The sequence below is a fragment of the Pelobates fuscus genome, chromosome 3, assembly GCF_036172605.1.
Source record: "Pelobates fuscus isolate aPelFus1 chromosome 3, aPelFus1.pri, whole genome shotgun sequence".
In the NCBI taxonomy this organism is placed as follows: Eukaryota; Metazoa; Chordata; class Amphibia; order Anura; family Pelobatidae; genus Pelobates; species Pelobates fuscus.
In genome coordinates, this window is record NC_086319.1 from 355,572,035 (window position 1) to 355,639,542 (window position 67,508).

General features: G+C 47.0%; 6 protein-coding genes and 1 non-coding gene across 7 annotated transcripts; 4 read left to right on the forward strand and 3 right to left on the reverse strand.

Annotated features, from left to right (window-relative positions):
* Window positions 1-26,516: 26,516 nt before the first annotated feature.
* Window positions 26,517-26,609, reverse strand: TRNAI-UAU (transfer RNA isoleucine (anticodon UAU)). Its single transcript is given in 2 exon segments — window positions 26,517-26,552; window positions 26,572-26,609. It is a non-coding gene; the product is annotated as a tRNA-Ile (tRNA).
* Window positions 26,610-28,527: 1,918 nt separating this feature from the next.
* On the forward strand, window positions 28,528-29,130 carry LOC134601817 (histone H1B-like). Its single transcript, XM_063446316.1, has one exon. It carries the CDS (start codon window positions 28,528-28,530, stop codon window positions 29,128-29,130), a length of 603 nt encoding a protein of 200 aa, XP_063302386.1.
* Window positions 29,131-30,044: 914 nt separating this feature from the next.
* Window positions 30,045-30,580, forward strand: LOC134603330 (histone H3). The gene has a single exon (XM_063449193.1). It carries the CDS (start codon window positions 30,045-30,047, stop codon window positions 30,453-30,455), a length of 411 nt encoding a protein of 136 aa, XP_063305263.1. The 3' UTR covers window positions 30,456-30,580.
* A 12,778-nt stretch (window positions 30,581-43,358) lies between these two features.
* LOC134601818 (histone H3-like) lies at window positions 43,359-43,807 on the forward strand. The gene has a single exon (XM_063446318.1). The coding sequence runs from the start codon at window positions 43,397-43,399 to the stop codon at window positions 43,805-43,807; it is 411 nt and encodes a 136-aa protein (XP_063302388.1). The 5' UTR covers window positions 43,359-43,396.
* A 429-nt stretch (window positions 43,808-44,236) lies between these two features.
* On the reverse strand, window positions 44,237-44,636 carry LOC134601270 (histone H2A type 1-like). The gene has a single exon (XM_063445743.1). It carries the CDS (start codon window positions 44,627-44,629, stop codon window positions 44,237-44,239), a length of 393 nt encoding a protein of 130 aa, XP_063301813.1. The 5' UTR covers window positions 44,630-44,636.
* Window positions 44,637-44,924: 288 nt separating this feature from the next.
* On the forward strand, window positions 44,925-45,323 carry LOC134601819 (putative histone H2B type 2-D). Its single transcript, XM_063446319.1, has one exon. The coding sequence runs from the start codon at window positions 44,925-44,927 to the stop codon at window positions 45,321-45,323; it is 399 nt and encodes a 132-aa protein (XP_063302389.1).
* A 726-nt stretch (window positions 45,324-46,049) lies between these two features.
* LOC134601271 (histone H4-like) lies at window positions 46,050-46,456 on the reverse strand. Its single transcript, XM_063445744.1, has one exon. The coding sequence runs from the start codon at window positions 46,378-46,380 to the stop codon at window positions 46,069-46,071; it is 312 nt and encodes a 103-aa protein (XP_063301814.1). The 5' UTR covers window positions 46,381-46,456; the 3' UTR covers window positions 46,050-46,068.
* Window positions 46,457-67,508: the final 21,052 nt, after the last annotated feature.

Genomic DNA, 67,508 nt, shown 5'->3' on the forward strand with positions numbered 1-67,508 from the left:
CCAGCACTACCACCTTATAGGGTCCTTGCCAGGAAGCCTGCAGCTTGTCATGCTGGCCTTATTTTAAAACCATAACTTTCTGTCTGACCTGGAAGCTACAGTGCCTGGCCCCCGGTTGTACCATGCATCTGGGCTGCCTGAAAGTTTTCGCGTACCGTCTGATCATACCCTACATACTGGAACTAAGGGACCACATGGAGTCTTAGAGTCCCTGCTATCTCGGTTCCCCTCTCAGTGTACTCGGATGAGGTCTAAGGGCCCCTTCACCCGCTTTCCATATAGTAGCTTGAATGGGGAGAACCCAGCTGTGGTGATACCGGAGAAACTGACGGAAGCCAAGCACAGAGAGATGGACACAGGTTTCTTCAGGAAGGAAGAGATTCTTTATTCGGTTCACCGATCGGGACTCAGAGGGACTAATGTCACCAAAATACAGCAAGTTCAATAGTGCAGGCTCCTTATATAGGCACATAACTCCTCCCATATTAAGCTCCACCCGCACATTCTCTTGACCAATCAATACAAATAAGAATTAACTTCCTGCTTGACCGCATGGCTTGTCCAGCACAATGGAGGAGGGGAATACTACTTCCTGTATTCTTGCACATGCTCCGTACACTACTGATCGTATCTTGCCTCGTGCAACCAACTGATCGATACGTCAGCATATGCACGTACACATGCCACGTGGTAATCTCGGCCTACTAAATTAATTTTTACCGAGATTCCACCACATTCCCCCCTTTGATGCCTCTTGATATTTCACAATTACTTGAGGCATCACTTAACCTTGGTTTGCATACACCGCAAGTTACCATGAACCAGACCTGACCTGTCTATGATGTGAATCTTTCAACACTCATCTTCCTGCATTGGTTCTCCCTGATCTAGAGACTCATATTTATAAATTGCCATTATCTGTGCTGCAGCCTTCCTTTCTGCTATATTTTCTATCAGGCTTTGCACAGACCTAACTACTAAGGGGATAAGACATGGCAGGAGTAGACACAACATTAAAATCAGTAGGACTCCACCTACCAATGCCTTAAGCCCTCCAAACTGCTCATACCAGCTACCAAACAAACTACTTGGATTATACCCTTTCCATACCTGAGTAGGCACATGCGCTAGTTTAACCATATGGCTAGTAAGCTCAGCTATTGCTTGCCCTTCGTCATCTATTTGAAGACAGCAATTTCTCAGGTTAAACTTCCCACATACACCTCCCTCTACTGCCAATAGGTAATCCAAGGCTAATCTATTTTGGTACACTGCTGTCCTCATCCTGGTATTATGCTTCGCTAGAAGATTGAGCGCTTGTGAGGTCTCATTAGTAATGATCTCAACCACCGCCTGTAATCTTATAATACGGTTGAGCATATAAATTGGGGTTCTATAACCAAAGGTACCATCCTCTGCCCACGTGGCTGGCCCATAGTAATCTATAATACGCTGGGGAGGCCATTCATCATCTTCCCAGGCGCCTATCTCTATGGGTCCCCTTTTCTTCCTATGATTCACATCATACACTTTAACACCTAAAGTCTCACCTGTTTCAATAGGTAACAACAAGAAGGATGGTTTGAGCATACCCAACACACATGCCCCTTCCCAGTCCTGTGGCAACTCCGAATAGGCTTTCTTACCACAGATCCAGTACAAATTTGCTGGGGCTCTCCAACTAGATGTGATGGATAAATCAAACCATACGTCCTTTAAATTGGCATATCTTGCAAACGGGTTAGATGGTTCTGAGACATTTGAAGCCGACCACCAAGTTGTATTCTTTGTATCATCATCATAAGCTTTTTGCCCTAGACAAGTTAACTCTCCTACAGATGCATTAAACATTATTCTTTTCCTTGCTATGCAAACATAACCTATGATGGAGGTCTTTAATCACCACTCAAATTTACCTCTAACACTCATCTGATAATCGGCTTGTGTAGATATTAATTGGTCAACTGCCTCAGAACCGGACATTACCTCCTTTGCTTCCCAAGGCCATTGGTCTCCCATGTTAGTACCTCCACACACATAGCAGTTGGTAACATTAAGACTACCGGCAATACTTTCGGCTAAATCAATGAACAGGTTTTTAGCATTATGGGGGATCTTAATATCTATACTAATTTCTTCATAGAAGGAATGGTATACCTGATGAGTCTGGGAGGTTACCGTATCAGTCTCTATCCCTATAAATAATATTGTCCCAGGGTCTAAACCCGTCCCGTATATTTGAAACCCAAATAAATTACCATATTTATCTAAGAACTTCTCGGGGTTATTTATAAGAATATGGACCGGATTGCATTCCATAGACTTACAGTATGGATTGGAAGGCAACTTAGTCACAATCATGTCCTTGTCTGCTGTCTGTCCCCAAGTTGCCCACCCCACACAAGACCAATATGGGCAAAAGTTATAATCTCTATTTGGGCATCTAGGACTCACATACTTATTTTTGCTGCTGGGACAGATATATTTATCGTTAGACCCATACGTTCTCTCCCATCTAAGATCCCCACATACATTCCACGGCTTTCTACCACTTGATATCGCCTAACACGCATCAAATAGCAGAACACCCGAAGAATGTATGGATTCTAATACCGTTTTGTTAATTAGGGTCCCCTGAGGATCTCCATTCCTGAGAGTCAACCAAATTGTACGGGGTTGATACTCTGGACTGAAGCACTTAGGTTCTCCTACTCCTAAATGGCACACACTATATTCTATATTTAAGTATCTACATCTTGATACATCTCCTTTACACTCGTATTGCGAATGCCAAATTAGGGTTTGGGAAATATGGTTACCTGTTCTTGTAGTCTTAATGCATACCTCACAGCTAGGAGTGTCGGTACCTCTACCTTCCTGAATATAAAAAGACATATAAATAAACATTATCATTAGCACATCTTTCGTCGGCTGCATCCTCAGTCTTCGTCCGTGCGATGGCACCTCAGCTTCCAGGATGTAAGGGCTGCAGGGAATGGAGTTCTGCTCTTCTTCACAGAGGTCCCTTCGAGACACCCTGCTATGACACGTGGGTGAGTGGTCAGGCTTTATTATGGCCGTCAAAACACTCACGTACTAATCTCTGAAACAACAATAATTGTAATCCACAAGGTTTCCTCGTCACTCCGACTGAGTCGTGCGCTTTAACCGGATCTTGCAAGGATTTTTTTTTACCCTAGCGTGATGAATCCACGGAGTCACTTCTACAACCTTTACAACTGTTGGGGTAGTTAAAAGAACAACATAGGGACCTCTCCACTTGGAACCTAATGGAACAGTGTTCCATTCTTTTATCCACACTTGATCCCCTGGATGGTAAGAATGAACAGGTGGATAAATATTCACAGGTACTTTACACACTTATCCACATAGGTTTGTATATTTTCCTTAGCCCTCTATAATATATGGTACTAACTAAGGCTAACAGGATACGCTCCAAGCTTTAATTCAATGTGTATTGGTGGAATATTGCGAGCAAGTCCTGGAGGATTATTCTCTGTCCATATTCTTGAAATGTCAAATATGGATTCATCACTCTTAGGGTCTGTATTTGTTATTATAGAGTAGAAGTGCCATTCTTCTTCCCTTTGCACCGATACTGATATTATGCCTGGTGATCTATTAAACTTCAGAGACGTTGATCCGTTGGGTTTAAAAGTTATCTGGGCTTGAAGCTTTAATAATAGATCTCGTCCTAGAAGCTGAACTGGACACTCCAGCATATATAGGAACTGGTGCTTAACAAAATGGCCTCCTAGAATACAAGTATGACTCCTGAGAATTGGTCTAGCAGCGCTTTTTCCAGTAGCTCCTATCATAATTATAGTCTTCCTGAAGGAGGAGCAACTAGGTTCGTTACCACAGAGTACTCAGCACCAGTGTCAATCATGAAAGAGCTCCTCTTTCCCTCTATTGATACATCGACCATAGGCTGCACTCGGCTAAATGGGGATGGAGCCCAGTCGGTATCAATAGTCTTCCATGACAGTGTCAGCCAGACCGACAAAATCTCTATCTTCTCTATCCCTTAATCTCTGGGTAGGGGAATAGTATCTACTTCCCTGAACACCTCCTCTGTTACTATTGTCATTCCCTCCAAGACTTTCTCTATAGCCACCTCTGTAACCATCTCGTAACCTTCTCTCTTGTCTTATCTATAACTTGCTTTATATTCCCTCTGTGGGCAGTCACTTTTCCAATATCCTTCCTCTCTACAATACACACAGTGATTCCTACTTCCTCCCTTACTCAGCCTATTCTCAACTCCTCTATTCACCTCCCGGTTCATATACACCTGACTTGCAATTTCCATTAACTGTGATATGGGCATTCCTACAAATCCCTTTAACTTTAGCAATTTTCTTTTGATATCACCTTGGGTCTGGCTGACACATGCTGAGTTGTTCATTCGAGAGTTCTCAGGGGCCTCTGGATTAAAAGGAGTATATAATCTATATGACTCCAGCAATCTCTCATAGAAAGCACTAGGTGACTCGTCTGCTTTCGTAAAGGAATTATGGGTCTTCCAATTAAACAGATCAGTCATGGCGAACGGGACATAAACAAATACAGGGTCTGCCAACTGTAATTGACCATTAATATCAATGTGTGGGGGACCAGGGGTAAGCTGCAGTGGCATTTGTAAATGTCAAAGTTGGAGGGCACCGGTCATTTGTCAGGTTAGGGTGGGACTTAGATAGGGTTGTTTAGTCATAGGTTCCGGTCGGGGAGTGGTGAGGTAGGTGGAAATGGATAAGATAATTTTACTGGTCAGTAACTTGGTTAACAAAATGTTTCGGACAGGGCTAGGAGGAGCCTGACCAGTAACCAAAAATGGTAACAGTGTATTCCAGCGTCCTATACCATTGACCATTTCATCCAGTTGTATTTCAAAACTAATTTACTGTTACTAAAGGCACACAAGGCTCAGAAATTATAGTGTTTTGTCAGTGGTTATGGTGTTTTCAGTGATTATGATATTGTCAGTGGTTATGGTATTATCAGTGGTTATGGTATTGTCAGTTGTTATGGTGTTATCAGTGGTTATGGTGTTTTCAGTGGTTATGGTGTTTTCAGTGGTTATGGTATTATCAGTGGTTATGGTGCTTTCAGTTGTTATGGTATTATCAGTGGTTATGGTGTTTTCAGTGGTTATGGTATTGTCAGTGGTTATGGTGTTTTCAGTGGTTATGGTATTGTCAGTTATGGTATTATCAGTGGTTATGGTGTTGTCAGTGATTATGGTATTGTCAGTGGTTATGGTATTGTGTAATTGCTGAGAATTATCTGATTCAGTGGATTCAGTTACTGTTAAGAATTCTCCTCACAATTTTGACTGCTAATAATAAAACTGAATACAAAGAACCAATTGGGGGGGTAGGTAGGCACAGAAATAGGAGGGGACAGGCATCTGAGAGCCAGAGACAATTAGAGCACATTTGGACATACCAGCTGCACCAGTTCTTGCTAAAGAATTTAGTTGAGGGATGGTCAGATGGGTCAGATTCCATTGGGGATGGACAAACCAGTTTTGATAACCATCTAGTAACACAAACTGTGTTAACAGTCAAAATATGGAAACTGGTCATTCTCTACTACATAAGGTAGTCCCCAAAATCACACACATTATATCCCTTTTTAAAGTTATTTAGCATACATTTTAAGGGATCAACAATCTTTAAATTTCGGCGCTGCCATACTTAGCAACGGAGCGTCTAATTCAAAGAAACACAACAAACACACCTCCAACAGTCACACTCGTTTCCCTGGCAACAGCACCATGTGGCACAGTTACTAGGTCAAACTCATACAACAAAACATACAGGGAATTCCCGTACACACACAGCTGTTACACCAGTCAGTAAATAACTAATACTGTGCCCTTTGGCGAAACTATACAGTCACCGATGCTATAATTCCCTATATCTGAATTACCCGTCTATAACATACCCCAGTAACATCGTCTTTACAAACAGTAGTTACAGTACGGTTAGCATAGGTCAAAGTACAATTTAAGGTCACAGTACGATTAATAGTGGTTATGTGGTGGAATCTCGGTAAAAATAAATTTAGTAGGCCGAGATTACCACGTGGCATGTGTACGTGCATATGCTGACGTATCGATCAGTTGGTTGCACGAGGCAAGATACGATCAGTAGTGTACGGAGCATGTGCAAGAATACAGGATATAGTATTCCCCTTCCTCCATTGTGCTGGACAAGCCATGCGGTCAAACAGGAAGTTAATTCTTATTTGTGTTGATTGGTCAAGAGAATGTGCGGGTGGAGCTTAATATGGGAGGAGTTATATGCCTATATAAGGAGCCTGCACTATTGTCCGGGGCTCAGAACTTGCTGTATTTTGGTGACGCTAGTCCCTCTGAGTCCCGATCGGTGATCCAATAAAGAATCTCTTCCTTCCTGAAGAAACCTGTGTCCATCTCTCTGTGCTTGGCTTCCGTCAGTTTCTCCGGTATCATTTGGTGCATTGGCCGGGAAGCTCATCGTTCAACGGTAGCTGAGAGGCAGAGGCGTGAGACGGTCTATCTTTGCCCACGTTCTCTACGGCTGCACCCCTGAACTTCTGCGTGGACCTCCCTTCGTCTCGGCGCCACTGGTCTGTTGTCCAGGAGATCATCGGCCTCTACGTGAGAAGTGCTGGGGTGTCCCCGTCGATGAGTGTGAACTCAGGTTCAGGAACGAGGAGGTAAGACAACTGCTGTTTTAGACGGCAGGACCCACTAGGGGTATACCGATTGTGCGGTAGGCCCAAAGGGGTTTTGAATCTGTGTATCTGCCCCCTCTGTCGGAGGGAAGGAGCGAAGGCGCACCGCTCGATCGAACGCTCTTTAGTCAGACCGTTTGATTCTGTTAGTCAGGCGGGGCTCTGGTGTAAATAGCCCTAGCCGGACACCGGTGTCTTGTCTAGACTAGCGTTCTAGGGTGTACATTTTGTTCGCTAGGTCGGAGGGACCGGGAGACTAAGCGGCGTCTGTGTAAATTCGGTTCGCTAGTTCTCATCCTATCTGGGCTAAGTGGGAAGGCGTGTAAATTTGGAACCCACTAGACTTTTGATAGTGCGACTAAGAGGCGTCTGTGTAAATTCGGTCCTCTAGCTCGCTATATATGTGGTGATTGGGCAGTGTGGCTAACCAAAACGTATGTAGATTGTTTTTAGGTAGTCCATTCAAGGTACTGGCCAAATAGTTTAGTTGGGAATTGTAAATGTGTTAAAGATTGTTAGTAAAGTGTATATCTTGTTAGATAGCGCGAGCTCAGCCGTCTAGCGAGAGTGTTAATAGTGTGTTGCTGTATTATAGTGCACGGTACCATAACCCTGTATATTTACTGACACTGTATATAAGTACTAATCATTGTCGTCAATTGCATGTTTTAACACCATAACCACTAATAATTGTATTGTGACCTTAACTTGTGCTTTGACCTATGCTAACCGTACTGTAACCGCTATTTGTAAAAGACGATGTTACTGGGGTGTGTTATAGACGGGTAATTCGTATATAGAGAATTATAGCGTGGGTGACTGTATAGTTACGCCAAAGGGCATAATATTGATTATATAGTGACTGGTGTAACAGCTGTGTATGTACGGGAATTCCCTGAGTGTTTATTGTTATTGTGTACGTTTCACTTGGTAACCGTACCACGTGGTGCTGTTGCCAGAGGAAACGGGTGTGACTGTTGAATAGTACGCGTGTATAGTATTCGTTGTCGACGACGTTCCATTGTTAAGTATGGGTGCGTCGCAGTCAACGATCCCGGATCCCTTAGGTTGTATGGTGAAGAATTTTAAAAAGGGATTCAAAACTTGTGATTTTGGGGTTAAGATGTCTCCTGTACGTTTGGTTACTTTGTGTACTAGGGAGTGGCCTACTTTGGTTGCGGCATGGCCGCCACGTGGCAGTTTGGATCCAACTCTGGTACAGCGCTTACACGTGGCTGTATCAGGTAGGCCTGAACTTTACGGCCAGTTTCCTTATGTTGACTGTTGGAGACAGGCCGTAAATGACTCGCCAAAATGGCTCCGGACATGCCACGAGGAGCAATGTCGCCTCATGGTAGCTAGGACTTGTTCGTCCACTAGGACTGGTGTTAGGCCTATTTTGGACACGCCCCCTGAGTCCGAGATCCCTTTGCCGCCCCCTTACTTTCCGTTAAGAAGAAGTGACGCAAACGCAGGAAGTCCTGCAGCCCTCCCCTCATTACCCCCATCCACTTCCGCTTCCTCCTCCAGTACAGGATCCACCCCCCCTCGTACTAAATCTCCCCTTCCGGAACCAGAACCCACCCCCATTAGAAACGAATATCCTGATTTGGCGCCACTTCAGACTTCCGGTCAAGCTTCATCTAGCTCGACTCGAAGTGTTTTATTTACAACCTTTTCCCAAAACCAACTTCCCACATCCCCATACCCTATCTCTCCCCGACCGGAACCCATGACTGACGCCTCTCTACGTAGCCCCATCCAAACCCGACAGTTGACTGGTGCCCAACAATTAAAGCACTATCAGATGCCTCTTCGCCTAAATCCCGGGTCAGCTTATATCGATGCCGCAGGTCAAATGGCACACGCTGACCCAGTCTTTGTATATGTCCCATTCACGACAACCGATCTTTTAAACTGGAAGACCCACAATTCCTCGTACACCGAGAAACCACAAGCTATGACTGATCTGTTCACCTCAATAGTACAGACGCATAATCCGACATGGGCTGATTGCCAGCAGTTACTAATGACTTTATTTAACAATGAGGAAAGGACAAGAATAAATCAAGCAGCCATTAAAGCATTAGAAGATAGAGCCCGTGCTTTGAACCAAGCAAATCCAGCAGCATGGGCCGCAACACACTATCCCAATACCGATCCCGATTGGAACGTAAATGGTGCTGATATGGTTCAACTCAGAGCCTATAGAGACGCTATAATTGCTGGCATGAAAGCAGGAGGAAAGAAAGCCATTAACATGTCGAAGACAGTTGAGGTGATTCAGAAAAGCGATGAAGCGCCCAGTGTCTTTTATGACCGATTATTGGAGGCATACCGCTTGTATACCCCCTTTAATCCGGAAGACGCAGACAATTCCCGAATGGTTAACTCCGCCTTTGTCAGCCAAGCTTACGGAGATATTAAGCGCAAGCTACAAAAGTTAGAAGGGTTTGCAGGTATGTCCATCACCCAACTAATGGAGGTAGCAAATAAGGTTTATATGAACAGGGATACAGAAAGTAAGAAAGAGGAAGAGCGCAAGATGCGTAAAAAGGCTGATATGCTAGCGGTAGCGATCGCAGGCGTAGATAGACGGGGCCCGGATAGAGGCGATAGTAAGTGGAATGAGGAACCTCTAAGTAGAAATCAGTGCGCTTACTGTAGGGAAGAAGGGCATTGGAGAAATGAGTGTCCGCGAAGAGAACAGTCTGAGAGAGACAGACCTAGGTCAGGTTACGGAAACTTTAGAGGCAGAGCGAGAGGTAGAGGAGGCCCCGGAGGGAGTAATGGTTATAGAGGGAGTAATGGGAACAGAGGAAGTGTTAGGGAAGACAGGTATATTCCAGCAGCGCAAAGGTCCCGCGATAGAGAAGGTAGGGACTTCGTAGGATTGGCTGACACGGTCATGGAGGACTATTGATACCGACCGGGCTCCATCCCCCTTGGTCGAGCGGAGCCTATGGTCGATGTATCAATAGGGGGAAAAAGGAGTGCGTTCATGATCGACACTGGTGCCGAACATTCAGTGGTGACTAATCTAGTTGCTCCTCCATCTGGAAGGACTATTACTGTGATAGGAGCAACTGGAAGAAGTGCTGAAAGACCGGTTCTTAAAAGTCGACTCTGTACATTGGGAGGCCACGTAATAAAACATCAATTCCTTTATATGCCTGAATGTCCAGTCCAATTGCTGGGACGTGATATGCTGTCAAAATTACAAGCGCAGATTACGTTCCTACCAAATGGAACAACATCTTTAAAGTTTAATGGACCTTCAGGTATTATGACTTTATCCGTACCAAAGGAAGAAGAGTGGCGACTTTATACAGCGTTGACTAGCCAAAACCCTAGGAGTGATGAGACATTGTTTAACATACCAGGAGTTTGGGCAGAGAACAACCCACCAGGACTGGCCCGCAATATTCCACCTATAAAAATTGAACTGAAACTTGGGGTTTATCCAGTAAGCCTAAGACAATACCACATCCCACAGAAGGCTAAGAAGAATATCCAATCCTATCTGGATAAGTTCATACGGTATGGTATCCTAAAATTCTGTACTTCCCCCTGGAACACCCCATTGCTGCCTGTTCAAAAGCCCGGTACAGATGAGTATCGACCTGTGCAGGACTTGAGAGCAGTCAATGATGCGGTTGTTAGTATACATCCAGTTGTACCCAATCCATATAACCTGCTCGCTTTAATTCCGGGCGGGGCTACTTACTTCACAGTCTTAGATCTCAAAGATGCCTTCTTTTGCCTCCGAATTGCCGCAGAAAGTCAATGTATTTTCGCTTTCCAATGGGAGAACGCTGTAACGGGCTCAAAACGCCAAATGACTTGGACAAGACTACCCCAAGGGTTTAAAAATTCACCTACCCTATTTGGTTCAGCCCTAAGTCAAGATCTACTGGATTTCGAGTCCATCCCAGGAGAGTGTGTCTTGTTACAATATGTAGATGACTTGTTGATAGCAGCAGTTACAAAAGAAATCTGTCAGCAAGCAACGCACGATCTACTACACATTCTCTGGAAGGCAGGATACAAGGTGTCTAGAAAGAAGGCTCAGTTGTGTTTGCCAACTGTCAAGTATCTGGGATTCCATATCTCTGAAGGTCAAAGAATTATGGGGCCAGAGAGAAAAGAAGCTGTCTGCCAAATACCAATACCCAAGAATAGAAGACAAGTGCGAGAATTCTTGGGGGCAGCAGGCTTCTGTAGGATATGGATTCCCAGCTATGCGATACTGGCAAAACCTCTGTACGCAGCTATCAAAGGTACAGAGCACGACCCCTTCTTATGGACTCAAGAACAGCAAACGGCATTTGAAGATGTGAAGAAGGCTTTGATGAGTGCCCCAGCAGGTCTACTTGATCACACACGACCATTCTACTTATATGTACACGAGCAAAGAAGAATGGCTGTGGGAGTATTGACACAGTACTTGGGATCATGGCAAAGACCTGTTGCCTACATGTCTAAGCAATTGGATGCAGTGGCCAGCGGACTTCCACCTTGTCTAAGAGCAGTAGCTGCAGCCGCCCTGCTAGTAGCTGAAGCCGATAAACTCACTCTGGGTCAAGAACTTTATGTACGAGTCCCACATGCAGTACAGACGTTGTTGGATTACAAAGGAAATCATTGGTTTAGTAACAGCCGTATGACCAAGTATCAAGCAATGTTGTGTGAAAACCCAAGAGTGCATTTAGAGACTGTAAACACCTTAAATCCAGCTACCCTTTTGCCACAACCTACTGAAAGTCAACATGATTGTTTGGAAGTAATGGATGAAGTATTTTCAAGTAGACCAGATCTTCGTGATTTTCCCATCCAGAACCCCGATGTTCAATATTACACCGACGGCAGTAGTTATGTGAAAGAAGGGATCCACTATGCAGGATATGCAGTAACAACAATAGACAAGGTGATAGAAGCTCGGCCACTGGCGAAAGGAACATCAGCACAAAAGGCAGAATTAATAGCACTAACACGAGCGTTACAATTGGCTGAAGGTTTAAGAGTGAATATCTATACGGACTCTAAGTATGCGTTTTTAACCACTCATGCCCACGGAGCTTTGTATAAAGAAAGAGGACTACTGAATTCAGAAGGCAAAGAAATCAAGTACGCAGCTGAAATCCTACAACTATTGGAAGCAGTGTGGGAGCCGAAAGAAGTCGGTATCATACATTGTCGAGCGCATCTGAGAGGAGATGGTGATGTAACCAAGGGAAATCGGATGGCAGATAGTGCAGCTAAGCGTGCTGCTGAATCAGGAAGACAGGAGTATGTGGGGCATATAGCTGCTCTAATACCAACCCCACTGTCTCAATGGACTCCAGTTTATACAACTCAAGAAGAGGAGTGGTTAAAGACTGAACCGGGAAAGTATTTGGAGAACAAGTGGTATCAGCTAGAAGATGGAAGAATAGTTATACCAGCATCACTAGCAGTAGAAATTGTCCAGAACTATCATAACGGGACACATTCTGGGAGAGACAGTACAGAAGAATCTCTCAGGAAACATTTCTACATACCAAGATTATCCAACTTGACTCAGGCCATTGTACGTAGATGTGTAATGTGTGCTAAAAATAATGCAAGACAAGGACCAGTAAAGCCACCAGGAGTCCAGTTTATGGGGGGACTCCCCATGTCCGATCTACAAATAGACTTCACAGTGATGCCTAAATCGGGTGGACATCGTTACCTGCTGGTAATTGTGTGCACCTATTCAGGCTGGGTAGAAGCATGTCCTACTCGTACAGAAAAAGCAGGAGAAGTTGTGAGATTCCTGCTACGAGAAATAATACCCCGATATGGACTACCCTGTTCTATAGGATCGGACAATGGTCCAGCTTTTGTTCACCAGTGCCTACAACAACTGACTCATATGCTTGGTATAAAGTGGAGGCTTCATACCGCATATAGACCCCAGAGTTCTGGTAAGGTAGAGAGAATGAATAGAACTATTAAGAACCAGTTGGCTAAAATGTGTCAGGAAACCCAACTTAAGTGGAACGTTCTCTTACCCATAGCTCTATTGCGAATCCGCAGTACCCCTACCAGAAGGATGGGCCTTTCTCCTTTTGAAATTATGTATGGGCGACCACCTCCCGTACTTGGTAACTTAAGGGGGGATTTGAGTCAGTTGGGAGAAGGAATTACCCGGCAGCAGGTTGTAGAGTTGGGTAAGACTATGGAGGAGGTACAGAAATGGGTACAAGATAGATTACCTGTGAATATTTATCCCCCTGTTCATAGTTATCATCCAGGAGATCAAGTGTGGATTAAAGAGTGGAATAATGTACCGTTAGGGCCCAAGTGGAGAGGTCCTTATGTTGTTCTTTTGTCTACCCCTACAGCGATTAAAGTGGCCGAAGTGACTCCGTGGATACATCACTCCAGGGTTAAGCCAGCAGCAGTTGATTCTTGGCAAGTTACAGCAGATCCAGAGAATCCCTGCAAGATCCGGTTAAAACGCACTACTCAGTCGGAGTAACGAGGAATCGTGTGGATTACAAATTTTATTGTTACAGGTGTGAGTGAGAAGGCCATAATAAAGCCTGTCCTCTTACCAACACATAGTGTATAAGCCAGGAAAGTCTCGAAGGGACACCTGTGAAGACGAGCAGAACTCCATTCCCTGCAGCCCTCACATCCTGGAAGCTGAGGCTCCATCGCACGGACGAAGACTGAGGATGACGGCGAAAGATGTGCTTTTTATAGTGTTTATTTATATGTGTTTTTATATTCAGGAAGGTAGAGGTACCGACACTCCTAGCTGTGAGGTATGCATTAAGACTACGAGAACAGGTAACCATATTTCCCAAACCCTAATTTGGCATTCACAATACGAGTGTAAAGGAGATGTATCGAGATGTAGATACTTAAATATAGACTATAGTGTGTGCCATTTAGGAGTAGGAGAACCTAAGTGCTTCAGTCCAGAGTATCAACCTCGTACAATTTGGTTGACTCTCAGGAATGGAGATCCTCAGGGGACCCTAATTAATAAGACGGTGTTAGAATCCGTATATTCTTCGGGTGTTCTGCTATTTGATGCATGTAAGGCGATATCAAGTGGTAGAAAGCCGTGGAATGTATGTGGGGATCTTAGATGGGAGAGGACGTATGGATCTAACGATAAATATATTTGTCCCAGTAGTAAAAATAAATATGTGAGTCCTAGATGCCCAAATAAAGACTATAACTTTTGCCCATATTGGTCTTGTGTGGGGTGGGCGACTTGGGGACAGACAGTAGATAAAGACATGATAGTGACTAAGTTGCCGACTAGCCCATATTGTAAGTCTATGGAATGCAACCCAGTCCATATACTTATTAATAACCCCGACAAATTCTTAGATAAGTATGGAAATTTATTTGGGTTTCAGATATACGGGACGGGTTTAGATCCTGGGACATTATTGTTTATAGGAATAGAGACTGATACGGTATCCTCCCAGACTCATCAAGTATACCATTCCTTTTATGAAGAGATGAGTATAGATAATAAGATCCCCCATAGCGCTAAAAACCTGTTCATAGATTTAGCCGAGAGTATTGCCGGTAGTCTTAATGTTACCAACTGCTATGTGTGTGGAGGTACTAACATGGGAGACCAATGGCCTTGGGAAGCAAAGGAGGTAATGTCCGGTTCTGAGGCAGTTGACCAACTAATATCTACACAAGCCGATTATCATTTGAGTGTTAGAGGTAAATCTGAGTGGAGATTAAAGACCTCCATCATAGGTTATGTTTGCATAGCAAGGAAAGGAATAATGTATAATACTTCTGTAGGAGAATTAACTTGTCTAGGGCAAAAAGCTTATGATGATGATACTAAAAATACAACTTGGTGGTCGGCTTCAAATGTCTCAGAACCATCTAACCCGTTTGCTAGATACGCCAATTTAAAGGATGTGTGGTTTGATTTATCCATCACATCTACCTGGAGAGCCCCAGCAAATTTGTACTGGATCTGTGGTAAGAAGGCCTATTCGGAGCTGCCACAGGACTGGGAAGGGGCATGTGTGTTGGGTATGCTCAAACCATCCTTCTTCTTGTTACCTATTGAAACAGGTGAGACTTTAGGTGTTAAAGTGTATGATGTGAATCATAGGAAGAAAAGGGGACCCATAGAGATAGGCACCTGGGAAGATAATGAATGGCCTCCCCAGCGTATTATAGATTATTATGGGCCAGCCACGTGGGCTGAGGATGGTACCTTTGGTTACAGAACCCCTATTTATATGCTCAACCGTATTATAAGATTACAGGCGGTGGTTGAGATTATCACTAATGAGACATCACAAGCGCTCAATCTTCTAGCGAAGCATAACACCAGGATGAGGACAGCAGTCTACCAAAATAGATTAGCCTTGGATTACCTTTTGGCAGTAGAGGGAGGTGTATGTGGGAAGTTTAACCTGAGCAATTGCTGTCTTCAAATAGATGACGAAGGGCAAGCAATAGCTGAGCTTACTAGCCATATGGTTAAACTAGCGCATGTGCCTACTCAGGTATGGAAAGGGTATAATCCAAGTAGTTGGTTTGGTAGCTGGTATGAGTGGTTTGGAGGGCTTAAGGCAGTGGTAGGTGGAGTCCTACTAATTTTAATGTTGTGTCTACTCCTGCCGTGTCTTATACCCCTAGTAGTTAGGTCTGTGCAAAGCCTGATAGGAAGTATAGCAGAGAGGAAGGCTGCTGCACAGATAATGGCGATTTATAAGTATAAGGCTTTAGATCAGGGAGAACCAATGCAGGAAGATGAGTGTTAAAAGATTCACATCATAAGATAAGTCTGGTCTGGTTCAAGGTAACTTGCGGTGTAAGCAAAACTAAGGTTATGTGATGCCTCAAGTAATTGTAAAATATCAAGAGGCATCAAAGGGGGGAATGTGGTGGAATCTCGGTAAAAATAAATTTAGTAGGCCGAGATTACCACGTGGCATGTGTACGTGCATATGCTGACGTATCGATCAGTTGGTTGCACGAGGCAAGATACGATCAGTAGTGTACGGAGCATGTGCAAGAATACAGGATATAGTATTCCCCTTCCTCCATTGTGCTGGACAAGCCATGCGGTCAAACAGGAAGTTAATTCTTATTTGTGTTGATTGGTCAAGAGAATGTGCGGGTGGAGCTTAATATGGGAGGAGTTATATGCCTATATAAGGAGCCTGCACTATTGTCCGGGGCTCAGAACTTGCTGTATTTTGGTGACGCTAGTCCCTCTGAGTCTCGATCGGTGATCCAATAAAGAATCTCTTCCTTCCTGAAGAAACCTGTGTCCATCTCTCTGTGCTTGGCTTCCGTCAGTTTCTCCGGTATCAGTTATGGTGTTAAACATGCAATAGACGACAATGATTAGTACTTATATACAATATCAGTAAATATACAGGGTTATGGTACCGTGCACTATAATACAGCAACACACTATTAACACTCTCGCTAGACGGCTGAGCTCGCGCTATCTAACAAGATATACACTTTACTAACAATCTTTAAAGGACCACTCTAGTGCCAGGAAAACATACTCGTTTTCCTGGCACTAGAGTGCCCTGAGGGTGCCCCCACCCTCAGGGACCCCGTCCCGCCCGGCTCTGGAAAGGGGAAAGGGGTTAAATCTTACCTTTTTCCAGCGCTGGGCGGAGAGCTCTCCTCCTGCTCTCCTCCTCCGATCCGCCTCTTCTCCTCCCCGTCGGCTGAATGCGCACGCGCGGCAAGAGCTGCGCGCGCATTTAGCCGGTCACATAGGAAAGCATTCATAATGCTTTCCTATGGACGCTGGCGTGCTCTCACTGTGAAAATCACAGTGAGAAGCACGCAAGCGCCTCTAGCGGCTGTCAGTGAGACAGCCACTAGAGGACATAGGGGGAAGGCTTAACCCATTCATAAACATAGCAGTTTCTCTGAAACTGCTATGTTTATGAAAAAATGGGTTAACCCTAGAAGGACCTGGCACCCAGACCACCTCATTAAGCTGAAGTGGTCTGGGTGCCTAGAGTGGTCCTTTAACACATATACAATCCCAACTAAACTATTGGCCAGTACCTTGATGGACTACCTAAAACTATCTACATCCGTTTTGGTTAGCCACACTGCCCAAGCACCACATATAGCGAACTAGAGGGCGGAATTTACAACAGAACCCTTTTAGTCTTTCTACTCTATCAATAGTCTAGTGGGTTCCAAATTTACACGCCTTCCCACTTAGCCAAGATAGGTTGAGATGTAGCAAACGATAATGTACATCAGAGTCTGCTTAGTCTCCCGGTCCCTCCGACCTAGCGAACAAATTGTACACCCTAGAACGCTAGTCTAGACAAGACACCGGTGTCCGGCTAGGGCTATTTACACAGAACCCCACCTGACTCCAAACCAAATTAAACGGTCTTACTAAAGAGCGTTCAATTGAGCGGTGCGCCTTCGCTCCTTCCCTCCGACAGAGGGGGCAGATTCCGTACACAATTCAAACCCCTTATGGGCCTACCGCACAATCGGTATACCCCTAGTGGGTCCGCCGTCTAAAACAGCGGTCGTCTTACCTCCTCGTTCCTGAACCTGGGTTCACACTCATCGACGGGGGCACCCCAGCACTTATTACGTAGAGGCCGATGATCTCCTGGACAACAGACCAGTGGCGCCGAGACAAAAGGAGGTCCACGCAGAAGTTCAGGGGTGCAGCCGTAGAGAACGTGGGCAAAGATAGACCGTCTCACGCCTCTGCTTCTCAGCTACCGTTGAACGATGAGCTTCCCGGCCCAATGCACCAAATGATACCGGAGAAACTGACGGAAGCCAAGCACAGAGAGATGGACACAGGTTTCTTCAGGAAGGAAGAGATTCTTTATTCGGTTCACCGATCGGGACTCAGAGGGACTAATGTCACCAAAATACAGCAAGTTCTGAGCCCCGGACAATAGTGCAGGCTCCTTATATAGGCACATAACTCCTCCCATATTAAGCTCCACCCGCACATTCTCTTGACCAATCAATACAAATAAGAATTAACTTCCTGCTTGACCGCATGGCTTGTCCAGCACAATGGAGGAGGGGAATACTACTTCCTGTATTCTTGCACATGCTCCGTACACTACTGATCGTATCTTGCCTCGTGCAACCAACTGATCGATACGTCAGCATATGCACGTACACATGCCACGTGGTAATCTCGGCCTACTAAATTTATTTTTACCGAGATTCCACCACAGTGGCAAATGTGCCTATGCCACAAATGTGCCTATGCTAGCCTCCTGCCCAAAGACTATGGCCCGTATCCAAAGACTCCATTCGGGAGCTAACCTGCTGGCCTCCCCTAGAGGCTTATCCTTGGGGAGTGAGGCTTCGGGTGGACCCCTCAAGACCGGAGGGCGTACTATTACGTCCTTTTAAAAGCGGCTCTAAACGCCGCAGGAAGTAATAGTACGCCCTCCGGTTTTTAGTAACTTACCCGGTCGCCGGCGGTCCCACGCCGGCGATCCCACGCCGGCGATCGCGGTTGGGGGGACTCCCAGGGAGCCCCCCCGCGGCAGATCTTCCTCCTCCGGTCCCTCCCGGTCATGTGAGAGTGAGGTCCTTGCGAGGACCTCACAATCACATGGCCGGGATAGCTGGCTGCAGCAATGCCAGCAAGGGGACTAACTGTAATGACAGTTAGTCCCCCTGCTGGCTGGAAATAAAATTAAAAACAGTTAAAATAAGTGTAAAAAAATATATATATACTTAGATCATATATATATATATATATATATATATATATATATATATATATATATATATATATATATATATGATCTAAGTATATATATACACATATACACACACACACATACACTGTCTAGGTGTATTTTAATATTAATATATATATATAATTATATATATATTAATATCAAATTACACGTAGACTGATACTGATTAAATATATATATATAATTATTGTTATATATATATATTTATAAATAATATAAAAAAATAAATATGTAAATACGTAAAAAAATAAAATAAAAAAAATAATTAAAAATAAAATATTAAAAAATATATAGATGTGTTTTATTTCGTTCTAACTGTATTGTGATATTAATATATATATATATATTTATATCAAAATACACGTAGAACAAAATAATATATATATCTATATACATGTAGCGTTACTTACCTTATCCGGGGGCCGGCCACGGTCCTCTGTTCAAGCCGCGCGCGGTCCTGCGGCTGCACGAGCCGCGCGCGGCTCATCGACTCTCCTAACAGGAAGACGGGCAGTGACCGCGAGATGCGGTCACGTGTCCCGCCTGCAGCTAAGAGCGCGCCGCGAGTCTCGGGCGCGCTCTTAAAGAGACAGTGGGAGCCAAAATTGCAAAAAGGCTCCCATTGGCTCCTGTCATGCCAATCACCCCATACACTTACCTGTTGGGGGTGTGGAAGTGACAGGAGCCAATCACATTAGTTTGAAGGCTACTTATACTTACCCTTTTCCCTTAGTTCCTTGCCCTATCGTGGTTTCTGCTACAGTTCCCTTTAGTGCTTGTTGTGTTCTGTTGTGTTTCTCCGTATTTGACCTTGGCTTTGTATTCTGACTTCGTTTTCGCTTTATCCTTGTCTGTTCTGTTTGCCGGCTTGCTGATTCCTGTGTACCAGACCCCGGCTAGTTCTCGTTTACGCTGTCTCTTTGTGCCCTTGACCTCGGATCGTTCCTGACTCTGTACTTCTCCTATTACGTCGAGTCCGGCCACTCTAAGGTCCGGTAGACGTATCTCTCCTCTGTGCTGTCTTCTGTTTGGCTGGATCCTGCGTGTAGGCGTATATTCTCGTTACATTACGATAGGGCCATGGACCCCGCAGATTTAGCTCAACAGATGGCGTCCCATGAGGCTAGATTTGTAGAGCAGGATCACCGTATGGATCAGATAGCTCAGGCGCTCCAGACGCTCTTAGCTAGAACCATTCCAGCAACCACACCTAACCCTCCTACACCCCTGCTTCCTGAAGTATCCACTTTGCCTACTACTTCGGGCCATTTAACACCTCCTCCTAGGTATGGAGGGGATTCCAAGCCATGCAGAGGGTTCATTAACCAAATAGAGTTTCATTTTGAGATGTATCCACGTTCGTTTCCCACAGAGAGGTCTAAAGTTGGGTTCTTTATGCACCAACTTACCGACAAAGCACTAGAATGGGCGAATCCTATTTGGGAAGCTAATGGACCTATGGTGCATGACTTTCTCAGTTTTCTTACAGCATTTCGCAGAACTTTTGACACTATGAAAAGGTCTAAAAATGCCGCAAGAGCATTAATGAGAGTTAAACAGGGTTCTAGGTCTGTGGCTGATTACGCTATTCAGTTTCGTACTCTTGCCTCACAGGTAGATTGGACCAACAATGGGTTAACTACTGCCTTCATGGAAGGCTTTTCAGACTCTATATTGGATGAGGTAGCGGCTAAGGAACTTCCTGTTGCTTTAGAGGACCTTATTGACTACCTCATTGATATAGATAATAGGATTCGTGACAGGCTCTATACCAAGAACAGAAATAGACGTTTTGCTACACCTATTCACCCCAGAGTTGATACACCGGAGAGTGTAAAAGTATCTGAAGAGGAACCTATGCAATTAGGGGTTGCCAAACTCTCTGATAATGAAAAATTACATAGGAGAAGGGAGGGACTCTGCCTATATTGTGGTAGGAGAGACCATATGGTAAAGGAATGTCCTTTGCTCCCGGAAAACTCTCGCACCTAAGACCTTATAGGGGACTGGCCTTGGGTGTGATTTCTAAGTCTCCTACATTGCCTCCTAACCGACTGCTTCTCCCTGTTTCTTTACATATGGGAGAGAGTTGTATCGTTGAAAATATATATGCTCTGGTTGACTCTGGGGCAGCTGAGAATTTTATAGACTCTAGTTTTGTAAAGAAAAACAACATTCCCATCAGGGAGAAGGAGATACCCTTGGCCGTTGAGGCCATAGATGGTAGACCATTGATATCTCCAGTTGTTACTCATGAGACTGCACCGTTACACATGTACACAGGGGTTTTACACTATGAAACCATTCGGTTCCAGGTCATCACCTCTCCCTCTTCACAGTTAGTGTTAGGGTATCCATGGTTACGTGCCCACAATCCCATTTTTGACTGGGAGACAGGGCAGATAAAATCATGGAGTGAAGCCTGCCATGAGTCATGTACTATTGAAGTCACGCCTGTGAATTCTATTAATGTTCCTACCATTCCTCCTTTGTCTACGGCTATACCCTCTCAGTATTTATCTTTAAAGACTGTCTTTGATAAAAGAGAGGCTGACAAATTACCGCCTCACAGACCCTACGATTGTGCTATTGACTTGTTGCCTGGCACTATACCTCCAAAGGGCAGGGTGTACCCTCTATCGGTTCAAGAAAACCGTGTCATGGAGGAATACATTAAAGAATCATTAGACAAGGGATTTATTAGGAGATCCTCTTCTCCGGCTGGAGCGGGGTTCTTCTTTGTATCAAAAAAAGAAGGTGATTTAAGACCTTGCATTGATTATAGAGGTCTAAATAAAATCACCATCAAAAATGCTTACCCTATACCATTAATTAACATTAATAACAATTGTTTGACAGGCTCAAACATGCTACGGTATTCACCAAATTAGATCTTATAGGAACATACAATTTGATGTGTATAAAAAAGGACCACGAATGGAAGACAGCCTTTAACACTAGGTCAGGTCATTATGAGTATACCGTCATGCCATTTGGGCTTTTCAATGCCCCAGCAGTATTCCAAGAATTTATTAATGATGTCTTAAGGGACTTTATTCACTCATTTGTTATTGTGTACTTGGATGACATTTTAATATATTCTACAGACTTACACACTCATCACAGACATGTTACGACAGTTCTGAAGACCCTTCTTGCTAATGGTCTTTATTGCAAACTAGAAAAATGTCTATTCGACCAATCCGAGGTCCAGTTTTTGGGGTATTTGATTTCCGCTAAGGGTTTTCGGATGGATTCCCAGAAGCTCGCTGCGGTCATAGAATGGCCTCTGCTGCAAGGTCTGAAAGCCATCCAGCGTTTTCTGGGTTTCTCTAATTATTATAGACGTTTTATCAAAGGTTTTTCGTCTATCGTAGCACCTATTACTCGTATGACTAAAAAGGATGGCAATACACGTGCCTGGTCTACCGAGGCACTTCAGGCTTTTGACTTTCTTAAGACTACGTTCGCCTCTGCACCTATTTTACAGCATCCTGTCCCCTCATTGCCATATATACTTGAGGTTGATGCCTCCGATATAGGGGTAGGTGCTGTCTTATCCCAAAGAGAGTCTCCTGACAAGCCATTGCATCCTTGTGGCTTCTTTTCTAAACAAATGTCCAAAGCAGAAAGGAATTATGATGTGGGTAATCGCGAACTCCTTGCTATCATTTTAGCACTCAAAGAATGGAGACATTTGTTAGAGGGCACTAAGGATCCTATCCTCATATTTACGGATCATAAGAACCTATCCTCCCTTAACAAAGCTAAAAGATTGTCTTCCAGGCAGGCTAGGTGGTCACTGTTCTTGTCTCATTTTAATTATATAATCACCTATAGGCCAGGTGATCGGAACACTAAAGCGGACGCTCTGTCCAGACAGTTCGAGACTATTGACAAACAGGAGATTGATGTTACTCCTGTCATTCCCCCAGACAGGATAATAGCAACTACTATATTGTCTATTTCCTCGTCCCTCTTGCAGGCCATACAAGCGAAACAAAGCATGGCACCTAGCGAGAGGCCTAATGATAAATTGTTCGTTGACATTCCTGAGAGATGGGATATTCTGTCACTGTATCATGATACTAAGACTGCTGGACACCCTGGTATTTCCAAAACGGTGTCAGCCGTTTCTCGGTATTTTTGGTGGGATACCTTCCGAAAGGATGCCACTGACTATATAAGTGCTTGTACTACTTGTGCATGTATGAAATCCTCTCGTAGAGTTCCTTGTGGGCTGTTGCATCCATTACCCGTTCCCGAGAGACCTTGGTCTAATCTATCAATGGATTTTATTGTTGAATTACCCCCTTCGAATGGTAACTGGCTCTTATCTTCGCTAGAGAAGTGTTTTGATTACATGGTATTCCCTTATCTGTTGTATCCGATAGGGGTAGCCAATTTATTTCCAGGTTCTGGAGAGCCTTTTGTACAGAAATGGGTATTTCTATCTCGTTTTCTTCCGCCTACCATCCCCAGTCTAATGGAGCTGCTGAACGTGCCAACCAGTCTCTGGAGCAGTACCTCCGTCGTTTTGTGTCTCACCATCAGGACAATTGGTCTGACCTGCTTCCTTGGGCTGAATTTGCTCGGAATAACGCCACTCATGATTCTTCCGGCAAAAGCCCTTTTTACGTTGTCTATGGCCAGCATCCCGTTGTTCTTCTGGCTGCATTCTCCTCACAGGGCATGCCAGTTCTGGATGAACATTTGCCTGGTTTGCGTAATACTTGGGAGCAGGTTCAGCGTTCTTTGGTGGACTCTGCTGCCCGCCAGAAGGCTCAGGCTGACAAGCATCGCAGAGCGGCTCCTTCCTATGTTGTAGGGGACAGGGTTTTGCTTTCCACACAGAATATTCGCCTCCGGGTGCCTTCTATGAAATTGGCTCCCCGCTTCATTGGTCCTTATCGCATTATACATAAAGTTAATCCCGTTTCTTATGCCTTGGGTCTGCCTAAGAATCTGCGTATACCTAATGTCTTTCACACCTCGTTATTGAAGCCTTACGTACGCAACCGCTATACCCGGCATACTCCCCCTCCCCCTCCTGTCTCTGTGGAGGGTCATGAGGAGTTCGAAGTGTCTGCTGTTCTTGACTCTCGTTTCCTTAGGGGTCGGCTTCAGTACTTGGTACATTGGAAGGGTTATGGGCCTGAGGAGCGCAGTTGGATTTCTGCGGATGCTGTTCATGCTCCCCGCCTTGTACGTTCTTTCCATTCGCGTTTTCCTGCCAGGCCTGGTCCTGCCCGCCCAGAGGGCGTGTCCTCAGGGGGGGTACTGTAGCGTTACTTACCTTATCCGGGGGGCGGCCACGGTCCTCTCTTCAAGCCGCGCGCGGTCCTTCGGCTGCACGAGCCGCGCGCGGCTCATCCCACTCTCCTAACAGGAAGACGGGCAGTGACCGCGAGATGCGGTCACGTGTCCCGCCTGCAGCTAAGAGCGCGCCGCGAGTCTCGGGCGCGCTCTTAAAGAGACAGTGGGAGCCAAAATTGCAAAAAGGCTCCAATTGGCTCCTGTCATGCCAATCACCCCATACACTTACCTGTTGGGGGTGTGGAAGTGACAGGAGCCAATCACATTAGTTTGAAGGCTACTTATACTTACCCTTTTCCCTTAGTTCCTTGCCCTGTCGTGGTTTCTGCTACAGTTCCCTTTAGTGCTTGTTGTGTTCTGTTGTGTTTCTCCGTATTTGACCTTGGCTTTGTATTCTGACTTCGTTTTCGCTTTATCCTTGTCTGTTCTGTTTGCCGGCTTGCTGATTCCTGTGTACCAGACCCCGGCTAGTTCTCGTTTACGCTGTCTCTTTGTGCCCTTGACTTCGGATCGTTCCTGACTCTGTACTTCTCCTATTACGTCGAGTCCGGCCACTCTAAGGTCCGGTAGACGTATCTCTCCTCTGTGCTGTCTTCTGTTTGGCTGGATCCTGCGTGTAGGGGTATATTCTCGTTACAATACATAAATATATACGTATATATCACTATATATATACCTATATATAAATAAAAATATTTAAAAAAAATTATATATATATATACGTATATATACACATATGTATATATATACATATATTAATTCTACACATATATTTATGTAATAATTTTACATAATTAGGTATCCTAATTAATTACAATTAGCGGGACCTGCCTGACAACCCATGCCGAAAGTATAGGGAATTTAATTTGCTAGCACTATATTTAACCCTATAGCTTTCCAAGACACCATAAAACCTGTACATGGGGGTTACTGTTTTACTCGGGAAACTTCGCTGAACACAAATATTAGTGTTTCAAAACAGTAAAATGTATTACAACGATGATATCGCCAGTAAAAGTGACATTTTTTGCATTTTTAACGCACAAACAGCACTTACACGGACAATATTATTGCTGCAATACTTTTTACTGTTTTGAAACACAAATATTTGTGTTCAGCGAAGTCTCCCGAGTACAACAGTACCCCTCATGTACAGGTTTTATGGTGTTTTCAAAAATTACAGTGTCAAATATAAGGCTTGTGTTTCATTTTTTTCACATTAAAATTCGCCAGATTGCTTACGTTGCCTTTATGACCCTATGGTAGCCCAAGAATGAAAATTACCCCTATGATGGCATACTATTTGCAATAGTAGACAACCCAATGTATTGCAAATGGGGTCCAGTCTTTTTTAGTAGCCACTTAGTCACAAACACTGGCCAAAATTGGCGTCTTTTGCATTTTTCACACACAAACAAATACTAACGCTAACTTTGGCCAGTGTTTGTGACCAAATGGCTACTAAAAAAAACTGGACATACCCCATTTGCAATACCTTGGGTCGTCTACTATTGCAAATGGTATGCCATTATGGATGTAAATTCATTTCCTGGGCTACTATACAGTCTCAAAGGCAACGTAACCAATCTGGCGAATTTCAATTTCAAATGTAACATGCTATATTTGACCCTGTAACTTCCCAAAAACACCATAAAACCTGTACATAGGGGGTACTGTTTTACACGTGAGACTTTGCTGAATACAAATATGTGTATTTTATGTTTTACACGTGAGACTTTGCTGAATACAAATATGTGTATTGCAGTAAAAGCAAACAGTATTATGACATTGACAGTTAAAATGTCATGTAGAACTAAAAAAATAAAAAAAAAATCTTATTTTCTCCCCTTTTTTCATATTAAATTATGTTTCACAGCTAAATATTTGATATTAAATGAAAGCCCTGTTTCCCCTGAATAAAATGATATATAACAATGGGGGGGGGTGCATTTAATATGAAAGAAGTGAATTACGGTTGGACAGACATTTAGCGCAAATGCCAGGTTTTGTTTCGTTCACAACTTGTACATTTGGCTGCGGTGTTAAAGGACCACTCTAGTGCCAGGAAAACATACTCGTTTTCCTGGCACTAGAGTGCCCTGAGGGTGCCCCCACCCTCAGGGACCCCCTCCCGCCTGGCTCTGGAAAGGGGAAAGGGGTTAAATCTTACCTTTTTCCAGCGCTGGGCGGAGAGCTCTCCTCCTGCACTCCTCCTCCGATCCGCCTCTTCTCCTCCCCGTCGGCTGAATGCGCACGCGCGGCAAGAGCTGCGCGCGCATTCAGCCGGTCACATAGGAAAGCATTCATAATGCTTTCCTATGGACGCTGGCGTGCTCTCACTGTGAAAATCACAGTGAGAATCACGCAAGCGCCTCTAGCGGCTGTCAATGAGACAGCCACTAGAGGACATAGGGGGAAGGCTTAACCCATTCATAAACATAGCAGTTTCTCTGAAACTGCTATGTTTATGAAAACATGGGTTAACCCTAGAAGGACCTGGCACCCAGACCACCTCATTAATCTGAAGTGGTCTGGGTGCCTAGAGTGGTCCTTTAAGGGGTTAAAGAATAAATACATAAATGACAATATTTATGTATACAACTATACATCTCATATATATTGTTTATCTTCGATATTGTGAACACTTATTTCGCCTTTTTAGGTAGTTAATAGTTGCCAATATCAATATTAAAAATGTGCTCCAGGTGAGGCTCGAACTCACAACCTCGGCATTGCTCATCAGATACTGTCATATAAGTACCGCGCGCTAACCGATTGCGCCACTGGAGCACATATACCTGAATTCTTTCTTCATAAATATTTCTGCGCCAGTTTTAGGGATCATTCTGTTGGTTTTCTGGAAGTAGTGTAATAGGGAGAAAAAACAAGAGTCAAGAATCAAAGTTTGTCTTTAAGATATCTGTGTAAATATGGCATTACTCGACAAGACCATTATTAAAGACCCATCCATCAAAATCACGTTACTTTAAGCAGCACTGAACTGCCCCCAAGTTGTGAGTGAGCCAATTTTCAGAAACTTCCTTGGTAGTGCTGACCTTCAGTCTTATGCTCTTATCCTACACTTCAATAGATCATGGGTTTGTTTTGCAAGAAAATTTAACATCCCTTACTGCAGGCAATGCATCTCAAACTCCACTAGCTGTATCTGAACTACAACTCATTGTTTCTCTGAATTAATATCTCGTTTACAGAATTCAGGGAGCACATAACTTTTAATTTTGAATAATTTTAAGTGTAAAGTTGGCATCACAAAAATATTTGTTCATGCGATTAATTTAAGAGCGTTTATATTTACTTGTACTATAAGAAACATGATTGCATTACATTCCTTATTTCAAACATTTGAATTGAAGCTTCATTGGTGGTGTATTGGGGAACCTCACTCCCCTGTAAAATGTTGATCTGGGTTCCATTTCTGCCCCTGTTACATTTTATATACCGGTTTAAATGTATTTATTTTAGAATGAGTAATCTCATCCAATCTGAGAAACCTGCTGCCTTAACACTGTAAATTGTGATAACCATTATCCTTCTGGGGCTCTCTAATAAAATCCTACATTTATGGGAGCTACAAATCTAATGGGGGGACTGAATGTGCATGAAGTTTACAGAGAAGAGACAAGTATCTGACCATCTGAGATTAAACAAATTAGCATATCATACAATCAGAAGACAAAAAAAGAAATGTGTCCAAGGTGAAAAGATTGATCAAACGAGAGATAAGGAGTGAAGTTTAACCCCTTAAGGACACATGACATGTGTGACATGTCTTGATTCCCTTTTATTCCAAAAGTTTGGTCCTTAAGGGGTTAATTCGAAAGAAGCAATGGCTAACCAAAAAATAATAATTGTTAAATAGTAACATTTTGGGTTTGGGGCTTGTTACTGGCCTCCTTATAATAAAAGGCAAGAGACAGATTGTTGCTGTTTGTCCTCTTTCAGCTACACTGCTCCCTCCCTGTTGCTCCTCTTATATCACTGAGTAGAAACCATTCTAACAATCAAATGTATTACAACTGATGAACACGGTTAATGTTATTTAATAGACATACAAATGTAATTGATTATCCACAACTGGAACAGACAACTAAATATGTATGAAGGCAGTTGGAGATAGCACCAGCAAGAATCACTGCTGCCTGTGTTAACTGTGTGAAAGAATAAGAGAAACACATTATCCTGCTCTGGTCTTCCTAACACTTTAATCCTCACATTACATCCTCAGGGGGGCCTTCTTTATCTTGCATGACATTGAGCGGTAAAACATTTACCGTATTGTATTTTAAATGTATATAAAGTCAGAGGTCTGAAATGAATCGAGCAGACTCCATTTGGTTTCTGCAAACTTTCACTGAGTGAATTATGATCTCTTAACAGGCAGCAGCCAAGCAATTCATATGGAAGGTCAAATGCGGTGTCTTCGTGCATTTCAGGGGAAAATGCGCCAATTTTAGTGGCCACATTTAACATAAAACATAAGTTTTACAGAGCAGGAAACACAGAGCCAGAGCAGAGAGCGATGTGAAGCAGGAGATGGGAGAGAGTGCGGGGAGCTGAGTCTGTCAGTTTGAGCCAATCAGAAATGGTGCTGAACAGCCAATCGGGTGTCAGTTGGAGCTATATAAGAGAGACTGGCACAGGCCAAGGTTTAGTTCTTATTATCGTCTAATCTCAGAGAAAAAGAGAAATGGCTGAAACTGCTGCCGCTCCTGTGGTTGAAATCGACTCCAAGAAGAAGCAGCCCAAGAAGGCATCCAGCGCCAAGAAAGCCGCCAAGCCGTCCGGTCCCAGCGTATCCGAACTCCTTGTTAAAGCTGTGTCTGCCTCTAAAGAGCGCAGCGGGGTGTCCCTGGCAGCCCTGAAGAAGGCTTTGACCGCCGCTGGTTACGATGTGGAGAAGAATAACAGCCGCCTCAAGCTGGCTCTCAAGGGCTTGGTGACTAAAGAGACTCTCGTCCAGGTCAAAGGTAGCGGAGCCTCCGGCTCCTTCAAGCTCAACAAGAAGCAGGCGGAGAGCAAAGACAAGGCTGCAAAACCCAAGAAGGCACCGGCTAAAGTCAAGAAGCCCGCCCCAAAGAAAGCCTCAAAGTCTCCGGCTAAAGCCAAGAAGGTAGCCGCGAAGAAGGCCAAGAAGCCGGCAGTCTCGGCTAAAAAAGCCACCAAGAGCCCCAAGAAAGTCAAAGCCGCCAAGCCCAAGAAGGCAGTGAAGAGTCCGGCTAAAAAGGCAGCCAAGTCCAAAGCCGCTAAGAGTCCAGCAAAGGCTAAAAAGGCAGCTCCCAAGAAGAAATAAGAACTGCTTGTGTATTTTACTTTTTAGAAAACCCCCAAAGGCTCTTCTAAGAGCCACCACCTTGTCCTTTCAGAGCTATGACCACAGGGGAATCGTGGGTTTTGAGTGTATTCGCTTTTACACGCTGTATGTTGAGGAAGGGGATATTCGTTTAGATTAGGAATGGAATGCTCGGACGTTCCACTTTAGATTGTTCAGCTATCGCTGCCAGTACAAAATAGGTTTAGTTTTGTAAACACATCCATTGCCTACAATACAGATTTAGGAGTATCTATCAAGCTGTTGCTGTTGGTGCCATTACAATGTGTGACTGAGTTCTGAAAGGAATTAGATACTCCCCGTCTCAGTTTGGAGACTTGTAATAAAAGTACATTTCCCCCAAGCAACGGTGTTTTCCACTGGAATATTTAATGCAATGTCGCCATCTAGCGGCCTATTGTAAGAAGTCACTTTATGCTGAAACGCAAAGCTGTAAGAGCCATAAACAGAGGGACCGGCCCGGCCCGGCCCATAATGAACGCCCACTGACACAAATCTACAAACACGCAGGAGTAGGACTGATGATATGTCAGGGAGTCCGCTTTAATCTCCCTTCTCCCTAATCGCGGAATAGTTTAATGAATCTCTGCAGCGGATAGAGCGCTAATAGTACCACTTATATAAAAGCAGATCTAGTTCCGTCTCTATAATCTGTGAGGATGGAAATTTTGGCGCCCAGTTTGAACTCAGGAACGGTTAATTTTGTCGTCCAATCAGAATGCGGACAAAAAGCAGCGAATCAAAATGAGTAAAGAGAACGGGCCAATCAGAATGAGTACAGAGAACGGGCCAATCAGAATGCGCCCTGCGACCTATAAATAGAAGGCTGTGGCCCTTTGTCCTCATTCGATTTTCCTTTCTGTGATTGCGAAGATATGGCCAGAACTAAGCAGACCGCCCGTAAATCCACCGGAGGCAAGGCTCCCCGCAAGCAGCTAGCCACCAAAGCTGCCAGAAAGAGCGCTCCAGCTACCGGCGGAGTGAAGAAGCCTCACCGTTACCGGCCGGGAACTGTGGCTCTCCGGGAGATCCGCCGTTATCAGAAATCCACTGAGCTACTTATCCGCAAGCTGCCCTTCCAGCGTCTTGTCCGTGAGATCGCTCAGGATTTCAAGACTGATCTGCGCTTCCAGAGCTCTGCTGTCATGGCTCTGCAAGAGGCTAGCGAGGCTTACCTGGTGGGTCTCTTTGAGGATACCAACCTGTGCGCCATCCACGCCAAGAGGGTCACCATCATGCCCAAAGACATCCAGCTGGCCCGTAGGATCCGAGGAGAGAGAGCTTAAACTTTTAACCTGCTCACACAAACACCACAAAGGCTCTTTTAAGAGCCACCAAATCTGCACTCGAATGAGCCTAAATCCTTCCCCCTCCACGTAGCCCTTTTACACCTGTGTGAATATAATCCTAAACACAGGAAATGCCATGAGTGCTTTCAGTTACTCGGACGGAAGCAATAGCTGACTTGGAGCTATTTAGTGAATAACCCTCTAAGGGAAGAATAGCAAGCACGGAATTCAAATGTAAAATTTGCTTAAAAATAAATCAGCAGCTGCACTGGCAACCTATCCGCCCCCAAGTTTAGAATCTTAAATTCTATTAAATAACCTCCCATGCCGTCTCTTCCAACTAGATTACACAGTATTTCTCAGTGGTTGAAACCAGCCTGAAACGGATGATAGATTTTATATATATATATATATATATATTTTTTTTTTTTAATGGTGCAGAGTCAGTGGTAAGATCATTCAGCTCAGTTAGGAAATAGTGGGTGGCTCTTAAAAGAGCCTTTGGGTATGAAGAATCTGTGTTTGATGCTTTACTTGCTCTTTGACTTGTGGCTCTCGGTTTTCTTGGGCAGCAGCACAGCCTGGATGTTGGGCAGGACACCTCCCTGTGCGATAGTCACTCCTCCCAGCAGTTTGTTGAGCTCTTCATCGTTACGGACAGCAAGCTGGAGATGGCGGGGAATGATGCGGGTTTTCTTGTTATCTCTGGCGGCATTGCCTGCCAGCTCCAGGATCTCAGCGGTCAGGTACTCCAGCACTGCAGCCAGATAGACGGGGGCACCGGCTCCCACCCGCTCTGCATAATTCCCCTTCCTCAGCAGACGATGGACTCGCCGACTGGGAGGAGACCGATCCTCAGGGAACAATAACTAATCACCGGGAAATCGCGCTTCTCTCTGGCTCAGCTTCACAGGGGAAATTCCTCAAATTGACACAAGGTGGCGACATTAGTCCGCACTCCGTGTTTTGTTTTCCTCAGGTTCTGCCTTAGAGCACACAGGACCTGCACATCGCACTGCTGGGGTGGAAAGGTTTCGTAATAAAGTCCTGCGGTTTATTAAAACTGGTTAACATGACGGTTCTTAGAGCCAGTAATAAACAGGAGTTTAACATTATCCTGTCCACAGTGACCGCCAATGTAATAAAGAGAAAGGAAGCCGGCTTTAACTAGCACACAGAGCATCCAACGCGGGCAGTGACAGACACAGCTCTATTAGGAAATGGTGGGTGGCCCTGAAAAGGGCCTTTGATGGGAGATCACAAGAAAGGAGGATGAGATGATGGTTAACCTCCGAAGCCATAGAGAGTGCGGCCCTGGCGTTTAAGGGCATAGACTACGTCCATGGCGGTCACAGTCTTCCTCTTGGCATGCTCGGTGTAGGTGACGGCGTCTCGGATAACATTCTCCAGGAAGACCTTCAGCACCCCGCGAGTCTCTTCGTAGATGAGGCCGGAGATACGTTTCACTCCTCCCCTGCGAGCCAGGCGGCGGATTGCAGGCTTGGTAATGCCCTGGATGTTGTCACGCAGGACCTTCCTGTGCCGCTTAGCGCCGCCTTTCCCGAGTCCCTTTCCGCCTTTACCTCTGCCAGACATGGTTCTCTTCTATGACGATCACAGACGAATGAAGAACATGAGCTCCGAGCAAGGCTTTATATAGCGTGAGTACGACCTGATGGGGAACTGCACAACAAGTAGGCTGTGCGATAGAGGGCGTGGTTAGGGTGTAAGTCACCCCACTCATTGTTCTCTTGGCGCTCAACACGAAAGCCTTACAGACTCTCCTCTGAGAACACGTGGGGGAGGGGCAGAAACGGAATCATTGGTCAGTTTGTAAATTATTACTCCTGGCGCCAGCCCTGACAACGGTGCTTCCTCCCATCGGTTCTAACAACAAAATAAGATAGGAAATCAAATACTGGTGTTCTCTACAACATAACTTTCGATTTAAAAAAAACATAAATAGTTGAAAAAAAAACAATTTGCAATGTGTTGAGTATCAATTTGCTATTTATTCATATAATATCACAATTTATTCTATACCTGGAATTGGAAAAAGAGAGGATAGCAGTATGAAGTGTATATTATTATAAATAATAATAATAATAAACACTTATTGATTAGTAAAGGTGCAAAAATGATAAAAATCTTGGTACAAAAATTCAAGGATTTTACTATTACCATGACGTAAAGTCATGATTTTATTAATGACACGGAGGCGAGTATTATGCTGCACTCTTTCTTTATTTCCCTCAGCAGCAAAGAAAAAAACTTTATAAATATAACAGTAGTAACATTAACAGTCTTAGGTGTATTCTTCCTAGTAACCGGAACAGCCAATCAGGAACAGCCAATCAGGTTCCACTTCTCCAGCATAATAGGCTCTGTCAGCCAATCCTGTTCCTCTTTATTTGCAGTCCCGAAGTAGTAAAGTGTCCAACCGAACATGAAACTGTACAGGAAGGAGTTTTCCCTTTCGATGTAGGTTAGATTACGCTGTAAAAGAGGAGAAATATGGTAATACCTTAGCATCAAACTGGGTGTATGCATAATCATAGGTATTTGAGCTAGTGTTTGGTCAATGTTAGTCCAAGGGGATATTATTTAATCTGTACCTACTGGTGAACGTATAGACAAAGACTATCATAGTGAAGATTCATCTGGTTGCAAGTATAACTGTAATTTAATAGTCTGTTAAAATGACTTACCGTAGGTCAACTTACCCAACTCCCGTCTACCTTTCCACCGTCGCCGGGTGGGAGGGAGGGATAATACTCGCCTCCGTGTCATTAATAAAATCATGACTTTACGTCATGGTAATAGTAAAATCCTTGAATTTTATTAAGACACGGAGGCTCCTATTATGCTGGTTTAAAGCTGAGAAACTACCGTTCCTGCGAAGTGTTGTATTGGTTTGAAGTAGAAATCACGGAAGGTGGTTTCTGAGGACCAGTCGGCCGCTTTCAAAATGTCTTCCAGGCGACAACCCATGGAAGAGGCCTTGGAAGCCATTGCTCCTCTTATGGAGTGAGGAGAAAATATGGAGGTGTCAATTCCTGCCGTAGTCATGATCCATTTGACCCAGCGGGCCAGGGTTGTGGTAGACACCGGTAGGTGTGGTCTTTGGAAAGAGATGAAGAGTTCATGTTTATTTGGGTCTCGCAACGTCATGGTGCGCATTTCGTAGAGTTGTAGGCATTTAACCGGGCATAAGAGAGGCTTGTCAGGAAAGGCTGGGTATGTCACTCTCTTTGTCGAGCTTTTTGTTCTCCGTGATATATCAAAAGTGACCCCTTCTGGCGTGTAGGACCGTGCGGTGATGTCTAACGCTCTAACCTCTGAGACCCTTTTGCAGGATATGAGGCATAGGAGCATGACCAGTTTTGCCGACAGTTGTTTCAACGATAGTGATGCATTATCCGGCCAAGATTCGAGGAAAAGAAGGATAGTGGAGACGTCCCATAGCACTGAATAGCGTGGTAGCGGGGGTCGTGCAAATCTGATGCCGCGTATGAGACGGCATACCAATGGGTGGCGTCCTATCGGTGCGCCATTGATGCCTTGGTGTGCGGCCGAAATGGCCGATCTGTAGAGGTTTACCGTACGGTATGCTTTGCCGTTTTCAAATAATGCAGTTAAGAACTGCAGGATCGAATTCAGAGGAGCCGATATGGGATCCAGGTTCCGTTCCATGCTCCAATTGTGCCATTTGCTCCAAGCAGATTTATAAGCTTGTCTCGTGCCAGGTGCCCATGCGCTCTCGAGAAGTTGGAGAGTTGATTCCGAAACCCCTTCGATTGAGTAGGGTTCCCGGAAACCAGCCATGCCGTGAGATGCAGTAATTCCTGTTGAATCAGGGGGTGAGGGGACCCGTCCGGGTCTTGGAGAAGATAGTTGAAGTGTGGGAGCGTGCGGGGTATGTCTACCGCCATTTCCAACAGAGAAGGAAACCATGGTTGAGACGGCCATAATGGTGCCACGAGCACTGTCGTTCCCATCTGTTGCCGTAGGTGTATTAGGCATCGGGGGATCAACGCAAAGGGAGGAAACGCGTAGTTCCTTGTGTAGGACCAGTCTTGGGTAAATGCATCTGTTGCCAGTGCTTCTGGGTCTGGTTTCCAACTGAAAAATCTGGGGAGTTGTTTGTTCAAACGGGAGGCGAACAAGTCCTTGTCCAGAGGGCCCCATAGGGATTGGATGTCTTGAAAGACCCTGGGATCCAATTGCCAATCGCTGGAATCCCTGAGGTGTCTTGAGTACCAATCCGCCGTTGTATTGCAGAGGCCCGGGATGTACTCCGCTGTGACCGAGATGCCCTGTGCCAGGCAGAACTGCCAAAAGTCTCGTGCCAGATTCGCCAGGACCTTGGATTTCGTCCCGCCCAAGTGATTTATATAACGGACTGCCGATATGTTGTCCATTTTCAATAAGATGGCACATCGGGCTTGAGTCGTTGAGAAACTGCGGATTGCAAAAGAACCGGCCAGGAGTTCTAGGCAATTGATGTGAAGCGTAGATTCCATTTCGGACCATCTGCCACCTGTAGAGATATTGCCACAGCGCGCACCCCAACCGTGCAAGCTCGCATCGGATTCTATTACTATGTCTGGTGTGGTGCCGAAAATGGCCCGGCCATTCCATGCTTCCATATGGGAGAGCCACCATCTGAGTTCTGTTTTTGCCTCTGTGTCCAGAGAGATCATGTCCGCGTATGAGGACCCGTCTCTCAGATGAGAGGCTTGTAGGCGCTGTAGCGCTCGATAGTGTAGAGGGCCCGGGAAGATGGCCTGGATGGAGGCCGCCAAGAGACCAATCACTCTCGCCAATTGTTTTAGGGAGATCAGGGGAATCTTCAGAGTGCGTCTGATTTCCTTCTTTATGGTGGCCAATTTCGCAGTCGGCAAGTGTAGTGTCTGTAGAGTAGAGTCCACTACGAGTCCCAAGAACTCTATGCGTTGTGTAGGGGTCAGGATGGACTTTTTCCCATTGATAAGGAAACCCAGGTTCTGCAAGAGATTCTGAGTCCACGTCAGATGGGTCTTGATAATGTGGTTGGATTGACCCATGATGAGGATGTCGTCTAAGTAGATTATTAGACGAACCCCTCGACTTCGAAGTAGAGCCACCACGGGTTTCAGGAGCTTTGTGAAACACCATGGGGCTGAGGATAGACCGAATGGGAGGCAGGCGAATCTCCATTTTCTTCCTTGCCATATGAATTGGAGGAAGTTTTGGTGTTGACGTGCGATTGGTATAGTGAGGTAGGCGTCCTGTAGGTCTAACTTGACCATCCAGTCTGATGGTTGGAGGAGATCTCAGAGGCAGTGTATGCCTTCCATTTTGAAATGGTTGTAGGCAATAAAAGTGTTGAGCTGTTTCAAGTTTATCACTGGGCGGACGCCGCCGCCTTTCTTGGCAACTAAGAATAGGTTGCTCACATAGCCTGGGGTAGTCATAGGGATCTCTAAGATGGCTTGTTTGTGTGCCAATTCTGAGACCTCCTTGGAAACAAGAGAGGCGTCTTGTTGGGAGAATAACATTCCCCGTGGCGGGGAGATTTGTACTGGGAGTGACAGGAACTCTAAGGAATACCCTCTTATTGTGTTCAATACCCAGGCATCTGAAGAAATGTGTGACCATACATGGAAAAAATGTCGGAGTCTGCCCCCCACTGCCCCTAGGGAAGAAGGAAGTAGGAGATGACTTACCATAAGGTCGTCTGCTTGGTCTGGTGCCACGTGATCCACGAGCAACCCATGGCCGCCCACGTTGTGGGAAGAAGGCCGGGGTGTTGCGGTGCTCCGTGAAGGAGGTTTGTCCAGAGTAGGAGCCTCGGTTCTGTCGGAATGAACCCCTGTTAACACGGCCGGACAGACGGCTCCTGGCTCTTCCGGCCCCACCAAAAACCTTAGGGTGGAAAACTCTGCGCATGTTTGATTGCGCCTTGTCTAGGGCAGTAAAAGTATGTACAAAGGAGCCAAGCTCCTTGACAAAATTGTCTCCGAACAGGAGACCACGGGCCTGGGTGCCCGGCTCGGTAATAGCCATATTTACCAATTTTGGCTCTATCTTTAATAAGATCGCCTTGCAACGCTCTGTGGCTATCGCACAGTTGGCATTGCCGATCAGGCATATTACTCTTTGAATCCAACCACTTATGGCGGTACGATCTAAGTCTTGGTCGTTTTCGACCATATCAAAAATTTTGGTTGCTGGGCCCAATATATCCAGTAATTTATCCTGGCAATTGCGCAGGGAGAAATCAAGGCCCTTATTAGGCTTCCAGCCAGTCTTGCCCAGGAATTGGACGATTTTTGGGTCTACTGCAGGTGTTCTGCAGGCCTCGTCCGGGACAGTAGGGCGTGGGCATTCTGCCCGTAGCTTATTGCGTGTTGCCTTATTTAAAGGCTTGCGAGTCCTTGATGCAACGTATTTGGCCACATGGGCCGAAGGGGACCAGTCTGCTGACCTTGGATGACGTAGGTCATCGGGGTCGAACAGGGGTTCCCCATAGGGGTCAACTAATTTGTTTGCATCGTCTGGGACCTTAAGCTCCATGTCAAACGATTCAGATGGAGGCGTATTATGTTCTCTGAGGCCATGGTCCTCGACCATATCATCGGATTCGGGATCTGATAGATCCTCAGTATCCATGCAGTTTTCCTCTTCAATCTCGCTGAGATCTGACTCAGAATCTAGTTGGGCTTTTGCCCGTTTCCATAACCTAGCCGATTTTGCCCGGCTAGTGGCTCTTTTGCGTGGTATATTAGGCGCGCCATCTGTGACAGGTTTGTAGCTGTCCATCTGTGAGATTGAAGAGTGTTTGGTTTTTGCAGTGGCCTTACGGCCAGTGTGAGGTTGTGAAGGGACCACTACTGGCAAGGCCTGGGTAACGGTCGGCTGAGCCGATTTCTGTGCCTCAAGCAGAGCCTGTGTAAGAGTCTGCGAGAAAGATTCAGACATCAATCCCATGGCCGATGTGAGGGCCTTAGTCATAACGTGAGACATAGTGTCGTCAATCAGAGACTGCATATCAGCAGTGGGAGCAAAATCAGCGGGGTTAGCCGCTCCAATTTCAGATACCCCTGAGGGTGATGTAACACTCCCTGGTTTGGTGACAAGGGACCCAGAAGGGGTGGGTAAATCTTTCTCACCAGGCATGCTTAGTATGACACTGGTAGTACTAATAATATTTGAGCTGAAACTAAAATGGATTGATTAACCCAAAGGAAAACAATATACCTTTAAGAACAAAATATGAATTACTCACATAAACTTTAAACTAACAGCAGTAATTGTCTGACCAAAATTGAAGATTCACAGGTAATAAGTAGGAAATAGCAAGGAGGGAGCAAAGAGCCGTCCGACCGCCACTACAGCTTTAACCCAACTCCGAAGTCCGGACGTTGGGGGTGGAGCTGTGTGTGAGCGCGGGAAGGCAAAGAAAATGGCCGCCGCGGGCGGCAGAAATGGAAAAAATAGGGGGATTTAGCCGGTAAGTTGTGCTCGCGGCGAATGTGTGACCACTACAAAGTGTACACACTCCAGCGCCGCGAGCAGGGAACCGGCATTTGAGCTCTGTGAGCTCCGCGGATGGCGGCCGCTCACGGCGCCAGTAATGAAGGGAGGGCGCGAAGCGCCGAATGCGGTTCCAGCCGGCGTCCCCGAGCCGCTCGTTAAATTAGGCTCTGGGAACGGGCTGGACCGCGGGGAGGATTAAAGGCAAGAAAATATAGCGAAATTAGAATAAATCAATAAATGAATTCAAATAACAGTAAAATACAATAACGGTATAATACTAATAGTAGTAATAATAATAATAGTACTAATAATAATAATTAATAATAGTAAAATGATAATAATAATGATATAATAATGATATAATAATCCCACAGTTAAGGAGCTGAGGGATCAGGTATACTTAACTGAGGGAGCAGCAAAGAAAGAGGAACAGGATTGGCTGACAGAGCCTATTATGCTGGAGAAGTGGAACCTGATTGGCTGTTCCTGATTGGCTGTTCCGGTTACTAGGAAGAATACACCTAAGACTGTTAATGTTACTACTGTTATATTTATAAAGTTTTTTTCTTTGCTGCTGAGGGAAATAAAGAAAGAGTGCAGCATAATAGGAGCCTCCGTGTCTTAATAAAATTATGTATCACTCCTTTTGTTAAAAGGCTGAATTGTTATTTTCCGAAGGCACCACTAGAGGCCACTATAGAACAACATACTGCTATCCTGTCTCGCATACAGTTACAGACACTCATTACACTAAATAGCTTTAGGTGGCTGTCCTGCAGTTTTTCTGCAGTCTAAATATAATGGCCTTTAAGTATAGGTATGTCACAGAAGCCGTGACTTGTGTGCTCAGTTATTTTTAAAATGTTGAACTGAATGAAAACCATTGTGTTTAATAAGCTTATATAAAAGGCATTAAAAATGTGTCTTGGTGTCCAGCACCAAAATAAATTATCATGTCTTGACCTAATTATGTCCAAGACACCAGGGTTTTCTTTAACCGAATACAACTGGTCTTGTTTTACACCCCACCTCCTATAGAATGTAAGCTCGATTGAGCTGGGTCCTCTTCAACCTATTGTTCCTGTAAGTTTATTTGTAATTGTCCTATTTATAGTTAAATCCCCTCTCATGATATTGTAAAGAGCTACGGAATCTGTTGGCGCTATATAAATGGCAATAATAATAATAATAATAATAATTGTCCACTATATTGGGGATTTTACAATGTTCCAGAGGGCTATAATCACTGTATGCTGTAGCTGAATCCAGGACCAGTGAAGGATTAGAGAAGTGGTGACCAAGGGACACTAAGAGACCGTGTTACCCATGAGAAGGTGTAATACCAGTAGTCAGTAAAACTATAGATATGAAAGGTCTATGACAATAAATACAACTCTCTCTCTTCTCTCATACTAAATCAGCTGGTGACTGGAAACATTTAAATACATTGTGGTGAACAGAACATCGCCATGGGCTTTTGGAGGGGCCTGCATGGTCTAGGTCAGCGACTGTAAACACCCAGATTTTATTACCCCTGGTTTGGCACTTTCTATATAACTGTATGCTAGCTCACTGGCGGCTGTTTGCATGGACCAAAACCGCGAATAGACTTCAGGGGGACTTAGCCGCGAATGCCCTGGAACTATTTTGGGCGTGAAAACTTTACGGTTCCCAGACGGTCCCCAGCGACACTCAACCGTGATTCTATGAAACTGTTTTGGGCATGGGACCATGCGTGCTGTCGGCCATAACTATGACTTCCAGGAAATTCCTGAACCCCTGAACCGATCTGGGTGATTTTTGGATATGTTGTTCACCCAGATCGGGGCTATCAGGGGATATAACTACAAAAATACAATAAATATAGTACTTGACTCAATTATCTCCCAGGTACAGAGGAGGGATTGACGTAGTTTGTATAAGAGTGTCCTGGATCTGAAAACCAATGTGATGTTGTATTTGTTTCTACTGTGGTTTACTCTCAGGTCCAGGAGGGAGTGCCGCTTGCGTGGGGATTGTCATAAAAGGTCAAGCGTGGTCCCATTAAAATCAGTTCACTTCACCCTCAACACGCAGCTTCATTTCGTGATTGTAGGTAACAGCTATACCTGCTTCTGATTGCTATACTGGGTATAATCACTAGCTCTTGTAAGAGCTACACAGCTATACCTGCTAGACTCTCTGGAGTAGGAGAGGTCCACCCACTGGAAGCTGGATCCTGGGTTTGGTTCTAGGGTGGGTGGAGGAGAGCGAGACCCCAGCCAAGCTACGGCGGCTAAGGGGCTACGGTGCTTATGGTGTCTGGTGCAGTTCTTATAGTACTCCAGGCTACTAGGAAGCAGCGATTGACAGAGGAACCCAGTCGGGGTGCCAGGCGGTCCGTCACATAAATAAAGTCTTAAATTAGAGGGGCAAAGGTTTAAAAATAATATCAGCAAGTATAACTTTACTGAGAGGGTAGTGGATGCATATAACCACCTTCCAGCTGAAGTGGTAGAGGTTAACACAGTAAAGGAGTTTAAGCATGCGTGGATAAGGCAGAAGGCTATCCTAGTTATAAGATAAGGCAAGTGACTATTGAAAGTATTTAGAAAATTAGATGGTTCATCATCCGCCGCCACATTCTATGTTTCTATGGTCATAGTGTCAAAAACAACATATAACGTATACACATATACAACAATGTGAATGGTTAAACAAAGTATCCAGACACTCAGTTTCTAAATCAGGAGGATAGTGCAAAATAGTGGACAAGTTGAACGGGCTGTTCCCAAGGGTAACTGTCTCGGATTGTGTGGCGGTTGTGGCAGTAAACCCTCGAGAAGGTGGGTTACTTTCGGCATAGGTAGTCCCTTTCACAGTTGTGAATAGCTCCAGAGTGATAATACCCTCCTGCTAAGGATACCGCTATCGTACCCAAACACTAGTTGAGACTTTGTGATGGGTGAAGAATAATTGTTTTATTAGGGCAAGGTACACTGAATTTATACACAGCCCCCCAGCAGGGGTCTCCATTCAAAGTAACATAAGCCCGCCTACGCGTCTTTGTGTTTAGGAGATCACTGTCAGCTGTCGGTTAAACTAATTATCTCCCGGACACAGAAAGTTGAACACAAAAAGCCCCAGAAACAACTGTTATGTGTTATAGCCCGTATTCCACCCATACAACAGATAACACTTGATGTTGGGACAATGATAAAGTTTAATGGGACAAGCTGGTCTTTTATACACAGAACTAGAGTTGAGCAGACACCTGGATGTTCGGGTCCAGCGGGTTCGGTCGAACTTTGACAAAAAAAGTCAGAGTTCGGTGTCGAACTTGACCCTGAACTCGAACCCCATTGAAGTCAATGGGGAACCGAACTTTTAACCACAAAAATGCCTCTAAAAACCTTCTGGAAAGGGCTAGAGAGCTGTAAAAGGAAGTAAAATGGGAGTAAGATTAGGACAAGTGCTCTGCAAACAAATGTGGATAGGGAAACCACTTAAAATAACATAACAATTAAAAATACAGCTGAGCCATTAAATAGCACTAAATGGAATCTTTGAATTTAGCTTTGGAAGAACATAAATCAAAATCTAAAGCATGGCTGTCAGGAGGATCAACAGAATTATCAATTTGAGAGAGGGTTGGAGTGCAGGGTATTCTCTTTCATTGTTCAAACTGAGCTCAACTAACTCCTGATGCATGGAGAAAAGGCCTTCACAAGCCTCTGCTAATGTGTACCTAGTTTATACTAAGTGACCCATAGGTTGAGGAGGCGGTGACTGTGGCGGTGGAGGAGGAGGAGGATGAGGTAGCCAACACTGTATTTTATGTTTTTTTTTTTTTTTTTATTGTGGTAGCCCACAAAATATTGGGACATACAAATAAATAAACATTTGCGGCCTGCGATGCATTTCTTGCAGTCCTGATGCATGGAGAAATGCTCAACCCCACAAAATAGTGGGACATATAACTAAAGAAACATTTGCGGCCTGCTGTGCATTTCTTGCAGTCCTGATGCATGGAGAAATGCTCAACTCCTGATGCATGGAGAAAAGGCCTTCACAAGCCTCTGCTAATGTGTACCTAGCTTATACTAAGTGACCCATAGGTTGAGAAGGCGGTGACCGTGGCGGTGGACGAGGAGGATGAGGTAGCCAACACTGTTTTGTATATGTATTAAGGCCGTTTGGCCTGTATTTGTGGGAGGGGCTTAAATGAATTCACTCCCCTATATAAGGGACACCCCTTACCTGACTCATATCGCTTGAGGTCAGCATCAGACAAGCAAAGACAAGGCTGCCAAGAAAAAGGCACCGGATAAAGTCAAGAAGCCCGTCACGAAAAAAGTCACCAAGTCACCGGTTAAAGCTAAGAAGGTAGCCGCCTCAGCTAAAAAGGCCACCAAAAGCCCGAAGAAAGTCAAAACCGCCAAGCCCAAGAAGGCAGTGAAGAGCCCGGCTAAAAAGGCAGCCAAGCCCAAAGCCGCCAAGAGTCCTGCAAAGGCTAAAAAGGCCGCTCCCAAGAAGAAATAATCCCCCTTCATTCCAAAGGCTCTTCTAAGAGCCACCACCTTCTCCTGTCAGAGCTATGTCAGCAGCGGGGTCACACATTCATTAACTGGCACAAAGACCACTGGCGATGGGGAGGAGGAACATTAGTTCAGACTAGCTTAGACTGTGGTCCAAGTATCGCCCAAAACGCTGCCAGTAGACACATCCAATGCCTACACACGCCTGCAATACGGAGGTAAAAGCACGATTATGTCTGCTTCTGGGGGGATGGTTGGTAGGTGCCAGTACAATGTATGGCGGTGTTCTAAATGGAAGTAGATGCCCCCAGTGTTTGTTGTTTGCAGTTTTGAGACCCTGCTGTAAGCAGAACCAATAGGGACCTGCCCAAAAAGTACACTTGCAAATTCAACAGATTAGTCCAATGGCATATTTAATGCAATGTCGCCACCTGGTGGCCCTTTATACGGAGTCTTTTTATTTTTACTTCTTTTTGGTTGAAGCGCTAATGAGAGAAGATTTAAGAGCCTATCCACAGAGTGCCCTGACCGGACGATAATGAACGCCCACTGACACACAAACCGCAGGCGGGAGTAGGACTAATGCTATGTCAGGGAGGCCGCTTTAGTCTCCCTCCTGCCAATTGGGCTATCCTGTGCGTGCCCGCTGAACAGTTCAAGGAATCATAACAGCATGCAGAGCGCTAGTAATAGCAGTTTGTCAAAACGGAAATATATCTGCCTCTGAACATCACTGAGGGTGGACATTTTGGCGCGCATTTTGAACCTGGGATCGGTTAAATATCTCGGCCAATCAAAATGCGCACAGAGAGCAGCCAATCAGAGTGCACCTAATACTATAACTAGGAGGATGTGGCGCTTTGTGTTCACTCGATTCTTTGTTTCTATGATTGAGACAGGATGGCAAGAACTAAGCAGACAGCACGTAAATCCACCGGAGGCAAAGCTCCCCGCAAGCAGCTAGCCACCAAAGCTGCCAGGAAGAGCGCCCCAGCTACCGGCGGAGTGAAGAAGCTTCACCGTTACCAGCCAGGGACTGTAGCTCTCAGGGAGATCCACCGTTATCAGAAGTCCACCGAGCTGCTCATCCGCAAGCTGCCCTTCCAGCGCCTTGTCCGTGAGATCGCTCAGGATTTTAAGACCGATCTGCGCTTCCAGAGCTCTGCCGTCATGGCTCTGCAAGAGGCTAGCGAGGCTTACCTGGTGGGTCTCTTTGAGGATACCAACCTGTGCGCCATCCACGCCAAGAGGGTCACCATCATGCCTAAAGACATCCAGCTGGCTCGTAGGATCAGAGGAGAGAGAGCTTAAGCTTTTAACCTGCTCACACAAACACCCCAAAGGCTCTTTTAAGAGCCACCCACAAGAACTTAAAAAGAGCACAATTACTTCCTCTTTTTGCCACTGAAGGCAAAAGTAATCGATCTTGGGCGACCAAAAAAATAAAAATAAACTACAATTATTTATAGATGATTTCTAGAGCATTTTTCCAGCCCCACCTACCTTTACACATTTAACATTAGTACTTCGAAAAGATTGACCTAAAAGCGAAACTATTTGTAATTGAAACTGACTGAGGTCTGATGTCTTCTACACAGATTTTGATTTCCCAGGCTTCAGCTTTTAGTTGTTGAAAGAAGCCTGAGGGTTGCTGGTGCTTTGTAAGGGTGGGGGTGGGGTAGAGAATGAGCTCAGTTTGGATATAGTGGGTGGCTCTTAAAAGAGCCTTTGGGTATGATTTTACTTGCTCTTGTTTGACTTGTGGCTCTCGGTTTTCTTGGGTAGAAGCACAGCCTGGATGTTGGGCAGGACACCTCCCTGGGCGATAGTCACTCCTCCCAGCAGTTTGTTGAGCTCTTCGTCGTTATGGACAGCGAGCTGGAGATGGCGGGGAATGATGCGGGTCTTCTTGTTGTCCCTGGCGGCATTTCCTGCCAGCTCCAGGATCTCAGCGGTCAGGTACTCCAGCACTGCAGCCAGATAGACGGGGGCACCGGCTCCCACCCGCTGTGCATAATTCCCCTTCCTCAGCAGACGGTGGACTCTGCCAACTGGGAACTGAAGGCCAGCTCGGGATGAGCGAGTCTTGGCCTTTGCCCGGGTTTTTCCTCCTTGCTTTCCGCGGCCAGACATGTTAGCTCTAGATTGTTTGACTAGAAGATAGAAAGCCCTCCCCCCTAACACAGGCTATATATAACCACATTCTGCTCTGTGATTGGATGGCTTTACAAGCAGCCAATTAGAGACGAGTTGTACAGGGAACCAATCATTAGCTGAAACTAATATTACACATGCGTTTCCTACGTCATCACTATTATTGACCAATCAGATCATAGAAAGCGAAAGAGCTTCATTTACATGGTCCACCTATAAATAGAGCCACCGGAGGAGCCGACTAGCATTGCTTATCAAACAATCAGCGTTGATCATGCCTGATCTAGCCAAGTCCGCACCAGCCGCCAAGAAAGGCTCTAAAAAAGCCGTGACCAAGATCCAGAATAAAGATGGCAAGAAGCGTAGGAAGACCAGGAAGGAGAGCTATGCCATTTACGTGTACAAGGTGCTGAAGCAGGTCCACCCCGACACCGGTATCTCCTCCAAGGCCATGGGGATAATGAACTCCTTTGTTAATGATATCTTTGAGCGCATCGCAGGAGAAGCCTCGCGCCTGGCTCACTACAACAAGCGCTCCACCATCACCTCCCGGGAGATCCAGACCGCCTGCTGCTACCCGGAGAGCTGGCAAAGCACGCCGTGTCCAAGGGCACCAAGGCTGTCACCAAGTACACCAGCGCCAAGTAATCGCCTTATTCCCCCGCTCTGTTAACACAAAGGCTCTTTTAAGAGCCACCCACATGGTCTGTCTCAGAGCTTTAATCCTCCTCATCTAAACCATCCAGTATTATTAGGTGTCCATGCTGTCTCCCAATTCTCTATCTAGTAAGTCACACACACAAATCATGTCTCTTACTCTATTCATGCACGGCTTAGTCTGTCTCCAATCGCTATTTGCCAACTGCCTGTTCAACGATGCTTTAACTAAATTAAATCATTAAAACCTTTTTTTGCCTCAAAATAGTCACATTACGAGCTGTCCCCAGCTCTGAAAACACGTGCAATTCATTATTGGTCTCCGATCAGAATATCATGAATCCTGAAGTGCTCACAAGGGAAATGCTCTTCTCTCTGCTCAGCTTCACTGGGGGGATCCCACAGATTACCACAAGGTGGCGGCAATGGATCGCACTTAGTGCTTCCCGCGGGTTCCGTTAAAGAGCACAGAGTACGTGCACACAAAACGGATGGGGTTAAAGGCTTCTTTACAACGAACTGCGGAGTATTACAAACGGGTTACACGAACCCTCAGTGAAGGCAGAAAAGAGGATGTGCAGTGACCGGCGGGTGCCCTCTCCAGTGTAACCAAGTAAGAGGAAAGCAGCATTAAAGCGTGCTAACACACACAGTATGTAAAGCGGGCAGTGCAGTGACAGACAAAGCTCTATTAAGATTGGGTGGGTGGCCCTTAAAAGGGCCTTTTATAGAGGATCACGGAAACCGGGTGCAGCTTAATTTTAACCTCCGAAGCCATAAAGAGTGCGGCCCTGGCGCTTAAGAGCGTAGACTACATCCATGGCGGTCACAGTCTTCCTCTTGGCATGCTCGGTGTACGTGACAGCGTCGCGGATGACATTCTCCAAGAAGACCTTGAGCACTCCGCGGGTTTCCTCATAGATGAGACTGGAGATTCGCTTGACACCTCCTCTGCGAGCCAAACGGCGAATTGCAGGCTTGGTAATACCCTGGATGTTATCACGGAGAACCTTCCTGTGACGTTTAGCGCCACCTTTCCCGAGACCCTTTCCGCCTTTGCCTCTTCCAGACATGACTTGCTTCTGTAATGATCACAGACGAATGAAGAGCCCGAGTCCCGAGCGAGGCTTTATATAGCGTGCAGACGGACCTGATGGGGAACTGCACAACAACTAGGAAGGGCGAAAGAGTGAGTGGCTGGCAGTGAAGCCACGCCCACTCATTGTCCTTTTGGCGCTCAAAACGAAAGCCATATACAGACTCTCCTGTGAGAGCACGTGGGTGAGGGGCAGATACCAAATCACTGCTCAGATTGTAAATTGTGACTCCTAGCGCCAGCAATGACAACGGTACTTGCTGCCATCGGATCTAACATAAGGACAATATGTGTAGTATTAGTAATAGTATTTAAACCACATATACTTAGAATGTAGCTTTAACAGACTCTCTTTGCCTAGAGAAATGTTTGTTTTTGGTTGGCAACATCTTCTTATATATTGTTCCGAGTAAAGGAATGCAGTCTTACCATGTCTTTGTATCATTAATCCCGGCAGTAGGTATAGCTCAAGCAGATGTTGTTGGAGATTACAGTCGGTAGAAAAAAAACTGTTTATCCTACCTAAATTCTGGTTGCATATTGTTCAACATGTGAATATCAGCCAACTTGTAGATAAAGGAGGTATGGTATTTAGCAGGAAATATATTGCAACTGTAGCTCAAAAGTCGAATCTGTAACAATTGTAGCAGATGAACTAGCAGCACAGGGTGTCAGTCAGAAATGACTTGAAACTAACATAAGTTGCTACAAGTAATGGAGCATCAAAACTACCTATTAACTGGATACGGTGCACACAGACACAATGTATTCCATAGGCAGCGTGTTACAACTATATCTCTATTATTAGTCAATGACCAAAGCATCACTACATGCCTATAGCCGCCTGAATCGAACCATATCACATAATGCATGGCTCTCGAATATGCCTGAACAACACCCTGTGACAAACTCCCCTTTTCCTGTGAGTTTGTCACGAGTTGTTGTAGGGGCTTGGTTGCCAGCCTCTTGCCCCATGACTATGTCCCATGTATTAGACTGGAGAAAAAGCTTTTTGTGTGTCTGTGTGCAGTATGATGTGTGTGTGTGCTGGATAATGTGTGTGTGTTGGATGATGTGTGTGTGCTAGATGATGTGTATGTGTGTGTGCTGGATGATGTGTGTGTGTGTGTGTGTTGGATGATGTGTGTGTGTGTGTGCTGGATGATGTGTGTGTGTTGGATGATGTGTGTGTGTGTGTGTGTGTGTGTTGGATGATGTGTGTGTGTGTGTGTTGGATGATGTGTGTGTGTGTGTGTGTGTTGGATGATGTGTGTGTGTGTGTGCTGGATGGTGTGTGTTGGATGATGTGTGTATGTGTGTGTGTGTGCTGGATGATGTGTTGGGGGGAAGCATTTATGTTTTCCAATTTATGGGTGTGTATTTTTTTTTTAATGTATTCCCTCCTCCCTGCTTCTTACCTTGTCAGGGAGGAGGGAGATCACCTGGTGGTCTAGTGGTATGGTGGAGGGAGCCAGCCGCTGCACACGGGGGCCCAGCACACTCTGTGTTCCCTCTCCATCTCTAACTCTCGCAAGACTTGCCTGTGTTCTGTGCGGAGCATTGCCATGGTAACCCTAGCAAGGCTCTGACAACTGCGGGTCTTGGGAATGTGAGCTGCAGCTGGAGAGGGAATACAGAGTGTGCTGAGTAGTGATGTCGCGAACCCGAAATTTTCGGTTCGCGAACGGCGAACGTGAACGGGAACTTCCTCAAATGTTCGCGAACCTGCGAACCGGGCAAACCGCCATTGACTTCAATGGGCAGGCGAATTTTAAAACCAACAGGGACTCTTTCTGGCCACAAAAGTGATGGAAAAGTTGTTTCAAGGGGACTAACACCTGGACTGTGGCATGCCGGAGGGGGATCCATGGCAAAACTCCCATGGAAAATTACATAGTTGATGCAGAGACTGGTTTTAATCCATAAAGGGCAGAAATCACCTAACGTTCCTAAATCACAATGGATATGGATTGACACCTGACATATTGACACCTTGACATATGGATTGACACCTGTCCTCAGAGACCCTGATACACACTGACACAGAGCAGAATAGGGACTGTTCCCCCTACATAGGGTCACTTGGCAGATATGGATTGACACCTGTCCTCAGAGACCATGATGCACACGGACACAGAGCAGAATAGGGACTGTTCCTCCTACATAGGGTCACTTGGGAGATATGGATTGACACCTGTCCTCAGAGACCATGATAAACACTGACACAGAGCAGAATAGAGACTGTTCCCCCTACATAGGGTCACTTGGCAGATATGGCATGGTCGTGGGAGGAGGAGGATGACTTTCACCTCTTCCCCAGTTAGATTCCCGTTGTGCTGTGACATCACCCTTATACGCTGTGTAAAGCATACTTTTTTTAATTTATTTTGCAAATGCTGCATCCTTTCCGACTTGTAATTCGGTTACATTTCCGCCACTGTCTGCTTATACCGGGGGTCTAGTAGCGTGGACACCCAGAACAGGTCGTTCTCCTTCAGCCTTTTTATACAAGGGTCCCTCAACAGGCACGACAGCATGAAAGACCCCATTTGCACAAGGTTGGATGCCGAGCTACTCATTTCCCGTTCCTCCTCCTCACACAGAGCAGAATAGGGACTGTTCCCCCTACATAGGGTCACTTGGCAGATATGGATTGACACCTGTCCTAAGGATCCCTGTATTGGGGAACATTGTCGCCCAAACTAATTTATATACCCATCAATTCCGAGCTACAAATCCGGACTCTTTTTTGGCAAAGATACACACTGTGCCAGAATTTAAAAGATTCTGGGCATTGACTATGCTGATGGGCATCATAAAGAAGCCCTCCATCCGCTCCTACTGGAGCAGTATCCCCATCTGCTCTACCACCATTTACTCCCAATGTATGTCGAGGAAGAGGTATGAAATGATTCTGCATTCCATGCACTTCAGCGACAACAGCCTGTGTCCCCCTAGGGAGCATCCCCAGTTTGACAGGCTGTATAAAATCCGCCCCCTGATTACCCACTTTGCTGCCAGGTTTGCAGAGGCTTATACACCCGGAAGGAATATATGCGTGGATGAATCCCTGATGAAGTATAAGGGAAGGCTGGGATTCAAGCAGTATGTTCCTTCCTAGCGCTCTAGGTATGGTGTAAAGATGTATAAGCTCTGTGATAGCGAGACTGGGTATACTCAGGCCTTCCAGGTGTACGAGGGAAAGGATAGCCACCTTGACCCTCCAGGTTGCCCAGAACATATGGGAACCAGTGGCAAGATTGTCTGGGACCTGATATTCCCCCTGATGAAGAAAGGGTACCACTTGTATACTGACAATTTTTAAAAAAAGTGTCCCTTTGTTCAAGCTACTGTACTGTTTTGATACAGTAGCTTGCGGCACAATTAAAAAGAACAGCACAGGTTTCCCAGGACAACTTGCACGCACCCGGCTACGAAGGGGGGAGACCTCAGCTCTGCGCCAAGAGTAGCTGTTGACAGTTAAGTACAGAGACAAGAAGGATGTCCTGTAAGCCTGTGTACTTATGCACAAAGCGTTGTACGATCAGATTACACACATGTGCCATGCACGGCACATGTGTCAACTTGCCCAACTTCAATGCCGCCAACAAATTTGTTCCGTTGTCACAAACCACTTTGCCGATCTCCAGTTGCTGCGGAGTCAGCCACTTTTCCACCTGTGCGTTCAGGGCAGACAGGAGTGCTTGTCCGGTGTGACTCTCTGCTTTCAAGCAAGTCAAACACAAGACGGCGTGACACTGCCGTATCCAGGATGTGGAATAGTTCCTGGGAAGCTGGGGGGGTGCCGTTGATGTGGAGCAAGACGCAGCAGCAGAAGAGGACTCAGCCGAGGAGGTTATGGAAGAGGATGGAGTAGGAGGAGTAGAGGAGGTGGCAGCAGGCCTGGCTGCAAGTCGTGGCGGTGTCACCAACTCCTCTGCAGAGCCACGCATTCCATGCTTGGCAGCCGTCAGCAGGTTTACCCAATGCGCAGTGTAGGTGATATACCTGCCCTGACCATGCTTTGCAGACCAAGTATCAGTGGTCAGATGGACCCTTGCCCCAACACTGTGTGCCAGACATGCCATTACTTCCTTTTGCACAATCGAGTACAGGTTGGGGATTGCCTTTTGTGAAAAGAAATTTCGGCCGGGTACCTTCCACTGCGGTGTCCCAATAGCTACAAATTTTTTGAACGCCTCAGACTCCACCAGCTTGTATGGTAAAAGCTGGCGGGCTAATAGTACAGACAAGCCAGCTGTCAGACGCCGGGCAAGGGGGTGACTTTCTGACATTGGCTTCTTACGCTCAAACATGTCCTTGACAGACACCTGACTGTGGGCAGATGAGCAGGCCTGACACACAGACGCTTGGAGACAACTAACTGCTATTCAATCTATAACAGTGAAAAATATTTTTTGGTTTTTAAATGCAAGCTATTGGGACACCGTTCAAGCTGCTCATTCAAGCTGCTCTAGTTCCTTGATGAGCTAGCTGCCCGTGAGTTAACATGTCCCGTGGAGAAGCACTCTGTCCTGTAAAGCCTCACCCACAACAATTTACATAAATAACAGCACTTGGAGTGGTGAGTTTAGTATTGTTCTGATCAGTTTAATACCTTCCGCGTCTCCTATCAGTGGACGTGTATATGGGAGCCATTTTAGGAACCGCACACCTGGGACCCGAGCAAGGTCACCTCTTTCAACAGGCGACAAGATTTGGCCCTGTAAAACTATCCTGGATATTATGTACAATTTCTATGGATATGGCAGTGATTTCTGTAACAGGGAGATGGAAGAAGATGCTTGGTCGGTCCTCTTACTTGAAATTTGGGGCACTGCGCGGGCAAGCTAATGTGCCATCAGATAGGAGTGGTGAGTTTAGTATTGTTCTGATCAGTTTAATACCATCCGCGTCTCCTATCAGTGGACGTGTATATGGCAGCCATTTTAGGAACCGCACACCTGGGACCCGAGCAAGGTCACCTCGTTCAAATTGCTCTGGTTCCTTGATGAGCCAGCTGCCCGTGAGTTAACATGTCCTGTGGAGAAGCACTCTGTCCTGTAAAGCCTCACCCCCAAAAAAATAAATAAATAACAGCACTTGGAGTGGTGTGTTTAGTATTGTTCTGATCAGTTTAATACCTTCCGCGTCTCCTATCAGTGGACGTGTATATGGCAGCCATTTTAGGAACCGCACACCTGGGACCCGAGCAAGGTCACCTCATTCAAGCTGCTCTGGTTCCTTGATGAGCCAGCTGCCCGTGAGTTAACATGTCCTCTGGAGAAGCACTCTGTCCTGTAAAGCCTCACCCAAAAAAAATTAAATAAATAACAGCACTTGGAGTGGTGTGTTTAGTATTGTTCTGATCAGTTTAATACCTTCCGCGTCTCCTATCAGTGGACATGTATATGGCAGCCATTTTAGGAACCGCACACCTGAGACTTTGGGAGTTAAAGTATATGATGTGAATAATAGAAAGAAAAGGGGACCCCTAGAGATAGGTACCTGGGAAGATAATGAGTGGCCTCCCCAGCGTATTATAGATTATTATGGGCCAGCTACGTGGGCGGAGGATGGTACTTTTGGATATAGAACCCCAATATATATGCTCAACCGTATCATAAGGTTACAGGCAGTGGTTGAGATAATTACCAATGAAACATCGCAAGCGCTCAATCTCCTAGCAAAACATAATACTAGGATGAGGACAGCCGTTTACCAAAATAGATTACCTTTGGATTGCCTATTGGCAGTAGAGGGAGGTGTATGTGGGAAGTTTGATTTAAGCAATTGTTGTCTTCAAATAGATGATGAAGGGCAAGCAATAGCTGAGCTTACTAGCCATATGGTTAAACTAGCACATGTGCCTTCTCAAGTATGGAAAGGATATAATCCGAGTAGTCGGTTTGGTAATTGGTATGAGCAGCTTGGAGGACTCAAGGCATTGGTAGGTGGAGTCATGCTAATCTCGGTGCTATGCCTTCTCCTGCCATTTCTGATTCCTTTGGTAGTTAGGTCTGTGCAGAGCATTATAGAGAATATAGCAGAGAGAAAGGCTGCTGCACAGATAATGGCTGTTTATAGGTATGAGGCTCTTAATCAAGGAGAACAGGTACAGGAAGAGGAATGCTGAGGGATTCGTATCTTTAGAGAGTCGCAAAGTCTAGTCTGGTTTATGGCAACTTGAGGTGTAAGCAAACTCTGATTAAGTGATGCATCTGGAATTATGAAATATCAGAAGCATCAAAGGGGGGAATGTGGTGGAATCTCGGTAAAAATTAATTTAGTAGGCCGAGATTGCCACGTGGTATGTGTACGTGCATATACTGATGTATCGGTCGGTTGGTTGCACATGGCAACGATACAATCAGTAGTGTATGGAGAATGTGCAGGAATACAGGATATAGAATTCCCCTCCTCCATTGTGCTGGGCAAGCCATGTGGTCAAACAGGAAGTTAGTCTTTATTCTGTTGATTGGATAAGAATACATGTGGGTGGAGCTGATTATGGGAGGAGTTATATGCCTATATAAGGAACCTACACTGTATGTTCGGGGCTCAGACTTTGCTGTTTTTTGGTGACATTAGTCCCTCTGAGTCCCGGTCGGTGAATCAAATAAAGAATCTCTTCCTTCCTGAAGAAACCTGTGTCCAACTCTCTGTGCTTGGCTTCCGTCAGTTTCTCCGGTATCCCTAAGTGACCCATAGGTTGAGGAGGCGGTGACAGTGGTGTATCCTGGTTTTGTGCTGCCCTAGGCAGGACAAAACTCAGGCGCCCCCCCTCCCCCCGCGCCACCCCTCCCCCCGCGCCACCCCCACCCAACCTTTCCCCCGCCCCGCATTCTAAATACACACACACACACTCGCTAACAGAAACACACACACACTAACAGACACACTCACTAACAGACAAACACACTCACTCACTAGCAGACACAAACTAACATACACACACACTCACAGGCAAACACACACTAACAGACACACACACTAACAGACACACACACACACACACACTAACAGACACAAACACACACACACACTAACAGACACAAACACTAACAGACACACACACTGACACACACACACACTAACAGACACACACACACACACACTAACAGACACAAACACTGACACACACACACACACTAACAGACACAGACACACACTCACCCACCCACATTAACCCTTTTTTTAAATTTATTTTTAACACATTAACACATTTTTTTTTAATTTTTTTTTAACAAATTGTTTTTTTAATTTTTTTTTAACACTTTTTTTTATTTTATTTTTAACACTTTTTTTTTTAAATTAATTTTTAACACATTTTTTTTTTAATTTAACACCCCCCTCCTTACCTTTGGGAATGCTGGGGAGGGGGGTGTCTCTTCCTCCCTGGTGGTCCAGTGACTGCTGGGTGATCGGGCGGCACTGCCTGGCTGGCGGGCGGGCGGCTGGCCGGCGAGGGAGCACTTCCCCTGAGCTGTCTGCTCAGCTCCCTCGCTAGCCGCAGAGTGAGGCTGGGAGGCGGAGCCGGAATATGACGTCATATTCCGGCTCCCAGACTCACTCTGCGGCTGGCGAGGGAGCTGAGCAGACAGCTCAGGGGAAGTGCTCCCTCGCCGGCCAGCCGCCCGCCCGCCAGGCAGGCAGTGCCGCCCGATCACCCAGCAGCCCGCCGGCATGTCTGTTAGCCGCAAGGCTAACAAGACATTTGCCTTGGGCATTTGGGGGCGGCTTTTTTTGCCGCCCCCTGGAAAATGCCGCCCAAGGCAAATGCCTTGTTTGCCTCGCGGCTAATACGCCCCTGGGCGGTGACCGTGGTGGTGGAGGAGGAGGAGGAGGTAGCCAACACTGTATTTTATGATTTTTTTGTTTTTGTTTTTTTAGTTGTGGTAGCCCACAAAATATTGGGACATACAAATAAAGAAACATTTGTGGCCTGCGGTGCATTTCTTGCAGTCCTGATGCATGGAGAAAATGCCTTCACAAGCCTCTGCTAATGTGTACCTAGTTTATACTAAGTGACTCATAGGTTGAGGAGGCGGTGACCATGGCGGTGGAGGAGGAAGCAGTGGTGGAGGAAGAGGATGAGGTAGCCAACACTGTTTTTTTATGGGGGGGGGGGTGTTGTTTATTTTTTAATTATGGTAGCCCACAAAATATTGGGACATACAAATAAAGAAACATTTGCAGCCTGCGATACATTTCTTGCAGTCCTGATGCATGGAGAAATGCTCAACTCCTGATGCATGGAGAAAAGGCCTTCACAAGCCTCTGCTAATGTGTCCCTAGCTTATACTAACTGACTTATAGGTTGAGGAGGTGGTGACCATGACGGTGGAAGAGGAAGCAGCGGTGGAGGAGGAGGATGAGGTAGTCAACACTGTATTTTATGTTTTTTTTGTTTGTTTATTAATTGTGGTAGCCCGCAAAATATTGGGACATACAAATAAAGAAACATTTGTTGCCTGCGGTGCATTTCTTGCAGTCCTGATGCATGGAGAAAAGGCCTTCACAAGCCTCTGCTAATGTGTACCTAGCTTATACTAAGTGACCCATAGGTTGAGAAGGCGGTGACTGTGGCGGTGGATGAGGAGGATGAGATAGCCAACACTGTTTTTTATTTATATATATATATATATATATATATATATATATATATATATATATATATATATATATATATATACAAATATATACTTTAATTGGGGAAGACCCCAAAATATTGGGACATATAAAAAAAGACAGCTCTGTTCCGCACAGTAGCTGTTGACATTATAGTTGCGCAGGAACTTTGTTGACTCTAGAGAACCTCGGGCAAATCGCATATCCCCGTGGCGGCGACTTTGCATGCGGATGTCATCCATATCAACTTTCGATGCCAGTTTCTGCCCCTACCATGATGACCACGGGTAATGGGGAATCAGGGTTCCATTCCTTACAGGGACCCTGAGAAACAGCTACCACATACAAGGAAGGCAGCAGGCGTGCAAATGACCCACTCCCGATGGGGGAAGGTAGTGACGACAAATAACAATACAGGACTCTTTAGAGGCCCTGTAATTGTAATGAGTCCACTTGAAATCATTTAACTATGATCAATTGGAGGGAAGTCTGGTACAGAGCCACTGACCCGTGCGTGCTGCAGCTGAAACTCCACTATCGCCTGCTGTTTGCAAAGTCTCATGAGGCAGTGAGCGGGAAGGCCGAAGTTACGCTGCAGCGCAGACAGGTGAGCAGCAGCAGGGTGACAACGCCAAAAGCGTGCACAGTGAATGTCACATCCTGACAGTGTCTGGGTCCTGTTCACCGGACTGCCCACCTCACTGTGAAACTACGAATGGATCGTTAAATCTAGTACAAACACGCACTTTGCAGTTCGGGTTCGCTCAAGTCTACTATGGATCCTTTGATCGCTACATGTCACAGGCGGATCGGGGGGGAGGGGGAAACGGGGCAATTGCACCCCCCACCGAGATTCTCCCCTGCCGGCTAATGCAGGGCTGGCAGTGTCCAAGTGCCAGCCCTGCAATGTGCTTGCGGACCGGAGGGGAGATCACAGATCTCCCTCCCGGTCCGCAGGCACCGTACTGGCAGCCGGCAGGGAGGGAAAGAGGACCCGGGAGCTCAGCCTGCAGCTCCTCCGGGTCCTCCTCTCGCGAGCATGGAGCATTGCCGCAGTTACCACGGCAACGCTCCAAATCTTGCGAGAGTAAACTCTAGCCCTGGAGCGCGGGCTACAGTTCACTCTGACCACTGGACCACCAGGGATTCCCACTGGGACCACCAGGGATTGAAATCTGTACCCCCTCCTCCCAGTAAAGGTAAGAAGGGAGGGGGGACATACATTTATTTAATTTTATACATTAATTTTTTATTTTATTTTCTATCAAAAAGCCCCCTTACCCTCCTAACCACACATTCACACATTGCCCATCATAAACTGCCCCCCCCACACACACACACACTGCCTCCCCATACACACACTAACCAACAAATACATACACTGCCCCCCACACACACACTGCCCCCATACACATGACAGGTGTATAGTCGCCATTTGGGCAGTCGGAATCCAGGACAAACCACCCCCATAACCTAACCCAATAACACACGGACACTAAGTATTATGGGGAAATTTGTCCACAGCTTTATTAACCAATAATTATAATAATAATAATAATTATAATAATAATAATAATAACAATAATAAATTAACATATTCAACATGGGTCATTGCCCCCCATACTCCGCCCCCTCGCATCCTGTTCCTTCGGCTACCATACAAAAGGCAATGACCCCCATATAATAACACCTATACATATTTATAACATATTTATAACATACACCAACATTCCAAAGTGCCAACCAACCATTAACCACGGCAGGGGTATACCCGGATACCCCTGCCACACCAGGTTCTGAGTCACCTCCAGGACTCGAAACCTCTCAACCACCGATGACCACAATCTGTTATTCCACCTCACGTTCATCCAGGGGAGCCTATTTCCTCTCCTTCGGCTCCCCGTCCCGCCACAAGCTCAGACCTTGACCCCTTAAGCTGTCTGAGCTCCGCCACCCCGAAGAAACAGAGCCATCCGGATACCATCCTGCCAACCCAAGTTGAGCAGGTCCAAACCCACCTCCGAGAGGTGAACACCATCCGAGCGGTAGTATCCCGGCAACCCTTCCTCCAGCTCAAGGTGCCTTACTACCACACCCCCAACCTTTCGCACAAAGCTTGCCATCAAGCTATTTACCTTCTTCCTGCACCTATCCATAGCTACCGGATCCCGAGCGTGCCGCCACCGGCGCCTCGGGACAATCTCCGACCACACCAACATGACCCCCGGAAGCAGGCCCCTCAACTTATTGATGTCCTGCTTCATCCACTTCACCAGCCGTCGTTGCGGCGTAAGGCCCAGGTCATTACCCCCGATATGCAGGACCAGTAAGTCCGGCGTGTATCCCGCCGCCAGCATCCCAAACAGTTTACCACAAACATCCCCCCAGCAGAAACCCCGATACCCAAACCAGCGAACTGCCAACTGGCCCCTCGGAAAACCCAGCTGCTGGCCTTGCGCTCGAGCTGCGGCCCTCCTCTCGGCCCAGAAGACAAACGAATGGCCCACGATCCATGCCTCACGCCCTGGGGGGAAAAACAAATGATGAGGGAAGTCCGACAGAGACCCCCACCCCAGCCCAAATAACACAGAGAACCGTTACAGTACAGCCAGTTACAAGTCGCTCATCCCCAGCATATATACATTTTTTTTTTTTTTTTTTTTGCATAAAACGGTCCCCAAACTCATTATTCCAACAGACCCAATCGGACATAGGAACGGAATCTTACTGATTCCCACCTCCCGATCCGTTTCACCACCTCGTCCCCCAATCCCAACCGAGCCGCCTCCGTGGCAGCCCCAATACGGAACGAGTGTGTTCCAAATCGTTCAGCATGAAGCCCTAACTTGCCCAAGCCCAACCGAAAAACTTTCGTGAACTGAAACCGAGAGAGGGAGGATCCGTCGGCATGCACCAACAAGGAACCCCCCATCACTGGCCTCCGTGCCAGGTACTCTGCCGTAGCAGCCAACGGGCACAAAGCCGAGCCCGGCAAGGCCCCCAGTGCCACGTCCCGGCCCACGCCGCGGACATCCGTTTTGGAGCTGCCCAGGTGCACCACCACCTTCCCATCCAAGACACGAACCCCCGAAAATTGCAAGCCCCCTTGCACCATCTTATTAGCGCTCACCAATTCCCCAATTCGGAATGCCCCAAAAAACGCCAAAATAAACGCCACCTTGAACAGAGAAGCCTCGAACCCATCGAAACAGATTTCAGGCAACAATCCCACCAAATCCCCCAGTAGTCGAACCGACACCGGGCGCCTGGTATCCGGCGACCTGCGTCCTTTGCGATAGCCCTTCAGGGCCTGCCTGATAATGAAGGTCTTAGTAAAGTCCTCCTTCCCATGCCATCTGAACCAAAACGCCATCGCCGCCATGGACCTGTCCACCATGGCAGGTGACGCCCTTTTTGCCAGCAACTGACAAGTGTACCACAGGAAAGCATCCCGCAGGGCCTCCCCGCTGTCCACGGCCAGCCCGTCCAGCGACCGCTCCCACAGGCCCCAAACCTTACTGTACGAGGCCCAAGTGGCCGGTGCCAGAGAAGCCTTCACAAGTCCTCCAAGCAGGATGTTCCCAGCTGCCAAATCTCGTCCGGGCAAGCCTGCCCGTCCTTCGAAGCCCCCGGCGCCACCAGCCAGAATCGGGACCACTGAAAACGAGACAGAGCATCAGCCACCTCATTCAAATAACCGGGAACATGCCGCGCGCGAAAAACAACATTCCGAGACATACACAGCAATACCAATCGCCTAAGCAGCCTAACCACCGGCCTGGAGGCCGCAGACTGACGATTCACCGCGTGAACCACCGCCATGTTATCCGAGAAAAAGACCACTTTCCGATTACGCAGCCTGTCGCCCCATAGTGCCATCGCAACCACTAACGGGAATAACTCAAGGAAAGCCAAGTTGCGCATAAGAGGGCTCGAACCCCAAGAGTCTGGCCACCTCTCCGCACACCAACAGCCACCAAAGTATGCCCCAAAACCCACACTACCCGAAGCATCCGTGAAAAGCTCAAGCTCGGCCGATGACTGGCCCTCCTGCCTGAACAACACTGTCCCATTAAAATCCCGCAAGAAGGCATCCCAAATGCCCAAATCCTCCCTCATGGCCGCCGACACCCGGATGAAATGGTGCGGAGACCGAACCCCCGCAGTAGCAGCCGACAGGCTGCGACTGAAAACCCTTCCCATCGGGATTACCCGACACGCAAAATTGAGCAGCCCAATCAAAGACTGGAGCTGCCGCAGAGTAACCTTGCGCGCCCCCGCCACAGCGGCCACCGCCCCTCGAAGCCTGTCCAGCTTATCCCGAGGCAGCCTGCATTCACCCAACCCAGAGTCAATCTCCAGACCCAGGAAACTCAGACACGTGGTCGGGCCTTCAGTTTTGTCCGCCGCCAGCGGAACCCCGAAGTGGCCCGCCACCCACTCAACCGTCCGCAGCAGGCGCAGGCATTCCAAGGAATCAGCCGGCCCCACGCACAGAAAATCATCTAAATAATGTACAATAAAACGATTCCCTGCTTCCACCCGTACCACCCATTCGAGAAAAGTGCTAAATTTCTCAAAATAGGAGCACGAGATGGAACAACCCATGGGCAGGCACAAGTCCACGAAGTAGTCCCCTTCGAAGAAACACCCCAGCAGGTGATGACAGTCCCGGTGGACCGGCAGCAGCCGAAACGCGGCCTCAATATCCACCTTCGCCATCAGAGCCCCACGCCTGGCCCGCCGGACCAAATCGACCGCCCGGTCGAAAGACGCATAAGACACCGAGCACAAGTCCTTATGAATACCGTCATTCACCGACTCACCCTTCGGGTACGAGAGATGATGAATGAGCCTAAATTTACCCGGCTCCTTTTTGGGAACCACCCCGAGTGGGGAAATCCGCCATGCGGCCTAGCCCGACTACCTTGCCCAGCTTCTCCCTAACCACGTCCGGGAAGTCAGCCACAGACTTCAGGTTGCGCAGCCTTCCCGATCCCCCCTCCCGCTCCTGAAACGGAATGAAAAACCCCCTCTCAAAACCCGCCCGGAGCACAGCGGCATCCGCCCTGTTATCGTAGCGGCTTAGCCATGGCTCCATCGCGCTTAGCCTCACTGGGGATAAGCCCAGGGGAAGCGGATGCTCCCCCTCCACCGGCCGCGGCCGCAGCACCGGCGCCACCGGACTTCCCTTTCTTGAAGCAGCGGTTGAGCCCATGAGCGCCTCCGCAGCCGGAGCACTCGTGCTTGAAGCGACAGGTGGTCCCCCATTTGCATTGGCCCTCATTATAGAGCCAACATAAGCCCTTTGGTAAGGCGGCCGACGAGGCGGACTGCCCCCTAGCGCCGGCCGAGTTCTGAAAGGGCTGCGCCTTTTGCGCCATCATTAACTTCATCCAGAGCGGCAGGTCCATTTGGTCCCACCGCATACCCGGGTTAGCCGCCAGCCGCTGCCTAAACTGCTCATCGTACCGCCACCACGCCAACCCTCCGTAAGTCCGATACGCTTCCCAAATGCCATCCAAATAACAAAACAGCGAGGAGCATAACCCCGGCGATTTCTCGCCGAGCACGCTAGCCAGCACGCAAAAGGCCCTCAGCCAATTCCCGAAGGATTTCGGAATCTTGCGATACCGCTTCCTCTTCTCCTCCTCCTCCTTCTTTTCGTCCTTCTTATCCTCCTCCTTGAGGTCTATAAAGTCCTCCAAGGGGAGGAGGGAGAAGATCTCACAAAACTCCCCCTTCCATATCTTATCCTTCACTTCCTGCTTCAAATGGACCCCCAACGGGCCCGCAAACGACACATACGCGTGCTGTCTAGCCGCGTCGGGAATGCCCCCTGTCAACTCAGCCCTCTCGCTCCCAATCTCCCCCACGTCCTGCGGCAACACCAGATCCCCGCCCGAACTAGGCCCAGTGGAGTTCCCAACCCGAGAGCCCGTAGCCCCAACGCCCGGGGCCCACACCTGACCAATGCCGCTAGTGTCACCCCCCGCCCCCAATGAGTGGAGTAGTGCCTGAAGTGTGGTAATTAATGCGTTAGAGTGTAGTGACCCACTGGACTCACCGGCCAAGCCCCCCGAAACCGGGACGGCGGGGGCTGCAGTGCGGATCGCCCGACATCCAGGAAGAGGAACTTCCGCTGCTGTCTCGCCGACCGGGGAGCCCACCCGGTGATCAGCCCGCGAGGAGGCGGAACGGCTCCGAGACCTAGGACGAGGAGAAGAAGTCCTGGGTAGGGTGTAACGGACATCAATACCCCTCCCGTCACGACCCCGGGAGCGCCTGCTCTGTACCGAAGCCTCCCGCTGACCTCTACCACCACGTGGCACCCTGGGACCCCTGGGGCTACGACTCCTCCCGTCTCTACTAGTAGGCCGCCCCTGCCGACCATACCTAGGGGCTGCCGCACATTCCCCTGCCGAGCTGTCCGAGGGGGAGCAGTGCCGACCCGACCTCCCCCGCGCCTCCCGGGACCCCTGCGACCTAACGGGTGATGGACTATCGCTACCACTCTCAGAATCCGGGCCCCCCCGCCGCCCGACCACTACCGAGGATCCCGATCCCCGACCTCCTGCATTCTTCCGACTGACCGCTTCCGTAACCCCTTTTCTTGCGCCCATCCCCACCGCCCCTTTACCCTTACCCCCCTTCTGACTAGACCCCGACAGCCCGGACCTACCCACCACCCCTACGGGGGACCCGCTTTTCGACCTGGCCACCTCTCGAGACCCCCCCCTGCCCCTGGAACTCACCCCTTTCGATCTACGTTTACGCTTAGGGGCCCCGGGACCCTCCCCCCTTAGGACTAAGGCCTGGGCACCCCCCACTGGCCTACTCCCGCCTCTCTCCGTGGCAGAGCTCCCCTTAACAACCTTCCCGCCAAGAGGGCCCCGGCCGGAGCCCCCTGCACTTGCCTGCTGCCTCCCAGGCCGGCCATGCGGTCTCCCGGATCCGGCCTCGTCATCCTCGGTACTCTCCGATGGGGGGGAAGCCCGCCCCGACCTCCCCTCCGTGGGTCTTGCAACGCCAGGGGGCCGCCCGGCCACTTCCGACCCGACAGCAGCAGCGCCCCCGTCCACGACATCCTTCTGCCTCCGAGTGCTCGTCCGAGGCTCCGTCCGCACGCGGGGAGGCAAGGCCTCGACCACGCGGCTCCCAGGCCTGCTGCCGGTCGCAACCGGAACCCCACTGCTACCGGGGACAACTTCACCGGGCCCCGTGCCCGGGCTCAGCCTCCTCGGGGGCCTCCGGGCCCTGACCGGTCTCCCGCCATCGCCGTCCCGATCCGCCGCCTCCGCCAGGGCAGGGCCGAGCTGTGCCCGTAGCCAGTCCACACCCTGATGCCGTGCTGCCGACCTGATCCCCTCCAGTAATCGCTCCACGTCGTCCATTGGTCCTGCAGAGGAGACAAAGAAAATCCAACCGAGCAAAGTCCGCGCACACCGAGGTGAACACAAACTCAACCGGGTAGAAAGTTAGAATGACTCACCTAAAAATGCTGCTCATTTAAATAGCCAATCCTGCTTACCCATAATCCAACCCTTGCTTACTTCCTCCTAAGCCCGCCTCCTAACCCCTGTCAAGGCCTTTTTCCGCTTAGCTGCGCTCTAGCTACATGGGGCTACACACTGCCCCTCATACACACACTGCCACCCCATACACATACACTGCCCCCCACACACATACACTGCCCCCCCACACTTACACTGCCCCCCATATACACACTGCCCCCATACACATACACTGCCACCCCGTACACATACACTGCCCCCACACACATACACTGCCCTCCCCACACACAGTGCCCCCCATACACACACTGCCCCCCCATACACATACACTGTCCCCCATACACACACTGCCCCATACACATGCACTGCCTCCATACATACACTGCCTCCCCATACACACACTGCCCCCCCATACACACACTGCCCCCACACACACATACACTGTAAGTTGTCAAACTGTTTTTAAACAGTTTGACTACTTACTCTGGGAGGGGGTCCTGGCACCATAACCACTACACAGAGCTGTAATGGTTATTGTGCATGGATTATTTCTTAATATATTAAGAAATATTTGTAATAATATAAAAGTGCCCCTCCCGAGATCAGTCTCTGGATCCGCCACTGCTACATGGATTACTTGGATAACTGGTAATTCTCGAGCTAATACATGCCAACGAGCGCTAGGGGACAGCCGCTCCGCTTTTGCACCCTGCTCCCTCTGTGCTGGTGCCTCTGTGCCACAGCGCATCTTCCTCCAAACTGCACACGTCACTCGTATGACTTTGATTCCATGTGGGGTCTAGGACCTCATCATCCTCCACATCATCTTCCACCCACTCCTCAACCCTGCCCTCCTTGCCGGTATGCACACTGCAGAAAGCCACAGCAGTTGGCACCTGTGCTTTTCCAGCATGTAAAGTCTGCAAAGGACATATGGAAATTGTTTTAGAATTTCCTCCAGGCAACAGTTTTCCCTATAAACTGACATCTCAGTAGTGATGTCGCGAACACAAAATTTTCAAGGGGACTAACACCTTGACTGTGGCATGCCGGAGGGGGATCCATGGCAAAACTCCCATGGAAAATTACACAGTTGATGCAGAGTCTGGCTTTAATCCATAAAGGGCAGAAATCACCTAACATTCCTAAATCGCAATGAATATGGATTGACACCTGACATATGACATATTGACACCTTGACATATGGATTGACACCTGTCCTCAGAGCCCCTGATGCACACGGACACAGAGCAGAATAGGGACTGTTCCCCATACATAGGGTCACTTGGCAGGTATGGATTGACACCGGTCCTCAAAGCCCCTGATACACACTGACACAGAGCAGAATGGGTAATATTCACTAAATGCCAAACATTGTTATACAGGGGAATATTCAGTAAATAAGGATAAGGTGGGGGACCTACTATCCTCCCCCCCGGCCCCCACCCCTGGGCGGTGGGTGGGGGGCATAAATCACAATGGGGGGTACCTATTGATAGGAGTGGTGTACTATTCTTATCAGTTTAATACCTGTTGCGTCTCCTATCAGTGGACGTGTATATGGCAGCGATTTTAGGAACCGCACACCTGGGACCCGAGCAAGGTCACCTCATTCAACAGGCTACAACATTTGTCCCTGGAAAACTATCCTGGACATCATGCATAACTTATATGTATATGGCAGCGATTTTTGTAACAGGGAGATGGAAGAAGATGCTTGGTCAGTCCTCCTACTTCAAATTTGGGGCACTGCGCGTGCAATCTAATTTGCCACCAGATAGGAGTGGTGTGTTTAGTATTATTCTTATCAGTTTAATACCTGTTGCGTCTCCTATCAGTGGACGTGTATATGGCAGCGATTTTAGGAACCGCACACCTGGGACCCGAGCAAGGTCACCTCGTTCAACAGGCTACAACATTTGTCCCTGGAAAACTATCCTGGACATCATGTACAACTTATATGGATATGGCAGTGATTTTTGTAACAGGGAGATGGAAGAAGATGCTTGGTCGGTCCTCCTACTTCAAATTTGGGGCACTGCGCGTGCAATCTAATGTGCCACCAGATAGGAGTGGTGTGTTTAGTATTATTCTTATCAGTTTAATACCTGTTGCGTCTCCTATCAGTGTACGTGTATATGGCAGCAATTTTAGGAACCGCACACCTGGGAGGCATGGCATAAGGATTTGAGTACAGTCTTCTCAGAAGAACAATGGAACCAAGCCTTCATAGCCCATAAAGGTAGACCCAGATGCGCATCCCACCTAGAGCTAATGTGCAAGATACAATATAGGTGGTACTTGGTACCGACTAGACTAGCGACCATATATCCCAACACCTCGAGACTTTGCTGGAGATGTTTAATAGAGTAGGGCACAATGCTCCACATCTGGTGGGCCTGCTCGGCTATCAGAGGATACTGGAAGGCAGTTAAGGGGATGATACAAGGGGCACTGGTCACGAGAACCAACCTGAGATCAGAAAATGCCCTACTCTTCATCTCAATTGACCCATTCCCAAAAGCACATGCCGACCTAACATATCATATTTTGATTGCTGCCAACTTATTAATAGCCAGAGGGTGGAAACAACAACAGCCACCGGAGAGATCTAGCCTTCTCCATCAGATCTCCCTAAACCTAGCATATGAAACAAAAACCTGCCAGCGGCTACACCCCCCACACCACATAGTAGAAGCCAGGAACATATGGGAGGCATATCTGAGGAAGGAGGAGGAGGGGGTCGTGTTAGAACAATAACATATCACATATATATATATATATACACGAAGGATGAACAGTACCACTCCTAAGACCTAACTGCTCTGACGCAGAGAGACAACGACTCCAAACACCATGGTACAACAGCCAACATTGAGGTATACCAAGCTGAGTTTAAACAATCTACAGGGCATAACGGAACAAACACCCACATTGTACATAGTTAAGTAGTTAGATAAGGGAATAGACCCGGTGACTGCACACAGCGTGCTAACTAAGAAGGAGACAAAGGGAGATGAGGGGCTTCCGACGTCTACTTCCCCCATTCTTCTTCCCCTACCGTAGCCTGTCCCCAGGTTTCCCCCTTCCCATACCCCGGACCAAACCCAGGTTTAGGAGAGAAAGACAACCATGACATGGTACTAGACCAAAGGCACAAGGGCAGCGGAAAAACTCCCACGAGAATGAATAACCAGTTTGCTCTTGAATGTATAAGATGTGAATAAGAACGATGTACCTTAACCGCTTACCCTCCCTTTTTTCTTTTCTGTATCCCGAACAAGTTCTCTGATAAAATAAAAATTGTCAGATTCAAGTTCTTGTGCCCCACAGTTCAAATTAACATTCAAATGACAATTCATGACAGATCACACAAGTGAATAGCCCTGCCAACGTCGTCTCAGAATTTTTATTGTTATCTAAGAAGAAATAGAAATGCAAGAGCAGAAAAGAGACTGTTCCCCGTCCTCAGATACCATGATACACACTGACACAGAGCAGAATAGGGACCGTTCCCCCTACATAGTGCCTTTTTTTTTGTTTGTTTTTTGAAGCCACAGTGCAGCACCAAAGGGCCTAAAAATTAGGCATGTACACATGCCTGAAAATTGTGGTATTGTTGCAGCCGCTGCTGTAGCAGCGGCCAGAAAAAATGATGTTTGTTTCACAGGCAGAAAGTGCCCTAAAACATGGTGGCTTGAACCTAGTTGGTGGCGGATAAGTCACGCAAGTCAACCGGCATTCAGAGCTAAAATACAGCAGCGTGTGGACCATTTTTAGCCCAAGGCAGCTCATCTCATCAGGCCTTTTTTAATTGAATGTATCGCCCAGTGTCAGTCCCTTCGGGATCCATACCTCATTCATCTTAATAAAGGTGAGGTAATCTAGACTTTTTTGACCTAGGCAACTTCTCTTCTCAGTGACAATACCTCCTGCTGCACTGAAGGTCCTTTCTGACAGGACACTTGAAGCGGGGCAGGCCAGAAGTTCTATCGCAAATTGGGATAGCTCAGGCCACAGGTCAAGCCTGCACACCCAGTAGTCAAGGGGTTCATCGCTCCTCAGAGTGTCGATATCTGCAGTTAAGGCGAGGTAGTCTGCTACCTGTCGGTCGAGTCGCTCTCTGAGGGTGGATCCCGAAGGGCTGTGGCGATGCGTAGGACTTAAAAAGGTCCACATGTCCTCCATCAACAACACGTCTTTAAAGCGTCCTGTCCTTGCCGGCGTGGTCGTGGGAGGAGGAGGATGACTTCCACCTCTCCCCCTGTTAGATTCCCGTTGTGCTGTGACATCACCCTTATACGCTATGTAAAGCAAACTTTTTAATTTATTTTGCAAATGCTGCATCCTTTCCGACTTGTTGTAATTTGGTAAAATTTCCGACACTTTCTGCTTATACCGGGGGTCTAGTAACGTGGACACCCAGTACAGGTCGTTCTCCTTCAGCCTTTTTATACGAGGGTCCCTCAACAGGCACGACAGCATGAAAGACCTCATTTGCACAAGGTTGGATGCCGAGCTACTCATTTCCCGTTCCTCCTCCTCACAGATGTCAATGAAGGTATGTTCTTCCCCCCAGCCACGTACAACATCATGGGTACCAGATAGGTGACAACGAGCACCCTGGGATGCCTGTTGTGGTTGGTCTTTCTCCTCCTCCTCCTCAAAGCCACATTCCTCCTCTGACTCCTCTTCCTCACAATCCTCTTCCAGCGTTGCCGCAGGTCCAGCAAGCGATGCTGATAAGGCTGTTTCTGGTGGTGATGGTGACCACAACTCTTCTTCTTCCTCTTCACGCTCATCTACGGCCTGATCCAGCACTCTTCGCAGGGCACGCTCCAGGAAGAAAACAAATGGTATGATGTCGCTGATGGTGCCTTCGGTGCGACTGACTAGGTTTGTCACCTCCTCAAAAGGACGCATGAGCCTACAGGCATTGCGCATGGGCGTCCAGTAACGT

What these genes read in the sequence shown, in the direction of transcription:
- LOC134601817 (XM_063446316.1), top strand. Translation starts at nt 28,528, where the DNA reads ATGGCTGAAACTGCTGCCGCTCCTGTGGTTGAAATCGACTCCAAGAAG.
- LOC134603330 (XM_063449193.1), top strand. Translation starts at nt 30,045, where the DNA reads ATGGCCAGAACTAAGCAGACCGCCCGTAAATCCACCGGAGGCAAGGCT.
- LOC134601818 (XM_063446318.1), top strand. Translation starts at nt 43,397, where the DNA reads ATGGCAAGAACTAAGCAGACAGCACGTAAATCCACCGGAGGCAAAGCT.
- LOC134601270 (XM_063445743.1), bottom strand. Translation starts at nt 44,629, where the DNA reads ATGTCTGGCCGCGGAAAGCAAGGAGGAAAAACCCGGGCAAAGGCCAAG.
- LOC134601819 (XM_063446319.1), top strand. Translation starts at nt 44,925, where the DNA reads ATGCCTGATCTAGCCAAGTCCGCACCAGCCGCCAAGAAAGGCTCTAAA.
- LOC134601271 (XM_063445744.1), bottom strand. Translation starts at nt 46,380, where the DNA reads ATGTCTGGAAGAGGCAAAGGCGGAAAGGGTCTCGGGAAAGGTGGCGCT.